The 72,089-nt window shown below is 43.0% G+C and overlaps 1 protein-coding gene and 1 pseudogene across 2 annotated transcripts in view; one reads left to right on the forward strand and one right to left on the reverse strand.

The window, feature by feature from the left end:
- Garem1 (GRB2 associated regulator of MAPK1 subtype 1) overlaps window positions 1-2,838 on the reverse strand; it is a 162,800-nt gene extending 159,962 nt beyond the window's left edge. For both annotated transcript variants that reach the window (XR_005881702.1, XM_005065345.4), the window contains exon 1: window positions 2,284-2,838. Coding sequence is in view for 1 of the 2 variants with exons in the window: in XM_005065345.4 (XP_005065402.2) it covers window positions 2,284-2,404 (121 nt within the window). In the remaining variant the exon portion in view is untranslated. The remainder of the gene's footprint in view (window positions 1-2,283) is intronic.
- A 25,605-nt stretch (window positions 2,839-28,443) lies between these two features.
- Window positions 28,444-45,934, forward strand: LOC101835464 (annotated as a pseudogene).
- The last annotated feature ends 26,155 nt before the right edge of the window (window positions 45,935-72,089 follow it).

A 72,089-nucleotide genomic window follows, 5' to 3' on the forward strand; every position in this document is an offset into this window, starting at 1 on the left:
TATAGTAAGGATGTGGGCCCAGTGGTGTTCCCACAATGCCTATGTTTGTATCAGTCTAACCTTTGGTCTCTAGAGCAATGACAAGTGTGTCACAAGTTTAAAAAGATTCGCATGTGCTTTCAGCAAGGCAGGAATACATTCTCATCCTCAAAACAAGCCTATGTATAAGAACGCTCACTATCTCGCAACTTACAGATGAAGATGGAGGAGGAGGAGAGGGAGGGGGAGGAAGAGGAGGAAAAGGAGGAGGAGAAGGAAGAGGAAGAGGAGGAGGAGGAGGAGAAGTGGCAACTTTATGTCCACCAATGAGGGAGTAGATATAAATACAATTTAATGTCCATCGATAGAGGGCCAGATAGATACATGTTATAGGCATCCCCACAGAATATCATGCAGCTATTAGAATCTATGTTAACAAAGAAGAGATGGGACTGGTTAATGAAGGAGTCGGGTATATAGTAATATTAGCTACAAGTATGGCTTGGATTCTCAGGTGGCTAATCACAGCAGGAGTTTACGGTAAAGAACTAAAATTACACATGGTGATCCAAATCCATCCCAAGGCTTGAAAGGACACCGTGCTAAGACTTGTAGTCCACATCCTAAAAGTGTGGGGTGAGCTCAGTACTGATTGAGACCCTTTTAATGAATGACAGGGATACGAAAGTGGGTAATAAGACTGAGAGTTATGTCTGAGGCTGATGCACTTTGAGTTAGTAGGAAGTCTGAGCAATTTGCACACCACGTGCACCAATGCTCCATTGCCTAGCTGAGTTTTGGCAGAGTTTGCAGAGATGAGGGAAGGTCTGGAAATGGAAAGGTAAAGACTCACAACCTGCCAAAACATACAATTTTGCACAGTGAAGGAGGAAATGAAACCACACACACACACACACACACACACACACACACACACACCTGCAGATACATATTAAAGCACAACACATTTTGCCACCCCCACGCTAAGCAGACATGCCTCACTCAATATGCCATCTGTCCTCCCCTGGATTCAACAGTTATTACCATCGCATACTTCATTCTTAGTTTTAAAACTCCTAGTTTATTCCCAGTACCTACCACAACCACCACCACCAAGCACGCCAGCTTTCAAGCTGTTTTCCAGCTTTCAAAACTCTTTCATTTATTAATTCTCTTGTCAGTGTTTCAGTGTCTAGTCCAGGCCCATAGACAAGCAATAGAAGAAGACCTCCTTGGTGGCATTTATACAACTCATGTGAAACACACTTTACTCTGGAAAGCAAGGCATACGGCAAGTGCCTGTGACTTGAAGAAATGGCATCCTTCTGCTCAGACCTGTTTTGATCTGGCTTGTGTGTGGCCACCTCTGTCTATGTGCCTGCCCCGGCCCCGCTGCCCTACAGCAGAGCAGACTTCTTCTGAAGTCCCATGAAGCTAAGCCCGGTGAAGTCACAGTGAAAAAAAAAAAAAGAAAGAAAACAGACACAATTTAAACTGTCCCCTCCAATGTCACAACTCTCCAAACTAAAGGTGTCTACTTGACTGACAGTGGCACATCTACATATTTGTTTGCATATGTCACAGTGCAGAATAATCAGAGTGTGGGGTGGGGGACGGTGTTCTTGGCTGTTTTCTTGTGGTCAGTTTCAGGAAATACAGGCATTTCTTGGTTCAGAGCTCAGATTGCAAATCAATATGTTTTAGTGGCTTAAAATATTTTTCCTAAGCTGGAAGCGCGCTAAGCTAATAATTAACCATAAGCATACCGTCACTTCTGCTAAAGACATTTTCTGCACACAACCCTAAATCCCTCGTTGTTGTGTTAAACAGAATAGACGGGCTGTAATAAAAGATCTCCTAAGAAACATGATCGTTTTCATTGGGTCACCCGGGAGCTTTTCCTCTGAAATCTGCAGCTTCTTGGCAGACATAGGGAGGGCCGGTTGGAGAGAGCACCCCAAACAAGATACCACCCAGGGCCCAATTATTTTCGTCAGAAAGTTGCCTAAGACAACTTCAGGGTTCTCAGATTGAGTAATTCTTGCGTCCAAGGTTACTATCTGCAGGTTTCCACGATGTTGATTTTCTTTTTTTTTTTTTTTAAGGTGCCCTTATTAACTGCACTGCAAGGGTTCTGATTTGCACCTCTCTGGCGACGGCTGCTGCTGCTGGGGGGAGTGGAGTGCCGCGCCAGGGCTGCGGCAGCCTCGCAGGCCAACGAGACGGCCAGGGGCGAGCACTGCCCCCCGGCCCCGCTCCCGGGTCCCACCCTTCCTGGCACCCGCGCGCCCCGCCGGTACTCACCGCTGTCCAGCCGCGCGATCTGGGGCAGCCGGTAAGTGCTGACCAGCAGGTCGAGCGGCACAGGCACCGGGCTCCACTTCACATCTTTGAGGCTGCAGCCCAACGAGGGCACCGGGTCCATCTTCCCCACCTCCTCCGGCCCCGCGCTCCCGCGCCCGCTCCACCGCTGGCTGGCGGGCGGCTTCGCTCTCCCGCCGCGGGCAGCCGGGCAGCGAGGCACAGCGGCGGGGACGCGGGCGCCCGCCTTCAGCGGCCACACCGAGGCATGGCTGGCGCCCTCAAGCCAGGGGAGCACTGCAGGCGGCCCGGCTGGCGGCGGCGGCTCCCTCTCCTCCTCCGCCTCCCCTGGCCCCGGCTCTGCAGCTGCGGCGGCCGGCCGCCCGCCTCCTCCTCCCCGGCCCCCTCCTAGCCTCCGCCTCGAGCACAGTGTGAGGAGGAGCCGCGGGTCCGAGGAACGCCATAGCAGCGCTCCCGGCACTGACTAATCGACAAGGTGCAAGGGACGCCTGCGCAGCCCGCCCTGGCACCGCCCCCGGGCCCGCCTCCCACCGGGGACTCCGCCTCCCTGGGGCGCAGGCTCCGCCTCCCCGACTCGGGCCTCGCCTCTTTGCCTCGGATCCCGCCTCCACGCCACTAAGCTCCACCTCCCTGGAGCGCAGGCTTCACCTCGCTGGATCGCAGGCTCCACCACTAGCCCCGCCTACCTCCGAGTAGGCTCAGCCTTCCGCAGTTCCCGCCCATATATAACCCCGCCTTCCTCTAGCCCCGCCTTCCTGAACATAGCCACGCCTCCCAACCGCAGCTCCCGTAGGCCCCGCCTCCCTGTCCCCGCCTCCTTCAGGCCCCGCCTTCCGCACATTTCTCTAGCTGGGAGCTCGGCCTCCCTCCGAGGCGGCGCCCGGGACTGCGGTACCCGCTCGGCTGCGCTTCGCAAGCTTTGGCTCTCGCTCCCCCGTCCGACAGCTCGCGCGCCCTGCAGCCTCGCCCGGCGCGTCCTTCTCGGTGCCCGCGGAGCAGCCGGCGCTCTTCATGGAAGGCAGTGGCGAACTCTGATGGTGTCTCTGGCAGCTGCAGGTTTTCCTGGCTTTAGGGACGCGGGCGAGAAAGAGCCTGTGGGGTTAGCCTTCGGTGGTGCTTCCTACCCAACTGCACGACTCCACAGACGGAGCTGGAAGTTTCTGTGATCAGTTCGAGTGTGGCTGCAAGACAGGGCGCAAAAGCTGTGGAGTGTCACCGTCCAGGAGGTCTTCCTCCTCCAACGCGCAGAGGGACAGGGTTCTCTTTCTGAGAGATAAAGCCCCTTTCCTAAACATGCTACCAGAACTTTTGGGGATGTCACAAAATGGCACAGCTCTTGGGAGGCGGTACTAGCGTCCAACCCACAGGTTGCTGTCCTTAATATTGTTGCCCACAGTCTTGAAATAGGGTTTGCTTGTTGTGGCCGGAGCTCAGATAACAAAAGGGATTGCAAATAAGAGTTTCTAGGCAAAGCCCGGATTGGTGACGTATGACCCAAAGACAAGACAAAAAAAAGACTAAGGTAATCAGATTTGTTTTTAAATCAATAAAGGTCTTGCATTCAATTAGCTGTTATTGCTAACCTGGTCGAAAAGATTTTTATTTCAATCCTAAGTATTTAAGGGAAGAAGTTTTAACGAGTCCTGGTGAGTTTTACCTGTGGAAGGAGTCCTTAAGAACGGTGTTGAGGATGAGTTGGTGCTCTGGTAAGATTGTAAGAGAATTCCCACTGAACTGCCAGTCTCCCACACGTGTTTGGAGGGTTAATAAACTGATACGGTGTACGTAAAAGCACAAACGCAGGTGCCGGCATGCTTTGTTTGGATCTTAAGTGTTTTCCTGAGGTCCATGGATGAGATGATGATTGGGGCTGCTCAGAGGCCGTGGGTGCAGCCTGTAAAACATGGAGACTGAAGAGAGATCTGTAGGTTACCGGGTGGGGTGCTCCTGAGGAGGAGAAACTGTGGGGTCCTGACTTCTTCCTTTTGCTTCCTAGATGTGATGAGGTGAGCTTGTCCATGGTGTCACACACCTTTAATCCTAGCACTCTGGAGGCAGAGGCAGGCAGATCTCTGTGAGTTCAAGGACAGTCTGATCTACAGAATGAGTTCCAGGAGAGCCAAGACTACACAGAGAAATCCTGCCTCAAAAATGAACAAACAAACAAACAAACAAAAATACCTAGATGTGATGAGGTGAAAACTCCAATCCATCTCATAGAGTCCCCAAAGCAAAGAGCCCAACCCATTATAGACCCGACCAGAAACTTTAAAACCGTGAGCCAACTGTAAGCTGATTCACCCGAAGTACTTGTTATAATAAAGGAGAGCCTACTAGTACAGCTGGTAAAACGTACAGCAGATTCTTTATGAACATGCTTTCTTTGTTTATTTAATGAACAGGAAGAGAGAAAACGGGCCGCATGTGTGCAGGTACCCACAGAGGCCAGACACATAAGTAGCTGTGAGCTGCCTGATATGGATGCTCGGGACCAAACCCAGGTCCTCTAGAAACATAGCAAATATTCTCAACTCCTGAGCCAACTCTCCAGTCTCATAGCGTATTCAGATGATTAAGAACATCAACTCCAAGGCAGTGAGATGGATGATTCAATGGATAAAGGCATTTCCTGCCAGACCTGATAATCTGAGTTCGTTCTCCAGGGTTCCCATGGTGGAGGGAGAGGACTGACTCCCATCGGTTGTCTTCTGACCACCACATACACACATGCACAAATTTAAATATTGTATGTATGTATACATATGAAACCGTTGAGTTTAGTCAGCTGTGCTGCTTCTGTTGAGGGTATATACTATTTTGTGTATCTGATGTATGTCGTTTTTATTTCATACATACATAAATAGCATAGTGGGTATATACTAGCATAGGGTATATACTATTTTGTGTATCTTATGTATGCCATTTATATTTCATACATACATAAATAGCATAGTGGACATGGTTTTGTTGTATTGTAGGTGCCAAGGCTGGAATCCAGAGCTTTGCATGTGCTAAGCATGTGTGCTACTATTGAGTTCTGAGAAGGTACTTTTACATGCTTTCTGTGTGCCCATGGTTGTCCTTTGAGGTGATCCATGGACATTTTTATTTATCCTGTCTGTAGCACAAATAATACAGACCTAGAGACAGATATTGGGATTCAGGCTGAAGATCGGAGAAGCAAAGCAGCCAGCCAGTAGCCCTTACCTTTACCAAGGCTGAGTTGGAGATCCTGTTTTCACTGTGACTGGAAACTGAATCTCACATGAGACCCTTTGCTTCTTCCTTATATACCTCTGTAGTGCTGGGATTAAAGGCATGAACTCTTTTAGGCTGATTCATTCTCATGTAGCCCTGGGTGGTCTTAAGCTCACAGAGATCCTCAGCCTCTGTATCCTGAGGATTAAGGTACAAACCACTGCCCAGCATCTATGGCTGACTAGTGTGACTGGCTTTGCATTCTGATCTTCAGTGCCTTTATTAGATCATAAACAAGATGTCACCATACCTGTCAGTACTAAAAAATCATAACTTTTGGAACTTCCTGATTTTGGATTTTGAATCATAAATAAATGTTCAGCCCGTGTTATTAAAAGTGCTATTGGGAGGCTCTGTTTTAGAGGACAGATGAAGGAACAAATTCAGATGGAAAGGAGGGCTTATATTTAGGAAAAACAGCACCCAGTAGAGGAAGAGTCCTCAAAAAGAAGACGATATAGGGATTCCCTCCCTGACTCTAGAGTCTGGAATGAAAGAGCCACAGCGAGCCTGGCAGAACTGGCCTTGATGAGCCCAAGGGTAACTGGACAGGAAATACCTGAGGACTCTGTGACGGACTCATCTAGCCTCCTAACTGTGTGTCCACTGTTCACAAATACACAGCTTGTTCATTCTCCACATTATCAGCGCTGCAAGATAAAACCATTACATGTTGCGCTTTCCGTATCACAGTGTCCGGGAACATATAACAAGCTAGCGGTCAAGGGTAATAGCAAAGTTCATGGCCCTAGTGATTCTCTGGAACTTCAGGCTCCTTTTCCTTTCTGTTAACTTCTATGCTATCTCTAGGGATAGCCTAGAAGTCCAGAGATAACCTAGAAGTCACTCCCTAGCTAAATTCTTATACAGTGTCTGTGTCCCGCTTGTCCAAGGAATAAAGCATAAAGCCCTTTGTGCAACCACATATTCTGTGTGTGGCTGATCTGCCTCCCACAGCCTCATTTTTGTTGGCTTCCCCCTGGCATCATATGATGCAGGGATCATCTTGCTGTGCATGCCTTTGTAGGTACCCTCTCAGCCTAGACTGGCTTTCTCCTTTTCTCTTCCTGTGGAACATCTCTTCTAGCCTAGCTTCTTGTATTCTGCAAAATGTTGTCTCCTCTTCGAAAGAGAATCCAGAAACACACCCTCATCTACTGTGCTAATTGCTGTCTGTTTTCATGTTCACTTTCCCTACTAGAAGCCAAGTAGCTGTGGGCACAGATGTATTCAATTCTTTTCTGTTTCTCCAACTCCTATCGCTGTACTTGGTGCAGGTAAGTTCTGTTTGTTTAATTGACCAATCGATAGCCTGGGTCAGCATATCCTGTGTTATTTCAAAGGCCACTCATATCTTTATCAGAAACAATCTGTGAGGTGTAGATATTACCAAGATTTTCAAGATCCAAACCCATATAGACATTGTTCCCTGCCACCCATCTGAAAATTTGAGCCACAGATATTGAGATCTTCACTAATAACAGAGTAGAGATAATGTTACTCACTAGAATTGTGACAACTATTGTCATGGTTAGAATGTTTATTGTTAACTTATTTGTGATCTTCCTTGTTATGACTGTCTTTCTAAGGGATGGCCTTTGTTGCCCTTCCTAACACTTAGCATATAGTAGGCACTGTAGATAGATGATATCTGTGTGTGTCTAAAGTGAGTGTATATCTCCCAAATAGACACCAAGAAATCTATTTTTGTAATCTCCCTCTTCTTCACTTGTGATACAGGCTATGGCTTTCCTAAGTAGGTCACTGAATAACATAGATGTCACAGTGCCATTGGAGGACCATGAAGAGAAACATGGCATGAATGTAGAAGTCAAAGGAAAATTTGCAGGAGTTCATTCTTTCCTTTCACTATGTGAGTCCTGGGGGTAGAATTCTGGGAAGAGAAAAGGGAATCACCGGCCAGATGTCGAGGAAACAAGATGGGTGGTATGGAAATGAACTAACAAGCCTCGTGGAAGAACACAGATTGAAAAATGATGGGTTAATTTAAGGTGTAAGAGCTAGTTAGGGACAAACCCAAGCTAAGGCTGAGCTTTTATAATTAATAATAAGTCTCTGTGTCATTATTTGTGAGCTGGTATTCACAAAAGAAAAAACTGACTACAGTAGTTGGTGACATAATTCAGATTTTTCTCAATGAATTCATCTAATGTCACAAAGTAAAGGTACAAGGCATTTCATTTTGCTTTAATTAGTACCAAAATAAAATGATTCCATTATTAGACTATTAGTGCCAAAAAATGTTAGACTGAGTGAGTCTGTGGTTTGCTGACTCTGAGTCTCAGAGGCATTTTTCTGTCAGAGGCAGTTATAGATGGCTTCCAGTAAGTCTCTCCCTAGAAAGATAATGCGATTTTCAGCTCTGCTGAAACAGCTTCCCCAGAACGTCCATCCCAGCAGCATTCCTAAGTTACACTTTTTCTACTGTCTGTAGTGAGCACCGAGAGAAGGCTGGGCGGTGCTAGACCCTTCTGTCAGATACCTGCACATGCTCCTGAAAACCCAACATTGTCTCTTTAACCCTTCTCAGTGTGGGATGACACCACAGGGTGTCACGTTAGTTTACTTTCGATGATCTAAGATCACACTTAACTTTTCTATTGGATTTCCTTACTCATTCCCAAAGCTATGTCTTAAAAAATAATCATGTGGACCCTAAGAGAGACATACTTGGTCCCAAGGGGAAAGGGACAAGATCTCCTGAGCAAATTGGGAGCATGGGGAGGGAGGGGGGAGGAAGCTGAGAGAAAGAGAGGAGAGAAGAGGACACGAGGGAGCAGGAAGGTTGAGTCAGGGGAAGAATAGAGGAGAGCAAGAAAAGAGATACCATGATAGAGGGGGTCATTATATGTTTAAAGAGAAATCTGGCACTAGGGAAATGTCCAGAGATCTACAAGGATGACCTCAACTAACAATCTAAGCAATAGTGGAGAGGCTACCTTAAATGCCCTTCTCCGATAATGAGATTGATGACTCCTAGAGCCTTCATCCAATAGCTGATGGAAGCAGAAGCAGACACCCACAGCTAACCACTGAACTGAACTCCTGGAATCCAGTTGCAGAGAGGGAGGAGTGATGAGCAAAGGGGTCAAGACCAGGCTAGTGAAACCCGCAGAAACAGCTGACCTGAACAAGCTCATGGAACCTAGAGTAAATAGCTGGGAAACCAGCATTGGACTGTTCTAGACCTTCTGATCATGGGGGTCAGTTAGGAGGCTTGAGAAATCTATGGGGCCTCTGGTAGTGGAGCAGTAATTATTCCTAGTGTATGAATGGACTTTGGGAGCCCATTCCACATAGAGGGACACTCTCTCAGCCTAGACACACGGGGGAGGGTCTAAGCCCTGCTCCAATGATATGACAGTCTCTGAAGATCCCCCATGGAAGGCCTTACCCTTCCTGGGGAGCAGAGGGGATGGGATAGTGGGTTGGTGGGGGACAGGGGAAGAGGGGAGGGAGAAGGAACTGGGTTTGATATGTAAAACAAGCTTGTTTCTAATTTAAATTTTAAAAAGGGGAAAATACTAAAAAACCAAAACAAAACAAAACAAAACCCTGCTTTATTCTTACCTAGGAAGCCATGAAAACTTTCCCTATCAGAGCTTTGTTTTGGTTTTGGTTTTGTTTTGTTGTTTGTTTTGTTTTTTTGAGACAGGGTCTCTTTGTGTAGTGAGGCTGTCCTAGAACTAACTCTGTAGACCAGGCGGGCCTTGAGCTCACAGAGGTCCCACCCGGTCTCTGCCTCCCAAGTGCTGGGCTCAAAGGTGTGCTCCACCACTGCCCTGCCTCAGAGCATTTTAAATTTCATTTAATTTTTGTGGTGCAATGGACCAATGTGGTTTTTTTTGTTGTTGTTTTTTTTGTTTTTTGTTTTTTACGAGACAGGGTTTCTCTGTATTGTTTTGGAGGCTATCGGTCCAGCCCGGCCTCGAACTCACAGAGATCCGCCTGCCTCTGCCTCCCGAGTGCTGGGATTAAAGGCGTGCACCACCACCGCCGGGCGCAATGTGGTTTTTTTATAGTCTGCATCATAAAATATTCAAATATATGTGTGCTACAATTCCATCACCATAATTAACTGTCTACCACTGTTTGTACTTGGCATACATACCATTTATGTGTGCATGTGTATATGTATGTACGTATGTACCTATTTACGTATATCTGTATGAATGTGTTTCTCTGCTTAATTTGGGCCAAACCATAATAAAAAGTTGAAGCTCACCTTTCTCATTTAACAATGTATGATGACGTTTTCTATGCTATTATATATTTTAAACTGTGCAGTTAAAGTGGTTAATTTCTTTATTAGAATATATAAATATTTTAAAGGCTTTTTATACCATTAATTTATAAAGCTTTACTGATGGTACTTGAAACTGGGTTTACATTTTTTTTCATAGTTCGTCAAATGAGAGAGGACATTTATCAAAATATTTGAATAAGTAAGGGCTTGTATATAGCTCAGTGCTTATCAGTGGTCAGTGATATAGTGAGCTTATACGTAGTGCTCGGTGACACACTGAGTGCGTACTGAGTATGCTCAAGCCCAGTGTTCCTGTCCCAGAATTCTCTTCCTGCTGTGGTGACCACCTAGTAACCAACAGTAAAAACTGATTTTAGTTTCTGATGTGTGGTTCTACAAAGGGCAAGGACAGTTGCGAAGACTTATAACATGGCTCGGTGGATGAAGGGACTTGACAACTTGAGTTCCATCCCTGAGACCCTGTATTAGTTACTTCCCCATGACTGATAAAAATGTCATGATTGGGTGGGAGAACCGGCCCTGCCCCTCACCAGCTGCAGCACACAAGAGAGGTGACTCTGTACTCCATCTGGGCATTCGCTAGAGCTGATCCTGGTGTAGGGGGTGCTTCGAGCCAACCCTGAGGGCAGCAGAGCTGACCTGCCGCCACTATCTGCCATGTGGCCGCATGGTTGAAGGAAAGAGGCCCTCCACTCTCCACCCCTTGCTACCTGCGGCAGGCTAAAGAGTTGGCTCAGAAGCCCAGAAGTCACGAGAGAGAGGGAGAGAGAGATAAAGAGAGAGAGAGAGACAGAGAGAGAGAGAGAGCTAGCCCTGCCTCTAACCAACTGCAATGCGCTGGAGAGCCTTCACCCATCCTAGACAGCCCACTAGAACTGACCCTGTTGTAGGCTAGCCAGCCCTGAGGGTGTGAGAGCAGGAGAACTGACCCCACCCCTACACTCCTTTGCATGCCCCCCCCACAACAATCAGGAGAGAGGGTCCTGCACCTTGCCTGGGCAAAGACAGTATGGCTGGCCCTGGTGGTGTGAATGTGGGTGACCCAGATCTAAGGACTTGAGGAAAGGAGAGCTGGCCCCACCCCTCGCTGCAGGTTGCATTGGGTGGACAGATCTAGGCAGTGCTAGACAGCTCACCCAGGTGGTGATCACGGAGGAGAGCTGGTGGGCTGACCAACCTAGCTACCACCTAGGCCCAGAAGCAGGGCTGTGAGTTAGCCCACCCCAACATCCACTGCGTCTATGTGAAGGGGACAAAACTACAGACCCAAAACTGCAGGATCCCCACAACACAGGACAACAACAGGAAGCCCCAGCGAGAGACCATTCTAGATAGTGTAGCAGAAGCCAGGGCCTCCAAACCAGACTAGGTCCTCATAGCAATGAGCACGTAAAGATGAATGGACTAAAGGTAAACTGTGTGACTCAACAGGCCACGCTACAGCTTCCACTGTGAGATTCTTCTTTTTTATTGGTTTGGTTTTTAGTTTTTCTTTTAAATCTTATTTTATTGGTGGTTGGGGGGTTTGATGGGCAGAGGGCCAATACAAAGGGATGGGGAGATCTGGATGTGAAGTTCACAAAAAGTCAATAAAAGTTAAAAAACAAACAACAACAACGCTCCACAACCAAGGCAGCTTATAAAAGGAAGGTTTCTTTAGGCTTGTGGTTCCAGAAGGTTAGAGTCTGTAATGGTGGGGTGGAGACAGCCATGGGGCAGGCATGCGGCTGGAGCAGAGGCTGGGAGCTCACATCCTGAACTGCAAGTCCATAGCAAAGAGAGTGGACTAAAAATGGCCGGGATCTTTAAAATCACAAATCCTGCCTCCAGCGATGCACTTACCACAGCAAAGTCACATCTCCTAAATCTACACAAGCAGCACTACCAACTGGGGACCAAGACTATGGGGGACATTATTACTCAAATCACCCCAGACTCATGCAGTAGAAAGATCAAACTGGTTTCTATAAGTTGTCATCTGAGTTCCATACATGTGCTGTGATAAATGCACACATGTACTCGGAGGGACAAAGGGAGGGAGGGGAAGAGGGTGGGAGAGAAGAAGGGGGGAAGGGAGGAAGGGAGGAAGGGAGGGAGAGACAAAATAAATCAATATAATAAAAACTACAGGGCCTTTAAATAAAGGGAATAATTAATGAGATCCATAAGTCTGTTTAAGTGCTTCCTGCATTTTATATTTTTGGTTGTGAGCCTATCCCTTAACAGCCAAACCATCTCTCCAGCCTTCTTCCTACATTTGAAAAGAACACATGTAAGTAGAAAATAAGATAAAAATGTAACATACTCGGGCTTAGTAAGAACCATCAGGTGTCAACAGTGAGTAGGGAACACTTATTTGTAGAGCTGTGAGGATTCTGTGACTTACTGTTAACACCTCTGTCCGGGCCTATGTTTGTGTTTCCTCCACAAAACCATCCAGGATTTTGATATTTTCAGTAAGATGCATGTCTTTAATTTCCTCTGCATCTTTACCATTAAATCTTCTGGGAAGATAAAAACCTATGAGGAGGTATCTAGCTTAAGTTGATCGGTGCTCACAGTCTCCTGACATTTAAATGGGCACTGGGGAGTCATGGGGGGCAGAGACCATTGAGTTTCACTTTGCTCTAACTGTTCTGTTAATGTACTGGAAGATGTGCCATTAACGTGATTATGCAAACTCTCTTTGGGTCCTGTTGAAGGGTCTGACTCTCACAGAAGATACCATCTTTGCTTGCCTCCTATAAACTACATCCAAATTCTATTTTAAGATACTTTTATCTAGCACTACTTCAGATGCTTAAAATATCTTTTTACGAGTTTTTTTACTACTTCAATGACAGTGAAAATGTAAAATTCTACCTACTCTTTCTAAATATTTTCTCATTATGTTGCCGAATAATTTAGATTCACACTTACACTTAACACTGTTCATTGTTTTCCAAGTACTCAAGTCATTTGCTGCTTTAAAAAAAAAAAAAAACTTGGTATGATAAGAATGAACTCTCTAAAAACAATACAACTTTATTAAATATTAACAGAAAATCCACTTTTTATATTACTTTCTAATATCACAACTGTGTTATACCTATCACTTAACAAAAGTGAATATACTGAGGTGAAAATATTTTCCATGTTCCAATTTAATCAGTTACATTTTTTTGAGACAATGTTTCTCTTTGTAGCCCTGGCCACCCAAGGACTTACTCTGTAGACCAGGCTGGCCTTGAACTCAGAGATTTGCCTGCTTCTGCTTTCCAAGTGATGGAATTAAAGGCGTGTGTCACCACCAACAGGCAATAGTTACACTTCTAATTTGTCAGAGTTTAATAAGAGTAAAATGAAAGTACCAAAATTGTTGAAACAACAGACAGATAAGTTCTATTGTTGATTTATTCATCACGGTAACTAGTGCCGTTCCAAAAGGGAAACAGACAACGAGGTGTTCCTCTATCCTTTGACTAACGTTTTAAGTATACTTTGATTAAATTGTGTTTACCCACTCTTCATCCATCCTTCTATCAATCTACCCACTTATTCAATATAAGTGAAGCACCCTTCAAGCTAGTGGGAACAGAAAGATGTGTCTGTGGAAGGGTCAGAAACACTGTAATAATGATCTATCTAGGCAAGGGTAGGGATAAGAAGGGTGGTATTGGAGGATTGCACGGGGAGTCTCCAGTCTGCTAAGAATTTGGAAAGGAATCCATCTTCTTTGGAGAAGATGGCCTTCTAGAGACTCCTGCTACAGAACAAGGCTCCAGCCCATGACAAGGCGTGGGAAGAGGACGAGGAAGGGGCCAGTGTGTGGAATACCACTGAGGCTGGAGCAGCCCGTTGCATGGGAGAAGCATTGAAGTTATTTTGGTGTTGATGAGTCTTGAGATCTGAGATAGGGAGAGGCTGAGATGAGAAAGAGAATTAGGCAGGATTCAGATCACAAAGGGTCATGCCCTTCCTGTGAAGGGATGCCAGCTTTATCATAGATGACCCGTAATAGATAATCTACCACATAAGGGAGGGATGCTGGAATACCATGACAGGGGAGTATTAAGATCAGGGCTGAATTCTGGAGAGAATACGCAAAATAGATTGGAAGAAGCTGAGTCTGAAAAGATGGAGGACAAGTCAGGGGCAGGAGAAAAATCTGGTGACTGATCACAGAGGGTTTAACCAGGACACTATATTCCCAGAAGTGGAAATAAGGGGACATATCTAAGAGGCTTATTAAGGAGCTGCAATCCCCAGAACTTCATTAATTCATTCCCATCGTGGGTGAAGCAGCTCTCCAAAAAATGATCATAACTTTATAGGAACAAAAGGCAAATCCAACTGTAAGACACCCAATGAGTGTAGGCGTGTAATTAGTACAAAGGGGCATATATAAAGACTGAAAAAACAATTAACATCGAACTTTTATGTCAGTCTATGCTAAGTCAGACTAAGGGTGAAGCAGAGTGACTTTGAAGGGACAGACCAACTTCCAGGCAAGTGGGGGTTTTATCGGCAGTCTCATCACCAGTAATCTTATCTACTAGGCAACATCGTTTATCTCAGCCTGGTACATTAAATTGACTTTGTGCTGTTGATTTGCCTGACTAGCAATAAGGATCCTTTATGGATTTCTTGTTTGGAGCCATGGTAGTGACGATCCCATTAACAGCTGGGAGGAAAGAAGGGTCTAATGAATACGTGATGGGGGAAGAGAGAGAATGGATTGAATGTGGGCATTTTAAATTTGAGTCACCTGTGAAATACATCAGACAGACAGCTGGCGAGAACACAATAGAATTGGGAGTAAAACTGCAGGACAGAAGCGCGTCCTGCCTGCAGTAGCCAAAGTCAGTGGAGTGTTACTGATTGGCATCTAGGATCTTTGTGCTCTACCCAGTTAGAAATCATGAACAGATGAGAGACACTCTCCTAGTGTTGGTCTTTGTATTCCTTAGCATCTGCAAGCAGCTGCAAGCAGGTGGGAGCAGCAGTAGGTGGTACCATCTAGTGGCTTACAGCTCTCACAGGACTGGGATCCTTGGGATATCACAGCTCTACAGATGTTCCAGCTCTGTGTAGACACAGGGAGGGAGTCAGCGCTCCTCAGATGTTGGTGGGAGCTGTCATTGTGACTTGCAGACCTAGGCTCTGGGATTGCTCAGGTCCTAGGAGTGCCTTATATTATGGCCTCTAGGCCTGTGATACCCAAGATTCCTGATCTTTATGGGCTTTGCTGCTGCTTCTGATGCTGTCGTTGTTGATTCGGCCTTTGCTTCAACGGTCACCCCTGCCACTCTTTTGTCACCCTCTGAGACAGTTCCCTAGCTCCAACTGTTGGGTTGTCGAGGCTTGCATAAACCCTGGGGTCCCCAGGTCCCCCGCTGCTGCCACAGTCAAGGTGGCATTTGTCCCTGTCACACCCCCACTTCTGCAGGTCCAGCGCTCTCCATGGATCCTCCTTTTATTCAGCTGCCAAGCCAGGGTTTTGCTGCTTCTACGGCTCAGCCTGCCAACCATTTGCTCAGTTGCTTTCTGCTGCCACTGTCTTAGAGTCACCAGCCGAGCCTGTTCTGCCATAGGGAGGCGAGAAAACAGCACTAGAGGGCTTTTAATGAACCTGACATTGCAACGCAGGAACATAGCCCCTATTTGGCTCAGCAGGTGAACCAACAGCCTGCTTGGGGATCCAGAGAAGGGGTGTTTGCTTGGTGACAGACTCCCAAGCAAATGAAGGTTCCCAATCATGCCATTGCTCCCTTTGCTCCAGTCACAGCAGACTGCAGGACTCTCAGGGGAAGTGCGCCCCCCTGGGCTGGATGGAAGTGGTTACCTAGAAAGTCAGACCTAAACTGCTCAAAACAGTCCTCACTAAGTAAAGGATCCAAGCAGTGAGTGGCTCTGATAATCATGCCACTGTCTGAAGAGCATTCGAAACGGTCAGTTCAGGTGTAAGGCAGGGTCATCTGCCTGTCTGAATGACAGCCCTTGTTGTTCAGGGCAGTAAGAACAGCAAGGGAGGGTCTACTAGCTGCCAATCACGACGTCAAGTCACCCATCACCCAATATCTTTGCTTATTTGCAGGAAACTAGACATTAAGACTTACCATCGGCACTAATAATGATTTCCATAGTTTGTTAACAGTGTCTAACACCTGCCTGGTGCTGCAGGAAGAGATGGCTGTCCCTCATCTGTCTGTATTAATCACTCCTTTTCTTATTGCTACGACAAAGTACCCGACAAAAGCAACTTAAGGACTGAAACGTTTATTTTGTTTCTCAGTGTGAAGGTACAGCCCATCAAGACGGGCAAGGCAGGGTGGACAGACGGTCACGCTGCATCTGTGCAGAGGAAGGATGGAGCGGGAATGCGGGTGCTGTGTATCCCTTCCCCTGTCATTGCAACCAGGATCCCAGTCCATAGGACACAGTTGGGGACAATTTTCCAACCTCAGTGAGTTCAGTCTCAGAACTCCCTCACAGACACATCTGTGATAATGAAAAAGAATCACCAGAGAAGCAGGAATCACATTGTAACACCTTCGTGCCTTCCTCTTCCATACAAATTCTCCCCTCTAACTTGAAAATTCTGCAGGGTTCATCATAAACTGCATATATATATGCATATATGTATATATGAAATTGTTTCTTGGCCAGAAATAATTTAGATTCTCTTTATAGTATTTAAACCTCCTTACGCAGTAGAACTACCAAGAACTATTAAAAAACAGAGAATTTATCCACTTGTTAGCTCACAACTCAGTCAACTGCACTTGTATGGGGGTTGTCAAAGGGCAAGACACACCTGGACCAGAGACAATGGCGGGCGCCTCTTGTCATTACAGCTGGCAAAGCTTCATGTTGCCATCGGTTTCTTCTGACCATCAACCCCATGTCTCCACCTTCAGTTTACAGTCTGATAAAGATGACCCAGGGCTGCCAATGCTGCTGCTAACAAGACAGACAGATGCTAGGGATTCAGGGAGACTGTCCACCATTAGGCACACTTAATGTCTTATCTGCTTTTAAAAATGTTTATTCTCTCTCTCTTTCTCTCTCTCTCTCTGTGTCTCTCTCTCTCTCTGTCTCTCTTTTCCTCTCCCTTCTTTCTCCCCCTCTTCTCTCTTTTCCTCCTTCCTCCCTCTCCCCCCCTCTGTATGGCCACACTTATGGCATGCCTTGCAAATGGAGGTCAGAGAACAGTTTATGCGAGTTGTCTATCTCCTTCTACAATGTGGACGCCAGAGACTGAACCTGGATTGTCAGGCTTGACAGGAAGCACCTTTATGCTCTTAGCCATATTGCCAACCTGCCTTCTCTGTTTTTACGTATGCTCTGAATCTCTCAGGTCAGTGATTATCATCAGGAAGTTGTTAATAGTCACCGAGTAATTATTTGAAGCAACACCAACATCATTTGGAGGACCTTTTGCAGAATTATTCAGAAAGAGACATCTATTTTGAATTGTGTTTTATGCTGCATAGAAAAAGACCTCACTCATAGCTAGGAATAAGAACAAAAGTATGTATTAACCCATTATGATTTTTTTCTAGAGCCCAGAACACCGTAATTTGTCCACAAAATTTAAGTAAACTTGATCATGTGAATGCTTCCACAGATCTAAATGGTGCAGGGTGAAGTCACCCCCTGAAAACATGTGGAGGAAGAAAGATGAATGCACAAGCTCTTGTTAACTGCTAGTGACTTGGTAGATCACTTCTAAGCAAACCTTTAAAAAATTAACATTAAGAGTAATCCTGTCATTTCATCCAGGGCAGTCCCATGCTTTCCACACAGCCATCAATCTGGGGTCCAAGAGCTCCCCTTTGTTCAGGTCAACTGTTTCTGTGGGTTAAACCAGCCCAGTCTTAACTCCTTTTCCCATCAGTTCTCCCTTTCTGACACTGGATTCCAGGAGTTCAGTTCAGTGTTTATCTGTGGGTATCTGCCTCTGCTTTCATCAGTCGCTGGATGAAGGTTCTGTTTTCCAGACTCTCTGGCAGTGGGATTATTGACTGGCACTCCCCAAATCTAAGTCTAAAATCCATAAATGAGTGAGTACATACCATGTTTCTCTTTTTGTGACTGGGTTACCTCGCTCAGGATAGTTTCTTCTAGTGCTATCCATTTGCCTGAAAATTTCAAGATTCCATTGTTACAGTCACTGAAGATCCACCATGGAGGCCTCACCCTCCCTGGGGATCAGAGTGGAGATTGGGTGGGGACCTGGGGGGACCTGGTTGGGAGGGCAGGGGAGGAGGGGAGGGAGAGGGAGCTGGGATTGACATGTGAAACAAGCTTGTTTCTAACTTAAATAAAAAAAATAAATACAAAAAAAAGAGTAATCCCGTCAGACAGTGGTGGCACATGCCTTTAATCCCATCACTTGGGAAGCAGAGGCAGGCAGATCTCTGAGTTCTAAGCCAGCCTGGTCTACAGAGCTAGTTCCACAGAGAAACCCTATCTCAAAAAACCAAAAAAAAAAAAGAATAGTCTTGATTTCAGGGCATGATGAAACGGGATTTCTCAAACTGTGAGTTAGTGTTACCTTTGTGTCTGCAATGGGCTATTGTCAGGGATGCTCTAAATGCCTATCTAGTAATTTACTACTGAAGAGAACACCCTGAGCAAGTTATTCTATCTGGAGAAAAGAAGTTTTATGCACAAATACGTCAAACCCAGAAATGTATTTATAATAGCATACAATTTTAAGATTCCTTCTTGAAGTTGAGGCGTTCTACCATAGCGTGATAAATCACTTCATAGACCATGGAAAGACATCATTACCAACTTCTCCTCTACAGAATAAATTATCACGACCCCTAGACAATTGAAATATTGGTGGTATGCACCTTCCCGGGGTCTCTTCCATGTCATTTAGCTATATGATTCACACATGTATGAAAAGAACAGAACGCTCAGTTGCGTCCTGTTTTCATTTTAAGGTTGCTGTCTTAGTACAGTGATACTCAGTGGAGAAGACAGAGGGAAATTCTCTGGGCATCCCCACCCAGCCAGTCAATATTGAAGAAACTGCCCCAGGTAAATTATTCCAAGTATAGAAAAGAAACTTAACGAACAAGTTAAACTCAGAAATGTACTTATGAATGTATTCAATTCTTGATATAATGAATAAATCACTATCAGTTCAATACTATAATATTTTGTATTTCTAACAGTGAGAAGTATTGCTAACTTTAAAACTTTCAGGTTGATAAACTGACTTTTAAATTTTATTTTATATACAACTATCTGGACATTGTTTGTATTTAACATTATTACATAAAGCCTCAACTAAGGAAGTCAGATGGCGCCTGTCAATGTTAGCCTGTTACACCTCCCCTTAAAGTGTCAGTCAGGGACATCAAGTGAGCAACTGGGAGGCAGATGACAGGAACACTTGCTTAGGCTTTGGTTAAAATGCAACTATGAAATCCTCTCGGAATAGTCAGAATTTTGTTAAATTAAGTGCTGCGGACCGTGGGTTTGTGTAGTCAAAAAACCAAATAGCACATCTGGAGCAAAGATGACAGGGGTTTAAAGGAACATGCAACTTTTGTATATTAGTAAAAATAATATCCGTGAAGAGTCAATACAGTTCTCTTTACTGGCTAGTCTTTCTGATGCCAAGATATACACTGGTGCACTTAGTTTACTTTTATCAGAAATAAGCACTCTTAGACCTCACTGACCTGTAGGCGAGATTTAGTGCCTTTGATTTTGGGGGGAAGGCCCCCTGTCAGCCGTTACCCTGCCCTATTCTGGATTAAAGAAACACAGAAAAATACAGCCGTCCTAGTGTGCTTAGCATTGTTTTCTAAACTTACATGATCAGGGTATGAATGAAACACTGGGAAAGGAAGCCGCAGTGATCTGTGGGGGATGAAGTCATCCCAGGAAGATGAGAATGCTATCTCTATTACATTTCCCACTGAAGTGCGCCAGCAAAGGAAAGGCAGGGTGGGAGAGGAGACTGAAAACTGCAAAGAGGATGGAGAAGGCCGTGATGGAACGAGGGAGACAAGGAGGGAGTGGTGGGGAAAGCCCGTGGGACCAAACTGAGCTGTGCTGGGGGTAAGTGACAAGAGCATTGAAGGAGAACAGGACTTCCCTGTGGGGGCCCGAAAGACAAGGCTGGGGTTGGGCCATCAAAATTTGACAACAAAATTTACTTTGTTTTCTTGAAATGAAAGTGTTGGAAACATAAGATTTTCTGTGTACCAAAGAGTATTCATTGTTTTTTATGCTTGTTTTGCTTTTCAAGACAGGGTTTCTCTGTGTAACGATCCTGGCTGTCCTGGAACTTGCTCTGTAGACCAGGCTCAGAGATCCACCTGTCTCTGCCTCCCAAGAGCTGGAGTTAAAGGCATGTGCCAACACTGCCCAGCGCATTACTGGTTTTTGAGAATAGTAGCCAATCTTCTTCCAAATACCTATGATATGTAATTAATGCTTTAAATGCACATATATGCAAATTTAATCTAGCAAAGTTTCTGCGTTCCTTTTAAAAACTGTAACACTGAAAAATAAAAGATCCAGAGGTAGATATTGGGGTTTAAACTTCAAGCTGAAGGTCAGAAAAGCAAAGTAGCTGGCCCCTAGCTCTTACCACTACCTCAGTCTGAAAGGGCTGGTCCACGAATGAGCTCGTCTCCAAGTCTCAAACTGTTGCTTCTCCTCAGCGTGGCTGGAGAATCCTGAGACTTCAGTGCCTTCCTGTCGTCCTTGATATTGACCCTTCCTGTCTTCAACGTGGCTGGAGAATCAATGTCTCTGTCCCCAATGTGGCAGGAGAATGAATGCCTGATATGGAATAGTGAAGACCCTCCTTCTATCTTTTATACCCTCCCTAGTGCTGAGATTAAAGGCATGCGATCTGTTACTCTTTTAGACTGATTCAATCTCATGTATCCCTGGGTGGCTTTGAACTCAAAGAGATCTGTCTGTCTCTTAATTCTGAGTCATAGAATTAAAGGTGTGTACCACCACCTCCTAGCTTCAGGCTGCTGGAATTAAAGGTGTATGTCTGGCTTCTATGACTTAGCCTGACTTGGCTTTTTGAATCCTCGGGAAAGCTTTAATAAAGCATAAATAATACATCCGGAGGCATCACCATCCCTGACCTCAAGCTCTATTATAGAGCTATAGTCCTGAAAACAGCTTGGTATTGGCACAAAAATAGACAGGTAGACCAATGGAATCGAATTGAAAACCCGGGTATTAACCCACACACGTACGAACATCTGATCTTTGACAAAGAAGCTAAAAATATACAATGGAATAAAGAAAGCATCTTCAACAAATGGTGCTGGCATAATTGGAGACTGGCATGTAGAAGAATGCAGATAGATCCATGTCTATCGCCATGCACAAAACTTAAGTCCAAATGGATCAAAGACCTCAACATAAATCCAGCCACACTGAACCTCTTAGAAGAGAAAGTGGGTGGTACCCATGAACGAATTGGTACAGGAGACAGCTTCCTGAACATAACACCAGTAGCACAGGCAGTAAGATCAACAATTAATAAATGGGACCTACTGAAACTGAGAAGCTTCTGTAAGGCAAAGGACACAGTCAGCAAGACAAAAAGGCAGCCCACAGAATGGGAAAAAATATTCACTAATCCCACATCTGACAGAGGGTTGATCTCCAATAAACTCTTTCTTAAAGAATTTTCCATGCATGGGTATTTTGCTTGTATGTGTGTGTGCGTGTGTGTGTGTGTGTGTGTGTGTGTGTGTGTGTGTGTGTGCCATTTGTATTCCTGCTGCTCTGAGACTGGAGTTACAGAAGACTAGGGGCTGCCATGTGGGTTCTGAGAATCACACCTGGGTCCTGTGGGAGAGCGGTCAGTGCTCTCAACAGCTGAGCCATTTCTCTAGACCCTAAATGTTCCATATTTCTCTTATTCTCCCCTCTTCTTCCCTCTCCCTCTTCTTCCTCCTTACTGTTGGCCAGAGTGGCCTCAAAATTACCACAACCCTCCTTCTTGGCCTCCTGAGTGATAGGAGAGCTTGGATTACAAGTGAGTCCCACGATACCTGACTCTTTTCCTTTTAGTGAGTACATCTCCAGGTTCTGATATCAACATGACTTCACTGTGTATCCTTTGATAACACAAAAATATTTTGATGTGGACTAGCTCTCACTTGGTTCTAAAGTACTACCTATAGTCTGTCATGAAAATGTCTTTAATTGATGAGTTATTGGGCATGCACTTCAAGCCATCTGACTGTCTGGAATTTTGCCCCAATTACTAATTTCCAACTTTGGTGTTTGGTGGTCAGTAAATGTATTAATTCTTCAAAATTTATTGAATTCCTTTGTCACCTGTTTGTAATTAATTTATGTGAATGAAATAGGTACTTGGAAATGTAGCGTCTGATAGGTGCTTTCTATTTACTCAACTTAAGGAGTAATGTGTATCCATTATTATATTTACAGTGGAAGCATTCTCTTCTTACTCATGTTTTGTTGATTTCTTTAAGTGTCTGCTTCTTATGTAGGTATATTAAAATTGCTGGCTATGATTTGGACTCCTCTATTTGTTCTTGCAACTGCCTTATTATTTCTGTTTATATGTTTTGTCGTTAGGCTTATGATTGTCACATCTCCTTGATGGCCTGTTCCTTTTACGTCACCTGTCTCTTTACTTATTTGCCTTATATGTTTATTCTCTTTTTTCTTGTGTTTGCCTAATGCATCTGTTCCATTATTTTTCTTTTTATAGTTCTGTGCCATTATGTTATAACACTGTCTCTTAATATCTATTGCTAGAGCTGAAAGAAATACAATCTGATCTGAGAAACAGGAGAGCTATCTTATGATTGGGGAGTGCTAGGTCTACTGATGCCATCCGATTTGTCTACTGCCTTAATCTCCTTTGTCTCTTTGTTATATAATTTCTCAGTGAGAAATACAAGATGCCTCTGACAACAGTTGCAAGGAAACAGACTTAGGTTTACGCAGTAGATGTCAAGATGCCCAAAGCAGGCAATAAATCCAAGACTTAATTTGGTTTTCTTGTGTGCCTGTGGAAATCAGGACAGAAATGATTGTGCAGGTACAATAAAAGAACAATTTAATAAATTCTACTTTGCTTTCCATTATTTCTCCCCTTAGGTTTTCATGGATGAAAACTCTTGGGAAGGCATTTTACCGTGATCTATGCAGATAGATACCTTCACTGAGTTGCAAAGCCTTTGAAGGTGGGTGTGTCTTGCTTATGCTTATATAGTGCACTTCAGAGTGGCCTGACCCGAAGCCTTAAATTATATACAAGAAAAAGTGACACTTTCTTTATGATGTGAACATTTCTGAAGGGTGGCAGTAATGCCAGGGTTTCCTATTACTTCACTTCAGATCTGAGCGTGGCTTTAATGAGTATTTTCATAAATGAGTGCAATCACACCATTAACAACTTTAAAATGATAAATGAAAAGTAGCTTTACACTGAAAAATAAGTATCACCCTTGCAAATGACTGCACTGAGGGACGTATCATATTGTCTCTTTAGAACAGTGCTTCTCAACCTGTTGGTCGTGACCCCTTTGGGAGGTGCCTTACACAGGGGTCAGCTAGGACCATCAAAAAAATAGATATTTACATTACGATTAGTAACAGTACAAAATTCCAGTTATGAACTAGCAATGAAAATAACTTTATGGTTGGGGGTCATCACAACATGAGGAAGTATTAAAGGGCTGCAGCACTAGGAAGGTTGAGAATCATTGCCCTAGAGGGTTGTAACAATAGTATCTGGCACACAGTAGGTTCTTCCATGTTTGAATAAATAATGATGGATGCCACATTAGTTATTCTCCTCATTTTTGCCATGGAATGCCTGACAAGAAACTGATTAAGACAAGAAGGAGCTGATTTGGCTACAGTTCAGGGGATTGCAGTCTGTCATAGAGGGCAGGGCGCAGCAGAGGACCTCCCGGAGGTGGTTGGTCACATTGCATCTGCAGTCAGGAATCAGGAGCGATGAATATTGGTGCTCATCTTGCTCTCTCCTTTCATTTAATCCAGGACCCCAGCCCCCGGGATGGTACTGTCTACAATTAGGGTGATTCTTCCTACCTCAATCAGCATAATCTAGATCATTCCTCACCAAAATTCCCAGAAGTTTGTTTCCATGGTGATTCTCGGGCTTATCATGTTGACAATCAAGAATAAGTATCACAAATGTCATGCAAACCCCTACTCCACAACCCTGTCTTCACTGGACACTTTCCAAATCCGCACAGGTTCTGTCCTTGTGGCCAAGCACAGGTTGTAACTCTACCACTTTTGCTAGATTTTGACGCCCTGAAGGAGTAAATCTTTCTTAGTGTTGTCACTTTGTCAATCCCATCAAGCAGCACTTTTTAAAAAAGCATCTTCTATGTGTTGTTTCCTTATTCATAAAATTATTTATCTACTTTTAGCCCCTCCCAGATAATCTCCCTTGAATCTCTCCAGTGCCCATCACTTTCAAGTTGCTAGCCTCTATTATTTATAATTGTTGCACATATATATAAGCATGTATGAATACGTATGCACACATACACATACCTTTTACATCATGCTGCATGTACATCTATCCCCTTCTAGCTTTTGGTGGGCTACTTCTTTTTGTTAATATTTTCATCAACTCTTGAGAATTCCATGAAGTGTATTTTGATCATATTCCCCCCATTTCCTCCCCCTAACTCCTCTCAGATCCATCTCTATCTCCTCACCCCTTTCCAACTTCATGTCCTCTTTTATTCTTTTTAATAAGCCATTGAGTTTAATTTGTATTTTCTGTATATTCCTGGGTGTAGGGTCATCCACTGGAGTGTGGCCAACCTACCAGGAGCCACACCCCTTAGGAAACCTGACTTCCCTTCTCCAGAACCTATCACCTGTTAATAGCTTCTCGGCTAGGAGTGGGGCTCATGAGTACCTCCCCACTATATGCTGGATGTTGACTGGCTTGACCTTGTGCAGGCCTATTGAAGACGTGGGGAAAGTCAAACCACCCATATGCTCTTCTCACCTGACCACACGACTCTAATTCCTGGTATCGAACCAAGCTGGCAAGCAAGGCTACACATGTTCTGACTATATTGCCAACTTCTAAAACATATCACACAAAAGGTAAGATTTACCTGATTGTCACTGGTGCAGCTGTGGAATCTATTTCCCTCAAAATGTACAAGATGCTTGTACATGCCCAACTCTCGGAGCAGTATTCTTCCTAGGATCCAAATACTTAGAAAACGGAAGTTGTACTTATTTCTACTAAGTGATCATTGGGCCATCTTCCCCCTCCCTTCCTTATTTTTTCCTTCTCTCTTTTTTATTTTGGGCGTGGGGGGCAAACAGGCAGAGAGACAGGGCCTCGCTATGTAGACCAGGCTGGCATCAAACCTATGGTCCTTCTGCCTCTACTTCCAAGGGCTGGGACTTCAGGTGTGCACCACTACATACAGCTTTGGGACACGATGTGACTGTTGGGGTGCAGAGCCACTGTTGGGTGCATGTGAACTAACAAGACAAATCCAAGGTCCGTAGTGAACACTGATGCAGCCGATGCTACTGCAGACAGAGACTATTCTTCCTACTGGGGAGCTTTGCAGTCCCGTGTGCCTGCTCTTAAACATGTCCTCTAGCTACTCCCAAGCGCTGTGTCTTGGGTAGGTTGCTCGACTCCTTTTACAGTTCCTTCAGATGTAAAACACAGATGAAAATACCTCCTGTGCAAGTTAACTAGAACAAGGTTCATCCTCTCAGTGAAAGCCATGATTGCTGTTATTACCCTAGAAAAGCAATGTTTCCACAAACAATAACTGAATCATATTTGTCTCTATGTGTTAAACATATGTGTCTCTATGGTCTCTAGCTGATACCACCCGATGGTCTCTGGGCCATTTTTATACCAACACAGAGACAAGTGGGTGGAGGAATCCCCTCTGTGGATGCAATGCTTGAGACAGAGATTAGAGGGAACTTGAATGTCATCTATTCTTGTGTGGCGGTTTATAGGCACATTAGAGTGGGATGCCATGTAAGTTTTTGACACACTACCTTAAATACACACAGCTTACCCAATCCATAATCACCACACCATTCATCATGAGGGTTACCTGCCAGTCATGATTCTCTAAACTAATCTGGGTCTGTAATGAAATCTGAATGTGGTCTTCTCTCTATAGACAGGTACAGAAGCCCCATGGTAACCTATTAGAGACTTTCTGCATCCATCCCCTGCCCCTTCTGGTCCTTTTAGTCTCTTATTAGCAAACTATTGGTCATGACTAAAAGCATCTAAGTGCTTGCTTTCTTGGTACTTAGCAGTTTCTCTGGAAGTCAGCAGGCAGTAATGTAGCTCCTAATACAGGCTTGAGTGGAGGCAAGAGCATCACACAGACCTTCCGAGAAGACTACTGAAGACAAATGTTTTCAGGGTAACTAACCTTCGCATCACATGGCCGTGAACTTTTTCCTCCACTGATCACTTCTGAACCTCCAGGTCTGTAGGGAAAGGGCTGAAAGAGAAGAAATGAACTCATTGTTTAGATGATAGGAAGGGAGAAAAAACAAGTTATGTGTTGTGAGGCCTAAGCTTGTAAGAGGAGAGAAGAGTGCCTCTGAATTCTGGGACAAAAATAAGAGTTAATTCTAAACAGTCTTAGTGGCTACTCAGTGTAGATGAAAATCCTCATGCCTAATCTAAGTCTTGTTTTTGTTTTGTTTTCTGGTGAGTCCATTAACTGTCTGAGTAGTAATATTCTTGGCTTTTCTCCTGAGCAGCATCCATGCTGTGAACAATTGTCCTTGATGGCTCTGTCATGATTCCTCTCCTTAGACTAGGGTCAGCTGACCTCCACCCCTCACCCCCATAACAGTTTCCTTGTCTCTAGTTTAAATTTAGAGTATAGAATCATGAAATTAAGAGGCTTAAAAATGCCAAATCCATGTCAATATTTTTGAAGTAAATGCATTGTGTCTGAATTTTTGATGTCACCTTTTAGAATAAAAATTATAATATGTATTCATTTGATAAATTAATTCTGCTCTTGAATATTAAAAATTGCTGTTCCCATAGAAACAGCACACAGCTAGCCTCTTGGACCACAGTATGTAATGGTCTGTAACCTAGAGCTTACCACATTTTGGGTACAAATCATGCCACATCCAACTTGTCACTCCTGCTTCCTGTTCTTTTCCCTTTCTTGCTCTCTTAGGATATTTAGCTTTTCACAAATCATTCCTGGCAGTCCCCAAGGTGTGCTTTAAATGTACCTATGAGATGTTGATATCCTAATTCTTATTTTGTTTGTTAGTGTGTACCGTGGGATAAATCAAATAAATATGATGCTTGTACTATTTGGATTTGTGGCATGGGGAAAGGGAATACACAGAATTAAGATGAAAGAGGTTAAATGAAAACGTCACGGTCTTGGTTTTGATGAGAAATATCAATAGGACTTTCTAAGTGTATTTTTTTTTCTAATCCCATCCTAGGAAACCACTGAGAAACTACCATGACTGCAGCACTGACAAGATCCTTAGGACTCCCACATTACCTCAGAGTACTATTAATCCTGAGAAGGAAACACACCTCCTAAAGAAATGGCTGATTATACATGTGGGGAAAGAATTCCGGCAAAATTAACCCAGAATGTTCTTTTTAAAAAATTGTTATTGATTCTTTGATGTTTTCACATCATGCATTCCAATCCCTCTTATCTCCCTGTCCCCTTGCTTCTGCCCTCTGCCCTTGCTACCTCCCAAAACCAAACCAAATTTAAGAGAAAAACCCAAAGCCAAATAAAACAAAGCAACAACAAAAAAGAAAAAGAGAAGCAAAACAAGAAAGAAAAGAAGACGAACCCCGTGGAAGCTGCAGTGTGTCCCATTGAGACACACAGTTTACCCTTTAGTCCTTTCATCTTTCCTTGTGAGTGTTCCTTGCCACAAGTCACCGGTCTGGCTGCAGGCTTCTGGTTTCTGCTATACTGCTGATACTGGGCTCTCACTGGGGCTCCTCTTGGATATCCTGTTGTTGTCCTGTGCCATGGACATCCTGTTATTTTAGATTTCAAGTTCATCCCCTTCATGTGCTCCAACAGTTCATGTTGGGATGGGCCAACTCAAAGCCCTGGTTCTGGGCCTGGGTGGTAGTTGGGTTGGTCAGTTGCCTAGCTTTCCCTCATTGTCACTACCCTGATGAGCTCTCCAGCACTACTGTTTTGCCCAGGCAAGGTGCAGAGCCCTGTCTCCTGATTGCTGTAGGGGGCATAAGAAGAAGGGAAGGGCGGGGTCAGCTCTCCTGCTCTCCTGTTCTTACCAGTGTCCCTGATCACAGACTCAGCTCTAGTGTGCTTCCCAGGTGAGACGCATGCTTATGGTGAGGGATGGGCCGTCTTTTCCGAGTGGTAGGGGGCAGGCAAGCTCTTCCCTGAGGGTTAGGACAATTCACCTGCTGCAATATCCAGAGAGGGGTAGGACCAGCCATACCAGGGCTAGTGAAGGTAGGGGGTGGGGGCTCAGCACAGCATGGTTCCAATGACGCCCCCCCCCCAAGCTAACACAGGCTGCGGACAATCTGCACATACCCCAGCTGCAGCAGGATGGACCTGGACATGGCCCTTTGCAGTAGCTCTGGCTTGGATGCCACCAAGGCCGCAGTGACTGCACAGGTCCCTCAGATCAGCACTGCCCTGGCTACAGCATGGTTCTTGGGCATCAACATGGTCCCAGGTGACTGACCAGACCCCAGAGCCCTAGAGCCCTTGGTGGCAATAGGAGCCAGGACACCACCCGAGACCCCAGCCTCCTAGGAAGCAGTCAGTGCCTGGATGTCTCATGGCTCCAGCTGGCAGCCCTGGCCTCCCAGATCAGCATGTCCTTGGACGTGTGGCTCGGTCTTCAGACACTGGCATGATCTGAGGTGGCTGACCAGACCCTGGTCATCTGCATGACCCTTGCTGACAACAGTCTGGGATGGGGTGTGTGTATGGAGGGGGGTGCCATCTATGTTTATTGCTGATTCAGTCAGAGTATTCTTACCAGAAAGCAAAGAAGCTGTTCAAAACGAATAAAGATGCCAAATTTAGGAGCCAATCTTGGATTGAAATTAAATAAATAGATTCATGAACAAACTTCTTAATCACCACTGGAAGCACGAAAGAGCAGGTTTAACATTTAAGTTGGTACGTAAAGACAGAGATTCAAACATCCTGCCTATTTAGCAAAGCAAAACAATACTTGTGTCTTAGAGTAACTAATTGCTGGGATAAAAATATCCCTTAGTCATAGTACCATATTCCCATTAGTCAGTGAATATGGGCTTTGCATCACTGTTATACAAGCTCTGTTAAACTCGTGGATCTAGGTAATAACCACAAATGTTTGTGAGCATCCCCCCAAAAAGAGTCATGATGGAGACACCTCTCATTGAACCTGAATCCGAATCTGACCCCGGCTCCACACCATCAACCAAATGACAGTAGTGCAGAGGAAATAGCATGTTTATGGACACCATGTTGTTGAAGTCAATCTAGAGTCTGGTACCAGTTTTCTTCAGTAAGAAATGGAGGGAGATTCCAAGAAAATTTTCAAGGAAAAAAATGAGCAGAAGAGAGAAATCTAAAGACCAAAAGAGGCTCTAAGGTAAACCACACAATAGCTATATTTAAACATTGTTTTGATTTTGATTTAATCAGAATTTTAGCTTCAATTGTGAGATAACTGGGGAAATTAAAATATTGGCCCAACAATTTTGATAGTAAGTAGTTATTAATTTTAAGAATGCAAATGTGAGCCTGGCGTTGGTGGTGCACGCCTTTAATCCCAGCACTCGGGAGGCAGAGGCAGGCGGATCTCTGTGAGTTCGAGGCCAGCCTGGTCTACAAAGTGAGTTCCAGGACAGCCTCCAAAGCCACAGAGAAACCCTGTCTCGAAAAACCAAAAAAAAAAAAAAAAAAGAATGCAAATGTGCTGCAGATACGTTTGAAGAGAACTCTTAGCTCCTGGAGTCACAGAATGAAGGCCTTATAAATAATATGAAATGTCTGTGGCTCGTTTTTAATTCTTTTAAAAATTATGTGTAATGATATTTCTTGATTATATGATGATGTGTACGTTGTTTGCACCTCATGTGGGTCTGATGTCCACTGCAGCCGGAGAGGGCTTCAGACGCCCTGTGACTGTTGTTGCAGATGGTTGTGAGCTACTGGGTGGGGGTGGGAATTGAACCTGGGTCTGTGGCAACAACAGTAAGGGTTCTCAACAATAAAGACTTATGTCTAACCCCTGTGGCTAGACTGAGATTTTAGATGTGGATTTAAATGAAATAAGGTTGATTGATCACAAGGTGATAAGTTTTGAAGTTGAGTCATGGATATATATGGGGGTTCAGTACACTATTCTCTCCAATCTTCATATATATTTGGAATTTTTAGGATAAAAGTGAAATTATTTTCATAAATCATTCTCTGTTAACAACTGATGTGTAACAGCTACATCTTCATTTGTTTGTTTTTTTATGTTTAGTGAAAGGAAAAGTATTGATCAGCTCAGAACCCACAAGACCAAGTTCTTCGACACAAAGGAGATTTATTTGCCTCAGGACAGAGGGCAGGGATAAGGGACAAAGACAGGAAGGAGAGGGAGAGGGAGAAGGGGAAAGGAACCATAAAAATGGGGCAGGAACATTTGTCTGGAGCAGACAAAGGACGGCCTCTGGGTAGAGAGGAGACAGACACGGCACATAGGAAAATGGCGTTTTACAAAGGGAAAAGGGGAACCCCATGTTAGGATGAGGTGTTTAATTTCAATTGGGCATGTTAATTAGGCGAGCCAAAGGGGACTTTCGATTGCTGGATTTCAGCACTTTAATAGCACCCTAAGGAGGAGGAAGTGACCAAATAAGGGACTTGACCTTGGGGGCTAGCTTTAGGAGTGTAATCTAATGTTTTTTTTAGCAAGACAGAGGGAATGGAGGAGAAGGGCGTGGCCTGCAAGAGCCACATGATTGAGTGGGCTAGTGTCCCTTCACCTGGGCTGGTCCCTTTACACTTTGAAGGTATCTGCTACTACTCACATGATGGTCAGTCACAGTGGTGCTGCATACCTACCATAAAGACAAGGCCGCAGTCCAAGCGTGCAGGGCTGAATCTTGATGCTTGGAAGCTTCCTGTGTACTTCCTGTATACTTCCACACTTACAGATTTTGCAAAACTTATGTCACCAGCACACCCACACCATTCTGTATCCTGGTTTACTTCACAATTTTCTGTGACTTTTAATTTGAATAAAGATATTTTCATAATATTTCTAAATGGTACCTCCATATTCTCTCTGTGTCTGTGTCTGTGTCTCCCTCCCTCCCTCCCTCCCTCCCTCCCTCCCTCCCTCCCTCCCTCCCTCTCTCTCTCTCTCTCTCTCTCTCTCTCTCTCTCTCTCTCTCTCTCTCTCTCTCTCACACACACACACACAGAGTAATAACTATCTGATTGTCAGTCAAGGTTTCTGATGCTGTTTGGCTTTCTCTCTTGGCTTGTTTCAATTCAGGCCTTGCTCCAATTTCATTCAGACTGTGGGAGAAAGCTACCCGCTGCGTGGGAGCTTCTTCCATGAGCATCTATTTAAACATATTTTAAGATAATTGAAGATTTTGTAACGAAATGACAACTGCTGTAGCAGGGTAATTGCTTCTTTATACTTTTTATTGTCAAGTAGGCTTTGGAGATAAAGACAGAGAGAATCTGTGGAGACCCGTTCGGAGCTGCTCCTGGGTCTGGAACAAAGACAGATGTCTGATGAGGAAGAATGAGTTGCCCTCCATGCAGCAGAGTGCTGGAACTGGATTGTGGCTTCTCACGAGGGTTCACTGCGTCCAGCTCTGCCTCGTTCTGTGTGCAGTGCCACAGAGTTAGTGGTCTGAAATTAGGTGTGGTATTTATACCACGGAAATGGGCAAATGCTACTAACCAGGGCTCTTTTACTTTTCCTGCGAGAGAACTAGTTGTTAACTGTCCATGTGGCACTATGATCCTCCTTCTGAAATCTCACTCTACTGCCTTGGGCTGGGCCAGCACTAGAACAGAGTGAGACCTGATCCTGGTGTCTAGAATGGTGACACATGCCTATCGTCCCAATGCTCGGAAAGTGAAGGCAGAGGGGTTACAAATTTGAGGCTATGTGAACCTGTCAAAAGTCCCACCCACTACTTGCCAGATAAAAGAAATCAATCAAGCTTAGAACTGGTTTGAGCTGACATACAACTGTCTCAGAAGGTCTAAACAATAGATTTGTACAGTTGTTCTTGCTTGTGTCATTTTAATTATTACCAGTAGACTACCTAGGCTGTTAGTCAAGGGTGTGTTTATATTACACTGTCTTCCTCTTCCTCCTCCTCCTCCTCCTCCTCCTCCTCCTCCTCCTCCTCCTCTTCTTCTTCTTCTTCTTCTTCTGTCTCTTCGTCCTTTTGGTCCTCCTCCTCCCACCTCCTTCTCTTCTTCTTCTTCTGTAGGGTTTCTCTGTGTATTGTGGTGATATCTCAGTGTAACTACTCAGGTTGTCCTGGAACTCGCTCTGTTGACAGAGACCTTCCTGCCTCTGCCTCCTGAGTGCTTGAGTTAAAGGCATGTGCTACCACTGCCTAGTTCCCATACATTCTTTTTTGTTTTGTTTTGTTTGTATTTTAGAGACAGCATTTCTGTGTGTAACAACCCTGCCACGCCCACTGCATAGCCTGTATCCAAGAATGGGCGGAGGGTGTCGGGATTGATGTCACAGAGACCAGTCGGCAATGTAAAGAAATCTTTAAGCAGGCCCCAAGAAGGCTCAAGAAAACTTCCCAAGAAAGGCTTCCCTCCAGAAAGGCTTCCGCTCCCCCTCTTCCTTTGGCTGGTTCTGCTCGGACACCAGAGACTGTGGTGGGGGGTCACGAAGAGGCGGTTAGTCTTTGGAAAGGTCGAGGTCAGGGCGGTCCAGTGGGCGAGCCCTTTTCAGGAACTTATTGCTCCGGTAAACATTTCTTATGGACACCGGACTGTTTTCAGTAAACATGTTTTAGTAAACATGTTTTTAGTAAACATTGTCTTACAGCTGCCTGCCCCCAGGCTGATGGGGAAGTGGGTCTCCAGCCAAGGTCTGTTGTTCCCACACAGCCCTAACTGTCCTGGAACTAGCTCTATAGACCAGGATGGCTTTGAACTCACAGAGATCCGCCTGCCTCTGCCTCCCGAGTGCTGGGATTAAAGGCGTGCACTATCACCACCTGGTTCTCCATATATTATTTTCTTTTCTTATTAATTTATTTTTTAGATCCCAATCCCAGTTCCTCCTCCCTTCTCTCTTCCCACTACCCCACTTCTCCTCCTCCTCCTCCCATCTCTTCCATGGAGAGGGTAAGGCTTCCCCCTAGGAAGCTGAGGCAAGAACAAGGCACCTCTCCACCCCTCCACCTGTGTCTAGGCTGAGCAACATATCTCTCCATATAGAATGGGCTCCACTAAGTCAGTCTGTGCATTAGTGTTAGATCTTGGACCCACTGCCAGTAGCCTCACATATTGTCCCAGTCTCACCATTGTCACCTATATTAAGGGAGTCTAGTTCCATCTTATGCAGGTTCCCCATTTGTCAGACCTGAGTCAGTGATCTCTCACTAGCTCGGGTCAGTTGTTTCTGTGGGCTTCCCCATGATGGTCTTGACTTCTTTGTTCATATTATCGCCACTCCCTCACTTCGATTTTACTCCAGGAGCTTGGCCCATTGGTTAGTTGTTTCTGGAAAAGGGTTCAAGCTTCTCTGGGGTTATGGATTATAGGCTGGGTATCTTTTGCTTTATGTCTGGTATTCACTTATGAGTGAGTACAAACTATATTTGTCTTTCTGGTTTTGAATTACCTCACTTAGGATTTTTTTTCTAGTTCTGTCCATTTGCCTGTAAATTTTGGGATGTCATTGTTTCTTGCCATTGAGTAGTACACCATTGTGTAAATATGTCACATTTTCTGTATCCATTCCTCAGTTAAGGGGCATCTAGGCTGTTTCCAAGATCTGGCTATTACAAATAATGTTACTATGAACATAGTTGAGCAAATGTCCTTGTGATGTGAATGTGCCTCCTTTGCCCAACAGTGGTATTGCAGGGTCTTGAAGTAGGTTGATCCCTAATTTTCTGAGAAATCGCCCATATTGATTTCCACAGTGGCTGTACAAGTTTGCGCTCCCACCAGCAATGGAGGAGTGTTCCCCTTCTCCACATCCTCTCCAGCATAAACTGTCATTGGTGTTTTTTATCTTAGCCATTCTGATCAGTTTAAGATGGAATATCAGAGTGGTTTTGATATACATTTCCCTGATGATTAAGGATGTTGAACATTTCCTTAAGTGTCTTTTATCCATTTTAGATTTCTCTGCAGAGAATTCTCTATTTAGTTCTGTACCCCACTTTTTAATTGGATTATTTGATAGTTTAATGTCTAGTTTCTTGAGTTCTTTGTATATTTTGGAGATCAACTTTCTGTTAGATGTAAGGTTGGTGAAGATTTTTCCTCATTCTGTAGGGAGCTGTTTTGTCTTGTTGACCAAGTTCTTAACTCTACAGAAGCTTCTCAGTTTCAGGAAGTCCCATTTATTAGTTGTTGCTCTCAGAGTCTGTGCTATTGGTGTTCTACTTAGGAAGTGGTCTTCTGTGCCTATGCATTCAAATGCATTCCCCACTTTCTCTTCTATAAGGTTCAGTGTGGACTGATTTATATTGAGGTCTTTGATCCATTTGGACTTGAGCTTTGTGCATTGCAGTTGATATCTCCATAATAGTCACTATCTTACCATGCAAATACTGTTTCTAGTGGAGCCACATGTGGTATTATGACGATATTTCCTTCCTTAGGTTTTTCACAAATGATGATTGACTCATTTCATTACTCTCTCTCTCACACACACACATATATATATATATGCATACATGTCTAGCATGTATTTTCTTACTTAGTTTTTATTCATAATCATAAACTTAACTCTGCAATTCAGCTAGTCTTGGAGGGGAATAAGGAACATATGGAACCTGAAGAAGACCTGTGAGAGCAGAGAAGTCAGAAGAATTATAATTGACTGCAGTTCACACTGATAATCTTTCTTGCTGGTTTTGCTGTTCTTGAACCCACAACACTCCAGGACTTCCATGATGCTCATGCCTACCTTCAGATTCCCAAAGGGCACACGCTTGCCATCCAGCCTCTAAGTCTTGGCAGTGCCCATGAGGAACTGGGGACCATTTGTGCTTTGTCCAGTATTTGCCATGGGCAGAATGCCAGGACCTGTGTGCCTCAGGATGAAGTTCTCATCCTTAAATTTGTCCCTGTAGATGGACCTGCTGCCGGTGCCATTATGGCATGGGAAGTAGCCACCCTGTCAGATGTATCCTGGGATAACTCTATGAAAAGAGGAACCTTTATAGTGATATCCTTTCTCTCCAGTGCTCAGTGCATGAGACTTTGGTGTTCGAAACGTGTCTGCAAGCAACAGCTTGAAGGAGATGTAGCCCAAGGGCTTGCAACGTCAAAGAATACAGTGGGGTTGAGCATGTCTGTAGCAAGTGGCAACGGGCATAGAGGTGTCTGCAAAGCCCTTATCCAGCGTATTTACAAGGCAGCTCTCTATATAATGTGTTTTTACTCAAGGTCAGATTATCTGCTTGTCCCGCTTCTTTATCCTGCAGCCCTACCTCACTGAGAGCATCAGGCTCCAGTTCTGGTCCTACTGGCCACATGTGTGTCTGCTGTACAGCCGTTGCCCTGGGACTGGCCTCTGCTTCTTCCCAAGAATGCATGCTCTTACCTCCTGGACTCTGGGTCTAGTCTCTTTTCCAATTTTAAGGATGCATCTTCTGTTCGTCCATTTTTCAAAGAGGATGCAGGAGAAATGACTTGGATTTTTCTATTCTTTTGAGGCAGGGTTTCTCTGTGGAGTTTTGGAGCCTGTTCTGTAACTTGCTCTGTAGACCAGGCTGGCTTCAAACTCACAGAGATCCACCTGCCTCTGCCCTGAGTGCTGGGATTAAAGGCGTGTGCCACCACTGCTTGGCTATGAATTGGATTCTTTAATGTTTGAAAATGGCCTGCTTTTGAAAACCCAGTGTCTTCAAGCTTCTGATGCTGCATTTGAGCAGTTCAGTGACATTGTGGCTTCAGAAGTTTGGTTTTACTCTGTGAAAGTCTCTGCACAGCATAGCTAATATTTTGGGACTTTGAGAAAATGTTCTTTGGCTCCGATTCCCGATCCCCTGTAATCATCACCCTGAAAAGAGGGTCCAAAGCTCTAGAGAGTTGAGATTTTCTATCCTTGTTACATTTTCTCCTTTTTTAAAATTTCCTCTAATTTTTTCTACAAAAACCAACATATTGTACTTCAGATTCTTTAATTTTTTCTTATCTTCTCTTTTGTCTTATATTTTCTTCTGTTCTATCCTCTGGACATTCCTTTTCTATTATCTTACAGCATTACACCTAGACTATTTTGAATGCCATTATTTTTTCTTTAATAGCTATTTATTGTTAAATGGTTATGACTTTTATTCTGCTTCAGGGTACTGATAGTTTTTAGAGGTTGTTTTCTTGAAGCTCCTTGTTTGTCTATAAATCCTCTACATTTTCTTGAAAGTTTAAAACCTTATTGTGCATGTGCATGTATAATGATTGTATACACCATGGAGCATGTGGGTGGGGTAGAGAACAGTCTTATGGAGCCCATGGTGTGTTTGGAGGCTAGGACTCAAGTTCATCAGGCTTGCTCAGCCAGCCACTTTGTCCACTCAGCTGTCTTGCCAGTCCTACATTCTTTTTAAAAATTATCATACTTTTAATTACTCTTTTAAAAATTTCATACATTTTCATCATAATCTTTCCCCTCCCCAAATTCATCCCAGATCTTCCTCACCGACCTACCCATCCAATTTCATAGTCTTTCCCTTCCTCAAAAACAAAAAAATCCCCAAACAAAACAAAAACCAAAACGACAAAACCCTCTAAATCATAAAAAAATACACAAAAATACATGGATTCTTTTTTTGTGTGTGTTGGCCACGAGCCTGCCCTGGAGTGTGGCTGATAAACCCAGTGACAGTCAACTGTAGAAAACTGATCTTCTCTTCTCCATCAGGTATCAAACACTAAGCTTCTTGATTAGGAGTGGGACCCGGCATTCACTTCCTCTTCTCAATGCTGGGATTTAGTCTGGCTTGACTTTGTGTAGGTCCTGTGCCTGCTGCCACAGTGTCTGTGAGTTCAAACGTGTGTCAGTCCTGTTGTGCCCGCCAGACACTATTTCCTTGGCGCCATCCATCACTTAGGGCTCTCCCAATCTTTCCTCTGCCTTTTCTACATAGCTCCCTGAGCCTTGAGGGACCGAGAGTGTCAGAGTCATTTGTTCTCTGCACATTGTCCATGTGTTGGTCTCTGTGTTAGTTTCCATGTACTGTAAGAAGAAACTTCCCTGATGAGATTTGGGCAACACACTAATCTGGCCCTGAGTGACTCTTTTTCATTTTGAATTATTGTTTCTATTATGGCTATTTTTCTTTTTGTCTCTTATTCTTTTTGTTTGTTTTAAATTTTTTTGAAGGATTGTTTGATCCATCACTGACCTTGTAGACTTTCACTATTGTAGTTTCCTGTTAACAACTGAGGCACTAAGAAATGATTCATCTTTGTAAATGAAGATTTTCTGTGTATTCTCTGTGCAACACGCTTACTTCTTTGCCAGGAGATTTTTAGAGCCCTGGAGCATGTTACTATGTCCTGAGGACACGCTTAGGGATCCTACCATTCAATTTGCAGATTTGTGTATTTGGTGTATGTGAGGCAGTACATAGTTTCCATTTGTCTCTCCTGATGTGCTTTTCATCGATATTCAGCCTGCTCTTTACCTTTGGAGGCCATACGTAATCGTTGGAGGATGTTGTTTCTACACCAGTGAGCTCTTTTCCTACTGGCTATACTTGAGTTGAACAATGATCATCCTTGCCTCCCTATATTCCTTATGGTGTCATCCTCTGCAGCTGTCAAGTAAACACTGGACATCTCATCTCCGCATGACTCTTCGATGGCGTCATGTCATACATATTCCTTTTTTCCTCAGGCCTCGAGGTCACAGAGGTTCTGTGGTGATTATCCTTGCAGTCTTTACTCATCACACCCTCATTTTTAAAAATAGTTCCTTCATCAAATTATCTTAGAATTACTCTGAATTTTATTTTGGCCAATTGTTTCTGGCTTGGACTTTGATTCTGTGATTGGCTCCGTAATTTTCACAAGAAAAGATACCTTTGAAATAACATTCTGGCATCTGTGTCTCCTATTTTAAGGATGTAGGAATAAATGCACTTTCAGAGAAATACAGGATATGAGTAAGCCATCTCATGTGGTGCCATTATGACATTCAAATTTTCATATGTGGTACCCAAGGATGGAGAACAGTGAAAGTTACAGGGATGTAGCAAAGAACTGGATGAGGTATGCAGTTGCTATGGCAACAGTAGTGAGTCACTTGGCTTCTCCTGGCCCTACAAAGCCTTCATGAGGGAAAACAGAGCTTAGAAGTTTTAAAAACTCAAGTAAGCATATGTATGGGGAGCCAGATCCACCATGGTATGGTTAAAACAACCTCTATCCTATTGTCACTCAGAAGATATGGTTGTGAAACCAGTGAATGAGAATAGAACCCCCCAACTGAGGAAAAACATGTGTTCAAACTATTACTGAGTTTGAGAAGTTGATCTTTCAGCTCTATCTGAAGCCCACAAATAAATGCTAATTCTCCACATTCTCTCACTCCTTCTAAGCCTAGAATGAGAGTCAGATCCAACAGAACATGTACAAAAGGAAAATGCATCTTCATGGAGGAAATGTGCAATAGGTCACATGAGCTTTCTAACAAGCAGAAGCCCAGAGAACATAAACTACATAGAAGTGTTAGACCAAGAGTCGGGAGTTCCTTTACCCAAGATTTTGAATTTAATGTATCCTGAATACTTGGAAATCACATTCACTGTGACTTGGATAGATGGGTGGGTGGATGGATTACGTTTATATATATTCACAGTCTTTGGAGATTTCTGTCTAATACAGAGTGACGCTGAGCCCAGTTTCAGATCCAGGTGTGGCATCTGTCCTGGAGCAAATGCATAGTATTAGGGTCCAAATACTTATAAATTTTTCATAAGTGAAAAATGGATTGTATTTACATATCAGGGGCAACTAAATGCAACTAGATTCAGTCTCCAGGGAATCACAAACTGAGTTTCCAAGGAAGCAGACTTGGAGAAGAATGATGACATGCTGCAATTTATGCTTCCAGTGAGTGAGGAAGAAACTGAGAGCTTACAAGTTTATAGTACTAGGACATCCCTCCTGACATGGGAAAGACGATGTTGTCCTATGTCTTTCTTGAAGTTCTTTACAGCTGTTGAGGAAACATATGCCTTAAGCAGGCTTTAACAGCTCATTTAGGTAGCTTCATAAGGTTACCTATTTAGTGGGACCTGAAGCTTAAAATAGCTATAGGCCAAGCTAACTTAGTCTTATGACGTAGACCCTGTCACTCCAATAGCCCCTGTCAGTGGTAGATCGAAAGTCTATACATAATACTTGCAAACTACAGCAGAAACAGTACAACACAGGCCCTGGGGTTTGAGAATAAGACTGCATCATACTCTGCCAACCACTAGTCATTAGAAAGGGAGACTCTGACTGGCTCCTGGTCTTGGGACAGATTGAATTCTTGACTATGGGATATCCAAATTGCCAAACTTGTGTTTTCCAGTCCACTGAACCATAAAATTAGATGTGCACAGTGCATTCCGTTATAAAATGGAGTAGTATATATAAGGGGTCAGAAAATTTTATCCCTCAAGGACCAGCTAGTAAGTAGTTTAGGCATTATGGGCCACATGGTTTCTGTTGTAACTATTCAGGTCTGTGGCTATAGAACAGAAAACTATGTAAAATGTGTAAAGAGAATAGGGCAGTGTTTCAATAAAACTTTATTTGAATTTCAGATAATCTATTCTGAAATATTGTTCTTGTGTGCATGAAATTGTATGTGTGGTCTGTGTGCGTGCGTGCGTGTGCGTGTGTATGTGTGTGTGTGCACGCACGTGCGTGTGCATGCACTTGAGAGCATGAGTGTGCATGTTTGTACCTTTGTATATATGTGCATGTGCCTGGGGAGGTCAGAAGTCAACCTGAGATTTCATTTCTCAGAACCCTCCACCATGATATTTGAGACAGGGTCTCTCACTGAGACCTGAAGCTTACTGACTAGGCTACACTGGCTCGCCAATGAGTCTCAGTATCCACTCATCTCTCCTTTCCTACTAGTACTCCAAGTGCACATCACCACTCTGTTTTTAACATGGGTGCTGGGGAATCAGACTTGGTGTTTATGCTTATGTAGCAAGTAATTTGCCGATTGAGTTATCTCCTGGTCTTCTGCTATTCTTTGTGTGTGTGTGTGTGTGTGTGTGTGTGTGTGTGTGTGTGTGTGTGTGTGTGTGTGTGTTTCCTGACCATTTAAAGGGGAGATCCAGCATTCCTCTCTGTTGCATTCCTGGCTTGTCATGACACACAAACATTCTGCCCTGCCACACCCTCCCTGCTATGATGGCCAGAATGCTCTCAACTATGGTCAAAACATATCTTTCCTCCCTTTAGTTGCTTCTGTCAGGCATTTTGGACATAGTGACAGAAAAAAAACACTCTATAGATCTATTTCTTTGGTCATTTCTCCTGTCATATAGAGTGTACAGTCATGTGTGACAGTCAAAGCTGTGTCCACTGGAGGTGACTGGGCTGTAATAGCCATTCATGCCTTGCAGTCGCTGTATTCGAGGCAGCTCCAGGTGTTCTCTGAGCTCCTATCTTTTTCTCTTCAGTTATCTACTATAGAGTAGAACGAGGGAGGCTGGGAGGAGGCAGCAGGGTCTAAGCACTACCCCCATTTGGAAGCTGACAAACTTCAGTCCATGGGCCACGACTAAGTCTCCATATTTTGTAGATTGTATTCCTTGATACCTAAAGGTGGTCTTTATATTTTTAAACAACTTTTACCCCTTTTTCTTGGGCTACCAGTCCATGGAATGGCACTGACCACATTCAGGGTGGGCCATATCCCCTCTATTATATTCTAAAAATATTCTCATGAACACACCTAAAGGTATTCCTAGATCTAATCAAACTGATTATGAAAATTAGCCATCATATGTCCAGCTCTTGTCAACTTGACACCAAAATAAAACATTGTACTGTGAGTACCTAAACCCTAATCATGGTCACCTCACAGTGCAAAAAAAATTATCCTATCTAGCCTCAAGAGTCCCCATAGTCATAATAATTCCAACATTGTTCAAAAGTCAAAATTCAAAGTGTCCTCTGAGATTCAAGGAAAACATCTTAGGTATGTGCCTCTGTAAATATAAAAAATACACACTTTAAATGATACAAAATGAAACTTTCCATTCAAAAAACGGAAGAACAGAGTAATAGACAATGAAGGATCAGATCAAAGCAACACTGACTCAGCAGAGGGAACACTAAATCCTGTAGCTCCATGCCTGGGGATCTGGGGCACATAGTATCACAGTAAGAGCCAGTATAGACTTGAGCATCTCTGACAGTGCTAGCAGGCAGAGAGAGAAAATAGGAGGAGAAATCTAGGCAAAGGAGGAAAGAGAATGAGGGACACAGAGCCACTACCCAGCCAGACACAGAAAAAGCAGGAAAAGTACGACAAACAGAAAGAAAAGGTAAAAAGGTCAAGGGCAAAAGGTAGACAAAGAGAAACAGATTAAACTAAAAGAGCTAGCTAGAAGCAAGCATAAGATAAGGCCAAGCCTTCATAACTAATATTGTCTCCATGTTGTGATTTGGGAACCGCTTGGTGGCCCAAAAGAAAAGGGTTGGTCCATACCCTTCCTGTTGTTACAGTGCAAAATACTTGGTTTCGTTTTAATGGTTAGCAATGTTTTAGCAACCACATCTGCATTATACTCAGTTTGCTTGTTTTCTGACCTAACCACACATTTTTCAGCCCTTCCTGCCTTGCTTTTTTATTTCTAATTCTGACTTGTGAGTCCAGCAAAAGGCAGCCAGTAACACTCATGTCATAGCCTAAATGCTACACTGTCTTGAAGCTTCTTTTGCCAAATTACTTAGATTTTCATGTTGACACTCAGAACAAGGACAATGTACAGACAGATACTTTGCTGGAATGTGACATGAATGGCCATTAGTCTATTCCTTAATAAAGTTCTGCTGCTCATCCAAACTCTCATGAGGAGTCTTCATCATCCACATTTCCATTAGCAATCTGGTCTTCTGGGCTTCCACCACACTACCCAGGCTTTTTGTCTCTAGTTCTTTGATTTAGCTCTGTCTGGATTCAGGCCAACTAACCCAACCTATTTGGCACTACCACTGAGCCCATATATGTTCTTATTTTGACTGTTTCTTTCTCAAAAGCTGTGTCTACTGTGGCATTTTTTATATTGTTGTAGCTTATCTTCTTCCTTCATGAGTCTATAATATAATAACAATTCATTTTTGACTCATACCAAACTATTGAGTAATCTCATCTATTATACAACACTGGGTTTTCTTTCCTTCATCAGATGGACATAGAGAATGTCCATGAAGTTACACATTAAAAAGACAAATTTCTGGATGCAATATTTGTGGGTTAAATGTGGTTGTAGGCAGCCTACTTTGTTTAGCTTACTTCTACCCTGTAGATCTGCCTGCACTCAATGAAAAATGTTGTTTTTTTAAATCCAGAATGTAGAAATCTGCACTTCAACTTCATCTTTGAGCTTCTCAAATGTGCCCTATGCTTTATCTATTAAATGATAATTAAATAAACCCTGTAGTTCTGTGGGGTCTGCCTTGCACTTGGCACAGAAACCAAATTACTCATCCTGAAACTTGGCTTGTGCCTGTACTATAGTCTCTTTCCATATTACCTTTTGGGTCACATGATGAATACTTTGGAACATTATTTCCAAGTGAAGCATATTCTTTCCCACAACCAACCAACCAACCAAACAAACAAACAAACAAACAACCACGATAAAAAAGCAACAACATGCTATATTGATTCTCTTTTCCATAATGTGAGTCCCAGGGATTGAACTCATATCATCAAACTCAGCAGCAAACACCCTTATCTGCTGAGCCATCTCACTGGCCCTATCCTATAAATTTCAATGGGACTTATACCCTATCACTTGGAGCATCTGCCATGTAGCATATATGATGTCAACAACACAGGACCAATGTGAATGATCAGACACTCTAGGTTTATCTGAACCATATCACAGGGAAGGATAGGAGAACTGTAGAACAACACTAGGAACAAAATCTTTGATATCCCAGTTAAGGCTGAACTGCTTCTGTTTACTTATTCTTGTGGATATTGATGCCCAAATCAGTTCATTTAACATTAGAGGCTGAGACTAGAGTTTGTCCTTCATCAAGTCTTGGTAGTGCACTGTCACCTGGTCTGGTCAGTTTCTGCAAGGCCTGGGCATGTTAAATAACAAAGTGTGACAGCAGAACTAATTTTTCTTGATCTCTCTAGGAAGTAGCATTGTTTTAAGATGGTTATTTTGGCAGAGGCTGGAGTATAATCTGGAAGCAGAGGTTATTTCATGATTTTTGTTGTCTCTGTCCCTGGACAGACAAGGTAGGAGCTTATTATCATGGAGAGAGAGAGAGAGAGAGAGAGAGAGAGAGAGAGAGAGAGAGAGAGAGAGAGAGAGAACCACTATATATTACAATGGTTCCTTAAGACAGCAAGCCAGAGTCACCCCCGTGCAATGTAGGCTCTGCATGCAAGTCAGACATGCTCTGTGTCCACCCTGCCCTGTACTGCTACTTGGCTTTTCTGTCAAGAGGAAGTGCACCATGGCAAGGAAGAGGTGGAGACCTTTGCTTTCAGGAAGAGATTGCCCACCTCATGTCCTTAATCATCAGCACATTCTACATTCTACTCAAACAAGGACATTTTCCTTTGAGAGTCGGTCTCCAAAGCTTCCGATGCCTTGGACAAGATTCCCTATGAGAGTCTGACAGATCCTTCCAAGTTGGACAGTGGCAAAGAGCTGAAAATTGACGTCATCCCCAACCCTTAGGACTGCACGCTGACTTTGGTGGACACAGGCATTGGCATGACCAAAGCTGATCTCAGAAATAACTTGGGAACCATTGTTAAGTCTAGCACAAAAGCTTTCATGGAGTCTCTCCAGGCTGGTGCAGACATCTCCATGACTGGGAGTTTGGTGTTGGATCCTGCTCCACTTATCTCATGGCAGAGAAAGTGGTTGTGATCACAAAGTACAACGATGATGAGCAGTATGCCTGGGAGTTCTCCGCTAGTGGATCCTTCACAGTTCTTGCAGACCATGGTGAGTCCATTGGCCAGGGTACCAAAGTCATCCTTCATCTCAAAGAAGACCAGACAGAGTACTTAGGGAAGAGGAGGGTCATGAAAGGGGTGAAAAAACACTCCTCACAGTTCATAGGCTATCCCATCACCCACTCTTTGGAGAAGGAACGAGCGAAGGAGATCAGTGATGATGAGGCAGAGGAAGAGAAGGGTGAGAAAGAGGAAGAAGATAAGGATGATGAGGAAAAGCCAAAGATTGAAGATGTGGGATCAGATGAGGAGGATGACAGTGGCAAAGATAAGAAAAAGAAAACCAAGAAGATTAAGAAAGAAACACATTGATCAGGAAGAGATGAATAAGACTGAGCCCATTTGGACCAGAAACCCTGATGACATCACTCAAGAGGTAAATTCTATAAGAGCCTCACCAATGATTGGGAGGACCACTTAGCAGTCAAGTTTGTAGGAGGTCAGTTGGAATTCAGAGTATTGCTGCTCTTCATTCCTCGGCGAGCTCCCTTTTACCTTTTTGAGAACAAGAAGAAGAAGACCATCAAACTGTATGTCCATCATGTGTTCATCATGGACAGCTGTGGGGAGCTGATACCTAAGTATGTCAACTTTATCCGTGGCATGGTTGACTCTGAGGACCTGCCCCTAAACATCTCCCGAGAAGTGCTCCAGCAGAGCAAGATCCTGAAAGTCATCCGCAAAAAGATTGTGAAGAAGTGCCTTGAGCTCTTCTCTGAGCTGACTGAAGACAAAGAGAACTACAAGAAATTCTATGAGACCTTTTCCAAGAACTTAAAGCATGGAATCCATGAAGACTCCACTAACCATCGGCGCCTCTCTGAGCTGCTGCGCTATTACACCTCTCAGTCTGGAGGTGAGATGACTTTCCTGTCAGAGTACATGCCTCGCATGAAGGAGACACAGAGGTCCGTCTATTATATCACTGGTGAAAGCAAAGAGCAGGTAGCCAACTCTGCCTTTGTGGAATGTGTGCTGAAGCCGGTCTTTGAAGTAGTGTACGCAACTGAGCCTATTGACGAATACTGCATGCAGCAGCTCAAGGAGATTGATGGAAAGAGCCTGGTCTCAGTAACTAAGGAAGGCTGGAGCCACCAGAAGATGAGGAAGAGAAGAAGAAGACGGGGGTGAGCAAGGCAAAATTTGAGAGTCTCTGCAAGCTCATGAAGGAGAGCTTGGATGAGAAGGTTGAGAAGGTGACAATGTCCAACAGGCTTGTGTCTTCACCCTGCTGCATTGTGACAGGAACCTATGGCTGGACAGCCAACATGGAGCGGATCATGAAGGCCCAGGCACTCTGAGACAACTCTGCAATGGGCTACATGATGACCAAAAAAGCACCTCGAGATCCACCCTGACCACCCCATCACAGAGACCCCGAGGCAGAAGGCTGATGCAGGTTAGAATGGCAAAGCTGTCAAGGACCTGGTGGTGCTGCTGTTTGAGGCTGCTCTGCTCTCCTCTGGGTTCTCACTCGAGGATCCCCAAACCCACTCCAACTGCATCTACCGCATGATCAAACTAGGCCTGGGTATTGACGAAGATGAGGTGACAGCAGAGGAGCTCGGTGCTGCTGTTCCTGATGAGATCCCCCCACTCCAGGGTGATAAGGATGCCTCCCACATGGAAGAAGTAGATTAGAGATCCCCTGGGAAAACCATGTCCTCTGTATAGTTTCCCTGTGTCCCCTCCAGAAACCTTGGCTGGCCCTGACCTACCTGGCTCTCTGCTCATGCTAGAGAAGCTCTTTTATTCTGTCCTTGTGCCTTAAGGCAGGAAAATCCCCTCCCACAGAATAGCAGGGTTGGGTATTGTGTATTGTGGTTCTTTTGTTTGTTTTATTTTGTTCTGAAATTAAAAGTATGTGAAAATAAAGAAAACGTAGTGTCATACAAAAAAAGACAGTAAACCACATTAAAGATAATGCTTGAATCTTTATTCACTAACATACTTTGACAGTATTAACAAGAGGATAAACAGGCAAAGCTAACTGCTCCCAGGGTCACACCCATCTCTCCATGGAATGGCACATAGCAAAAGTCAGACAGACAAAGCTGTGCAGAGGGAGACTGTCTCATGTATCCATGAAAACGGGCTCTGTCTCAGGCTGTGTACTCTGGGCAAAAGGCACCTGCTTTTTAGCTCCTAGTGCTAACGGAGAGAAGACAAGAGGGGGTATGAATGCCAAAGTTCACATAGCATGACTGTAGACAAGGTAGAGTTCCCAGTAGAGGTCTTCACAGAAACACACGAGCACCCTATTCCAATAGAGGGTTCTGACTGGGTTCCCTGGGCCTGGGACTTTCTCTACAGCCTCCTCCAGAGACAGCAGTGTGCTGTCTGCCCACTCAATCCAGTGTGGGAAAGGTATGTTCCACCACTTCCTACCTGCGTCCTGAGGCACGGAAGATAGAGCCCTTCTTCCTAATTGCTGCGCAGCCTGGGAGACCACACACAGGATTTTGACACGAAGACAAACTCCTCAGCCATTGTACTGCCTGCACAATTGACTGATTGATAATTGGGACAGACTGGGGCAGATGCCATGGAGTAAGGAGGACTATGCGTGGGATTCGGAGAACATCCAGGGAGGCACCTGCCTGCTTAGCAGCCATTTTCCATTGGTCTTTACCAAGTTAACGCTGAGACAACTTAATAACACCTAAGAACCAAGGCTCATGCTAGAGAGAGGAGCACTTGTAACTGAGGTGCTGGCAGAGAGCAGTGGGAACAGAGCATGGCCGGCAGAAGGAAGCTGAGGATTTCCAGCTCTGGTCACACATACCCTGGGAGAAATTAGGCTTCTTCTATAGAGTGGTTCCTCCTGTTTCTCTATACTACCTTCTTTGGAAACGCCGTTAATGGGTTAATTTTGAGGTTAGCAAGGAACCCTATTAGGATTTAGGAGTTGAGTAGGGACGTACATGCTTTAAATGCCCGATGGACGAGAGAGAGCACTGAGGGTCAGAGACAATGCTCTGAGAGAGACAGCTTCCACTTGATACCATGCCTATGTTTTCTACCCTCCTTTGCTTAGGAATCAGCTCTGTAGGGATCATACAAAAACTTCTTGTCTTTTGCATTCTCATCGGCTTTGGCCAATGAGGAACCCATGACAAGAGACTGAGGGAAAGGCATGTCTTTTCCAGCTTTCCCCTTGCAGGTTTGTGTTAGGTTGGTTGTGACCATCTCCTAAGGTCATCGCTATTATCCAGAAAGTCTTTTTTCCACTTCCCAATGCTCCACTTCGGGTTTTCAGCAACTGCTCTCCCTCTCCCCCTTCAGGCCCAGGATGGTAACAGCCACACCATTGCTAGACCCCGGGTACTGCTTGTCCTTCCATGTCCTGCATTCTTCCCAGGACTTTGCTGTTATTTCTTTTGTCAAACCTGCCTTTACTTATCCTCAACAGTAATCTTGGTTTCTATTGCAAGCCTAATTTGCAAAGTCTCCCACTGCCTTCCTTTTAACCTGAGCACAGCGTCCCCAGGACTAAAAACTTAAGGGCAACCAGCTGAGTGGTGAACACTCCACATTAACACTTTTTCTGAAGATTAGGCATCACTTTCCAAGCTGCTTCCTGGGTCACTCTACCCAAATAAACAAAGCCTCCACATTAAGTCAGGGTATATTTCTTCTGGGCAAATTGTAGAGGACCCCTATTTTCTTAAAATTCCTAATGGTAGGGATGAACAGGCAGCTGTTGGGAACATGTCTGTCTCTCAAGCATGAGGACTCTTAAATCAAGCTGGTCTTGGTTATGTGTGCTATAATCTCAGCACTGGAGAGGCAGAGGTAGGGGGAATTGGGGTTTACCAGCCTGATTGGCAAGTTCCAAGCTCTGTCTAAAACAAAACAAAACAATAACAAAAAACCCAAAACAATAAAAATAATAGCAACAAAAACCTGGGCAGTGCCTGGGACCTCGGTTTTCCTTTGGCCTCCTCCCATGAACACCTACACACAGACTCACAGACACACACACACAGACACAGACACACACACAGTTTCACAGTCTCTCTTCTCTCTCTCTCTCTCTCTCTCTCTCTCTCTCTCTCTCTCTCTCTCACTCACACACACACACAGAAATGTAAATTCTATGGCATGGTGTCTGGAGAAGGGCGAGCCTTCTGCTCACCTGGTAGTAGTCTCTTTCCCTCCTAGCTACAGTGAATCCTGTGCAGTCCCCTGATGAGAATGTCTCCTGGTCCTGGAAGAACAGGTTCCCCGCTTAGCTCAGTGTGTGTTAGTTAACTGTTCTCCTTGCTCTGCCTACCTGACATGGCAACTTAAGTGACAAAGGATTTCTTTGGCTTACAGTTTAAGAGGGGACAGTCCACCATGACTGGAGCCAGGTGGCCTTGCGATGGTCAGAAGACAGGCATGATCCCAAATTAGTGGATCTGCAAGCAGAGAAAGGAGATTGCTGCTGCTACGTGGCCAGTTCCCCTTCCATTTCCGTTCAGTTCAGACCTCTGGTCTGCTGCCACTCAAACTCAGTTAGTCTTCTCTGTCCAAGTTCTCATGGATGCGCCCAAAGTGGTGTCTTGCAGGTGTAGTTTTTTTTTTTGGGTGGGGACTGCCAACCCACATGGAGACTTATTAATTGTGAAAGCTTGGCCTTAGCGTAGTTGCTCACTAGTTCTTATAACTTGAATTAACCCATTTCTATTGATGTATGTTACCTCTCTTTGATCTTGCACATACACACTCTCCCCCCCCGTTTCCTTTCCATCTCCTGGTATCTCCCACATGCCTCAACTGTCCTCTTCCTCTCTCTGCCCATAAGTCCCACTCATCTCCCTTGCCTAGCTATTGGCCCTTCAGGTTTTTATTACAACAGTCATGGCAACATCTCTTCACGGTGTATGAATATCCTACCACAGTGTCTCATTAATGACCCATGTGCTTATACATCCAATCAATTTGTCAATTGAGATTAACCATCCCAGCTGGCAATGGTCCATCTCGTCTACCTCTGCTGTGCTACTTCCTGTCTTTCAAGACTCACTGGCATCACTCTGAGGACACTTGGTCTCACCCCATAGGATTATATTCAAATTTTATTTAAAAACTCAGCACATCATCTGAAGACTGCATATTTAACTCTTCTAAATGCACACTCAGAACAGAAGTCCCTCTTTTTGTTATTAAAACATAATAAGTGTCATGCAACTATTGGGTGAACTACTTTAATTTTATAAAATGTTCTGGACCCCTTAAATATCTATGGTCCTCCTCTTCCTTGGGCCTCAGAGGAACTGGTCCCTTTTTCAATTCTCCTTCTGTTGAATTAAGATCTCCTCCCTTTGGATGCATTAGTTTCCCCTAAGTTTTAATTCTTACTCCTTTTCCCTGTAGGAAATCTCCCTCATGAGAGGGAACATATCTTCCTCCGAGTCTCCAAATTGTCATTACACACTAGAGACCTGAAGTCACTTAATTATTCCTCTGATTCCAGCCATACCCAAAGGAAATATCAAGTAAGTAATTACCAGGGTGGTGTTGTGAGTCTCAAACTAATTTTAATTTACAGTAAATTAATTAAAAGTTAATTTTATTCACAACTATGACATATCAAGCTAAACATAATTTTGCATATCACTTATATTTGCTATAAGTTAAGCTAGTTTTTTGGAAAGAAGGTATTCCTAGAATATAGTGATTGACTTGGGGCCAAATAACATAGATATCCAATATGTATAAATTGTATACCTATATTTTATGTGTGTGTATTTGGTTAAACTTATAAAAATTAAGGTATAAAATATAACATGCATGGGGCTGGAGATATGACTCAGCAGTTAAGAATATTCTTTTAGAGGAAATAGGCCCAAAGATAGGTATAACATACAGGGATCTTTTTACGTTTAATTTTTATTTTGTGTATGTATGGGTGTTTTGCCTGTGTTTGTTTGTGCACCTCCGTGGAGACCAGAAGAGGGAGTGAGTCTCCTGGAACTGGAGCTAAGGATGCTGTGAGCCACTCTAAGTGGATGGTAGGAACAGAACCCGGATCCAATGGGAGAGCAGCCATCTCATCTTGACCAGACTCTCCAGACCACAAAAGCTCCTTTTAGAAGTTATGTTACAGTGTTCCATTAGAAAAGCCTCTGAATATTTTTCTCTTATTTCTGGACAATAATAGCAAAGCTACAAAACAAACACACACTATGTGACCAGAGTTTACAGTCTTTATTATAAGATGTGCAGAGCTTTTAGCTTAAATTCTCAAAAGAACAAATCTAAGCTTGCATCTTTTCTCTCATTTTCCATTTGATTTGGAAACTGAAGAAGATTGAATTATTTTCTGGAATTCAGGAGTGGGTGGGGATGATGTCAATTTAGCTCGGTGCAATCATTCAACACAATTTCTGTACTGAGAAAAACGATACAGCCTACTCTACCACTCTATTCCAAGTAATATTTAATTGCCTTCTGAACCTCTTCCAACTTCAATTAGCGTTAATTTAGTGTGTAACTAAATACATTACCCTAAAATAATTAGGAATGGTAGAGTGTCCTCTGGAACACATGTGATTTGTATTAGCAGCCCTGGTTCAGCAGTATCTTAAGCAGCGAACAGATTCAGAAGCTGTTTTTCCAACATGATCTTCCTCCAACACACTACACAGGCTTGACTGGCAACAGGTTCTCCTGGTCACTGGGGGACTCAGGCTAGTGCTGGTAGTCTTAGCAATGCCTGGGCAAGTGTTTAACGTTGTCACTTTGATTGGATTAAGAAACACCTATGAGACTGGTGAAGCACAGGTCTGGGTTTGCTCCTGAAGGATTTCCAGAATTAAGTCATGAGGGCTCAGACTAATAAATGGATTCTTCTCTTGATGGACTCGTAATGAGGTTGCATTAGTAGGAGGTGGTGAACCATGCAGGTAGGATTTGGGGAAGAAATAGGTCACAGGGCATGCTGTTGGGAGCTGTGTATCGCCCTGACTCCTTCCTGCGTGTCTTCTCTCTGCTTCCTGCCAGCCATGATATCGATAGCTCTCCCCAAAGCCATGGACTGAAGTCCCCACCCCTCCACCCCTCTGACTTCTCACCTTTGTTGTGATGCCCCCACCCAAAGAAAACACTCTCCAGGCCTCTGACTGAGTCTGGCCATGCTCTAGACTCTATTAACGTGTAAATGCCAGGCTGCAGGCCACACTCCTTACCAGCTGCTCTGGGCTCCTGGGCTGATGTGAGAGGCCTCCGTTATCATCCCCCCCCCAACTCTGTCTTGCAGCAGGAGGCACCAGCACTGATACACCCTACTAAACATCCTAGTAATTCTGCATCCTCACTTGACAGAGTATAGAATCTGTCAATATTCAGCCAAAATTATAACGAAAGATGAAATCAGCATTTCAAATTTTATTTTATTTTTTCAAGAAAACCAATGACATCTTTTCTGAATAGTGAGACTTTGATAAAAATTCACAGGGTTTAGCCCAAGCACTTGCTTCTTGGTGTTTTTTAAGCTTCATCCTTCCTGTCTTGACTCACACCCACATACCAAAAAAAAAAAAAAACTTATTTTGTGGTAGTATATATAAATTTTTATTTCAGCAGGAGAAACTGCATTTTATACATTTGAGCTTTGATATGTCAAATTAATTCGCTTTCTTTGGAAGGAATAAATCTTTTCTCATGAAGGTAGGGTGATAAGGGATCCATCAGTGAATTGGAAGGGTTAGAGACTAGCAATACTCCAGTTAGAATGGAATCCAATAATGGTTTTATAGCTGAACGCACACAGTGTAGACTTATGCCAATATTTACATAATGATTTGATAGTTGACAAACTTTTTTTTTTGGTGTGTGGGGGTCACTTTGTACATTAATCCATTTAGTTACCACTTAAATAGAAAGTCTTGCACCTGCAAGGTGTGGTGGGAAGTGTACATGGTTTGTGTCCCTTAAATACACGCTATCTGCTGGGCGGTGGTGGCGCACGCCTTTAATCCCAGCACTCGGGAGGCAGAGGCAGGCGGATCTCTGTGAGTTCGAGGCCGGGCTGGACTGACAGCCTCCAAAACAATACAGAGAAACCCTGTCTTGTAAAACCAAAAAAAAAAAAAAAAGTACACACTATCTTTGAAAAGACTGATTGTCATGGATGTTTAACAAGAGGCCATTCCTAATATCTCTCTCTCCCCCCCTCTTGTATCTGTGTGTGTGTGTGTGTGTGTGTGTGTGTGTGTGTGAGTGTGTGAGTGTGTAGGAGCCTTCAGAGGCCAGAGATGGTATTAGATTCCCTGGAACTGGAGTTACAGTCAGTTATGAGCTGCCCAATGTGGGTACTGGGAACCAAACTCATTTCCTCTGTAAGACGAGCAAATGCTCTTAACCATGGAACCATCTATCGAAGCCCCATTTTTCCTGTTGCTGGGCTATGACAAAATACCTGTCCAGAGCGAGTTAAGGAAAGGATTTATCATAGCTCTGAGTTTGTGAGGAAAGTTCCTTAAGTCACTGATGTCAAGCAGAAGGAGCTCACAGTGCCTGGCCCCACTGCAGCCACAGTCAAGAAGAAGATAATGAGAAAGGCTCCTCTTGGTTAACCTTCTCCTTTTTATGAAGTCCAGGACCCAAGCCCAGGGAACACTGTCCTCCTTTTGGGTGGGTCTCTCCACATCAATTATCTTACTCAAGACAATCCTTTAGAGACATGGCCAGGGCTAACCTGATCTAAACAACCCTCACAGGTATGTCTGGGAGCACTTCTCCCAGGTGACTCCAGACCCTGCCAAGTTGATGATCAACACTGTCACACAGGCCTTCCTTCATTTTTGATTAAATGAAATTATCATGATCTCTCTAAACATGTTTTTCTCTTTAAATTATTAGACACAAACGGCCTTTTCCTTCATTTGTTCAATTCATATTTATTGGTTGTCTACGCCAAGGCAACATTTATTAAACTACTTGGGAGTAAGCCACAGGCCCAACCTGTGGATCTGCGCATTTTCAATGAAAATGTTCTGTACACATGAACAACTGAAGGAATGAGTTCTCTGCATCATAGTCACCATCCATTCTAAATCTTTGCCCCCAAAGGAATTTTTAAAATCTCAGAAGAGAAGAAATTAATGTTTATAATTAACATAATGTTTCTGTCTCATTTTATAAGTGAGGAAAGTAAGGCAGAGAAAGGGGAGGGGCAGTCTGAGACTCACCTTTAAGCTGGTGTGGTGGCATATACCTATAATAGAGACATAAGGATCAGGAATTCTAGGTCATCTTTGATGATTTACCAAGTTACATCAGACCTGGGCTATGTGAGACCATGTTTCCAGGCAGCAAACAAAACCCTCAATCAACCAACCAAAAAGACCACACTACCAGCAGAGTAGGGACCTGAACAGGTTCTTCCTCTTCACTGTCCTATTTATTTGCTTTTTAGTGTTTATTTTGAAACCAAGGGCCTCAAGCTTGCTAAATCCCTGTTCCACTGCTCAGCCACACCCTGAAGTCCCATCCTTGTCTTTGTTCTAGTCCATCAAACTGTTGATTAAAGAAAATAGTTGTGATCTTAAAAAAGATAAGAGATACTCTATTTGGAGCTAAATATAAAGGATCATGGCTCAGGAACACTGATTAAGGTTTCCCCAAGTATCACATTCCACCAGGGATTCCACATGAGCTTTTATTGGACACAGAACAATTAAACTCATACCTCAAAGCATTTATCAAACACACCAGTGGGGCCACAGGTAGATGGGTTGCAGCATGGCAGCGAAGACACCACTGTATGTCTCAGTGGCATGATGACATTATTGCATTCTGTGCCACTAGAAGCTAGTGCACCTTTAAAGGTTTTGATTGTCACAAAGATGTTAAGGCAGACATCGCTGGTGAGCAATTAATGACTTTCCAAAGGGGAAAAAGCAGTCCATGATCACGTGACTGTGGATCTGGGCTTGGAGGCTAATCAGCCAACACAGGTGTGGCTTTTCTTCCCAGAACCTTAGTTTACAATACTGCTGCTTTGCTCTAACTGGCCTTCAGCCAAACCTCACAGATGTTATATGCATATAGATTCAAAAGCTCATTATGTAAAATATCTTGTTCATTTTAGGAATCCCCAAAGTGAAAATCTCTCAGGAGGGAATTACTCATCGTGTCTACAACAGCCCCGGTAGAAACAGGTTTTTGCTTACTTTTTCCTGTCTGGTCCTGATTCTACCTGGAATACTAGACATAAAAACATTGTTGTCCTGCCTCACAAAGCTGTGTTTGCCCTACATCAAGCTTCCTACCCCAGAACTCTGGGTGACCTTATAATTTTTTAATGTTAAGTAACTTTCTCTTCCACAATCATTTGGAAGTAAAAAGAATAAAATAAATTAAGTGGTGAAAACTTTAGGTCAGTCCTTTCAAAGTCATTTCCAATGTTGCATTAAAAAACAAAAAAGCAACCCACAAGCAGAATAAATGAGGTGTGCCATTTAATTCTGGATATTACAGGGAGGCGTAATGAAGCGGGGAAGTGCATTTCCAGAGAAGCAGAGATTAAAGTCTGGAAAAGAAGCTTTACCTGTCTGGGGATTAAAAATAGACAGCTTGCAGAGGTCAGGGAACCTAGGAACCAAACCCAGAAAGCTAACATGTGCTCTCCTCATGCAAGTCGAGAAAGTGCAGCAAAGGATGGACTGCCTTAAACCAAAAGAAGTTCCCAGAAAAACTCATTTGCCTTGAAAAAATATAGCTTTCAAATGAAAGATCCAAGGACCGGTCTTTAGCAACCTCTCCAGCCTTGTCCAGCCTTGGAGAGTGTTTTCTTGAAGGTTGTTATTGATTCCATTAGTTTTCTGACTTTCGAACGTTTAGCTCCTAATACCATCCTAGCTTCTAATGCCACTCCCCCATATATCTTTTTGTTTGTTTGTTTGTTTGTTTTTTTTGTTTCGAGACAGGGTTTCTCTGTATTGTTTTGGAGGCTATCGGTCCAGCCCAGCCTCGAACTCACAGAGATCCGCCTGCCTCTGCCTCCCGAGTGCTGGGATTAAAGGTGTGCGTCACCACCGCCCGGTTCCCCCATATATCTTATTCTACTTGGGTCATGGTTTCAGAGCCCCTGAGACATTCTCCCCCCACCCCACCCCCCAGGAAATCCCTGTACCTTCTGATATTTTGATGCGTCCATGACTTACAACCCTATTCACAAGGAGTTTGCCATCATTCCAGGAAATCTCCTGGAGAGATCTCAAGGTCACACGAGTGAAATATAGACTATTAGTAGTGAGTCTCCAGACTAATGAATCTGGGCATAGTGTGTCAGAGCAAATACAAACTACATACACAGAGTGCTATGATATAGTATGAGGGGTGTAAAGGCGATTTGGTTGGTAAATAGGTTGAAGATATGGTAATGTAACTACTTCAGTAACCTGTCCGAAAACATAGTATTTCTTTATTTTTTAAAATTTTATTTAAATTAGAAACAAGCTTGCTTCACATGTCAATCGCAGCTCCGTCTCCCTCCCCTCCTCCCCCACCCCCAACCCCCATGTGTCTCTGCACACAGAGAAATTTTTAAAAATCTGTGAGCATACTGAAGTGTTAGGTGATGGAATTTATAGGTGGGGTGTTTTGTAGGGACCATCAGCTCCCTAATAAATGACACAGAGACTTATTATTAATTACAAACGGTCAGATGATAGCTTAGGCTTTTTGCTAACTAGCTCTTATAACTTAAATTAACCCATATTTATTAATTTACATAATGCTATGTGGCTCGTGGCTTGTTACCTCATTTTCGACAAGTCCTGCTTCTCTGCAGCTGGATGGTGACTCCACCCTTCTCCCCAGTGTCCTCTCTGTCTGGCTCTTCCACCTAACATCTTCCTGCCTAGCTATTAGCCAGTTAGCTCTTTATTAAACCCATGAGAGCAACCCATTTTCATAGTATATAAAAGGATTATTCCACAGCAGGAATTACTAAGAAAACTGGTGATTTTGTTTATTTCTCTACCAACATATTTATTTATTCATGGTGGGGGCACGTGTGCCACAGCAAGAATGTGGGAGTCAGAGGACAAGGTTCGGGAGCCAATTCTCTTCTTCCGCCATGCAGACTCGAGATCAAGCTCAAGCTGTCAGACTTGACAGTAAGTGCCTTTACCTGCGGAGCCATCTGCAAGTCCTAGTTACAGTTTAGTATAAAATATTAAATATCTTTTTCAAGAAGGAGTAATAGTAATTTAAGAAAACAAATACCGATAATTTAGGACATGTTGAGTTATCAGAAAAGGAAGATTATAGTTAAACTTGTATGCTTCATGACAGCAAGAGAGAATGTGCTAATGACATATAAATAATTATTTCACGCTTAACTTGAAGTCTATTTCCCTATCTGAAAGGGGGGGGTAGTGATAATAGTTACCTTCAGCATTGTTAGGGGGATTAAGTGAGATAATATTCTACAATGTAAAGCACTTAACACAATGACTGTTTCACCCTAAGTCTTCCTTAAATGTTGGCAATTACTCTAATTAGTGATTTCAGATCCCACTGTTTAGGGCAGAGGCACATTAGCTGCTCCCAGCGTTTTGTCACGTGGTGTGTACTGTATAGTTTCTGCTTTTACAAGGTCACACTCCTTTGAATTTTTTCGGTGAAAATGATGACTAGGTGAGAAACCTCAGCAACATCAGTGCACCGAGTCACTCCCCAAAGCAGGCCCTGAGCTGTTAAAAAGGACAAAAGTAAATGTACGATGCAGCCTTCATCATAAGGAACTCACAACTGAATGCAATAAGGAACACCCAGGAAAGCAACTGTTTGGTTTTCCTATAAGGTGACAGTCACTTGTGCAACGGCAATACTCTGGCGTATGTTTGTCCTTTCCCCAAGTAAAATATTAACCCTCTCTTTCTTTTACTTTTTTAAAGTTTAATTTGTGTGTATTATAGTGTAACATGACTTTGCTTACTGCTGAGGCCCATAAATCCTAGGGACTTAGCACTTAACTGCATCCGAAGATTCAAGGAAGTTTAGACGCTCTGGTGTTACGGCAATATACTAATGACAACCATGACAATGAAGAATATTAACAAATGCAAATTCACAGATATTGGGGTGGTTAATGGTGCCAACTTAACAGGATCCAGAATCACCTAGAAGAAAAGACTCACAGCCTACTTGTGTGGATTTATCTAGACTAGGCTAGCCTTTGGTTTGTGCCTGTGAGGGATTATTTTCATTAGGCTGACTGATGTAAGCAGACCCACCTTAACTCTGGATGGCACCACACAGTGGCATCAACTCTAGGGCTAACTAAAAAGGGGAGAGCAAGCTAACACTAGCATTTATCACTCTCTGCTTCCTGAGCGTTCAGTGTTTGAATAACTTTCATGTGTGCCACTGCAAATTTCTGGGAGTTAGCTCTACTAATTTTAATCTTTTTCACACGAATTCACTTTACACACAGGTGCCTTTAATGCATAATTTTCTCCTTTGCAACGTGAAGGTATTTTCTGGTTTGACTCACACCCTGTGGAAGGCTTGTAATCATGGCATGTCATTAAGTAGAATCCACCATCTTTTCTGAAACTTGAACAAATCGGTGTGTATTTCCTACAAGAATAAAAAGCAGACACCACTTAAAGAGAAGGACACAAAGAAGGAGAAATGCACACAGGAAAAGGACAAAGAGAATGAGGAAGGAGGAAGAAATGAAGGGAGATGGGGAGGAAAGAGAAAGATAAAGGGAAAGGGGAGACTAGCAGGGGAAGAGAGGAGGGAAAAAGGGATGGAGGGGGAAAGAGGAAGAAGAAAGGAGGAGGGGGAGGAGAAGGAGAGGGGACAGGAGGGAAGGGAGGAGAAGAGAAGAGAGGGAAAAGAGAGTCTCAGCCCTCACCCGGCTGAGCCTGGCTGATGCCAGTAGGGTCAGAGGCTAACACATGGCCCTGGAGATGCTGCCGCAGTTCCAGGTATTGGTTATGTCTGAGGATCAGCCTGTCTGTCTCCACTTCCTTATAGGAACTGACGACTTCCCTGCCGATCAGCTTCTGCTTATGAATGGCTGCAGTTATCTTATGATTTCCTGGTCGTTGGTCTGTTCACACTGGGCACTCACATTTATGAATCTTTCTGTAGAAAGAGAATCAACCCAGATCAGTAAGTCTCCATTGAGTACGGCTCCATCCTCTCTGAGGCTCATTGGAAAGTACACACACAATGAGGAGATTCCAGGAAACCTGCATTAGAGAACTCTACGTGTAAAGACTTAAAAAAACTTTTGTTTTAGAACAGTTTCTGAACTACAGAAAAATGACAAGCATTGTGCAATGTTCCCAGGTCCCTTTCTCAGCTCACCTTACTGAAATCTTGCATTACAGTGACACATGCATTATGACTGATGATCATGATTGATGCATCACTATTATTGTTTATATTTAGTTTTAACCAGTTGTCCTGTTTTTCACTTCCAGGATTCCATCCAGGACTCCATGTTTCATTAGCCCCTGTACTTCCTGTCTCTTCTTGACTGTGAAGGTTCCTTTGCTTTTGATGTCTTGACAGTTTGGAGCACTATTGTTTGGTATATTGTTGAATAACCCTCAGATGGGATTTTGTTTCTCCTGATTAGATTTGCAACTTGGATCTTGGGCAGAGAAACACGGATATTAAGTGCCCTCCCTGCTGTAAAGATCTGTCTCATGGCACTTCTTTCACTTCTGTGAAAGGAACTCATTCCACAGAGCCACACTTGATGGCAGAAGTTAGTGTGTAGAGCCAGCCATAAGAAGGGGAACTGGACTCAGTCTCCTCCAGGGTGGACTTCAAATTCTGCAAAGGGAATTGTTTTCTCTCATGTTTCTTCATTCAATATTTTGTGCTGGTTTGGACTCTGGGATTTGCATTTTGATCCCTGGGGATAATTCTATACTATTTTGTTGCTTACATTTTTCCAGCTTTGGCCACTGGCATTTTTAGTTGACTCCTGTGCCCATCCCACCATCAACTCCTGTCATTGTGGGGTTGTTTGTTTTGTGCATCATCCCTTTGCTCTGAGGTACTACAAGAAATTTCCAAGAACTCTTGTATGTTTCTCTGGATTCAGCCATGATTCCATGTAGCCATGGTTCTTCACTGACTCCTATTATTTTCATCATTATGGAAGCTTGGTGTGCTAGGCTAGGGCTCCACCACTGAGCACTTCCTTAAGAGCATGGGATGCTCTTCCAGATGACCCAGGTTCACTTCTCAGCATCCACAGGAAACAGTTCCAGTTGTTCTGATGCCTCTTCTGATCTTCTCAAGTACCAGGCACACACATGGTGTATGTACACACATGTGGGCAAAACATTCACACATATATAGAAAACAAAATCTTTAACAGAAAAAGAGAGAACCAAAGATTTTCAGGTATGCTTGTTCCTAATAGAGTGTCATCACTTCTATGCACTCTCAGCTGACAGAACAAAGGAATATGTATATACCCACAATTATGTATGTTAAAATATTAAAATTATAACCTTTGGGACATGTACATTTAACCAGCTTCATCTGAATGTGGCGTCTTATATAACCATAGTGAAATAAGGACATTGACACAAATAAGCTGTGTTTCTAGTCCCATTTCATATTAACATGAATCTATTTGTGGATCATCCCCACAACTGAGATATAGAAGGATTCCATTTGGAAGCTATTGTTCTTGGTAGCTTTGTGTCATCAGTTTAATAAATCTGAGGAGGGAGCCTCAGTTGAAGGATTACCTCGATCAGATTGGCCCATGGCTACATACTGGGGCATTTTCTTGATTTCTAGTTGTAGGAGTGCCTAGTCTGCTGTGTATAGACCCATCATCCCTAGGCAGGGAATCACGGGTTGCCTAACAATGACAGCTGAGCAGAAGCCCCAGGGATAGGGCAGGGCAGTGGGAAACAATGCTCCTCTGTGCTCTCTAGCTTAGTTTCTTCTTCAGTTCCTGCCCAGTCTTCCCTCTGTGATGGATGCCACCTGGAGAAGGGAGCTAAACAAACCCTTTCCTTGATGGGAGATGTAATTCTGTAAATCTGTCTCTTATTGGTTGTTGAATAAATCACTGTCGGCCAATAGGGAAGCAAGATAGGTGGGACTAGGAGTCAAGGAGGATTCTGGGAAAGAGAGGCAGAGGCAGAGACATGATGTAACCGCCAGAGGAGTAAGAGGTCCGGACCCTTTTCTCTGGTAAGAAAAATACTTAGATTAACAATTGTGGGTTAAATACTTAAGTCAGAGCTAGCCAGTAAGAAACAAGCAAACGGCCAACAGCTTTATAATTAATTCAGGCTCCTGTGTGTTATTTGGGGACTGCAACTGTGGCAGGGCCCAGGCAGATGGCAGGGAAGGCTACACTCTAAATTTCCTCTTCAAGTTGCTTTGGTCATGGTGTTTATCCCAACGATAGGCAGCAAATTAGAGTAGTATCCCTCCTTCTGCTCCTCTGTAATCATATTTCTCTCCCCATTTCCTCCTTTGCCAACATCCTTGAATGCTCACCACCACTGATCTCCTTTGTTCATAAAGTCTTGTTTTGAGAGTATTACATGTAGTCATGTAGCACTGACCCTTTGAGACTACACATTGTTGTTGTTTTAACTTGGAGATCCTGTTAACTTGTACATATTGATACTTCCTTCCTTTGCCATTTCTGTGTAATATTCCACAGTTTATTGAACCCTTTAGAGGACAGTTTGGTTGATCCTACTTTTGATAAATATCAAAGCTTCCCTGAGCATTTCTGTACAGGTTTTTGTATAGACATAAAATTTCACTTCTCTGGGACGCATTCCAAGTAGCCTTATTTTTATTATTTCAAATATAAGCTGTGGAGAAAAGCTGGGTTACATAGCAGTGCGAACAGGAGAGTGATTGACAGATCGCTAAGCCTGCTGAGCATCACTCTAAATAGCAAGCTTCCTGTATGCTTCTGATTTCTGGCTCTGCTCCCCACCATTTCTTTCACTGTATGGGAAATTCATGCCCCTGTCTTCCAAAGCTCTTTTCGAACTCTGTTTGATAAGGAATACACTTGTATTTTTCACTGAAAGTTCTCAGAATGTGGGTCTGGGGACCCATGAACATCCCAATGATCCCCTCAATGAACTTATGAAGTGAAAATAATTTTCATAACAATTTGAAGACTTCATTGATGTTTCCACTGCTGTCTTTCCAGAGATCATGTGGTATGTGATGATGGGACTGATGAAATGTATGCTTGTGTGTTGAAATTTACTATTTCAGGTCTTATACTATGTATCTCAGTAGATGCAATCCACATAAACAAAACATCTTGGAGGTCCACCACAATGTTAAGAGTAAACAGGGGGAATCTGAGCCCAGTTTTATATTATTGATTTTTACTATTAATGTTATTTCTGCTTTTGCTATATGTCTCCATAAAGTATTTAAGGTCTTTAGTGGGATTGAATCTATTTTTGTGATTCTTTGTAGCTACCAAGTATGCCTACAGCAGCAGTACAGGAAGACAGTGAATGATAAAACAGAGATGAGTGACTACTTAGGACATAAACCAACAAGACCCGCACCACCTGTGTAAAGGAGCAGGGGTTCATTTAGGAGGATGGAGACAGGACTTCTCAAATTATCACTTACCAAAATATCCCTGTCTAGAAGAATAATGAATGTTTTCCTACCCAGCTTTCCTTGGCCAGTTACTAATATACCATAAAGGAATCACACAAATCATGGATATTTTTCTTGTAATTTTCAGATTAGCACAAAGAAATTTATAGACTATGGAACATCTGTTGCCTTCTGAAATGTTTCTTAGATTATTCTAAAACTGTTGTAGCGAGTGATAACTTGGAAAGAACATGTTACTTATTTTTTAAAGTGACATACATGTGAACTTTTATTTTGCACTGGGTTTTGTATTATGTTTATGGACATAATTATGAAAGCCATATTTATAGCCACAAATAGATTCAATTTAATGTTGGTTTAATTTTGAATCCCCCAATGAAGTCTCAGGCCTTCATAAATTCTATTGTTTATTTGTGTTTTCTCTTTATCTTCCCTTCCCTCTCTCCCTCTCACTTTCTTTGTTTCACTCATTTTATTTTTTAAGACACAGTATCATGTATCCTGGTCTGCTACCAAGCACAGGTCTATGATACCATGTCTGGTTTTATGTGGTGCTGGCAATCAAACCCAGGGCTTCATGATAGGCAGACACTCTACCAACTGAGCTATAAACCCAGCTGTTTAGTTTTATATTTTAAAAATGTAATTAAAAGGTAAGTTCAGATTCCCTTTTATTCTGAGATACTTAATTTACAGATAGAAAAATGGCCAAATGTTCAGAATAAGTGTGTGGAGGAGCTTGTTCTAACTACTGCGAACCAGGGATGCATGTGGATAAGATATATTTGATTGTCACTATTTGGAGGTGACAATGTGACAAAAGAACTTAATTTTTCATTACTTACAAGGATATTTTTCTTTATTAAGAGAAAAATATATTTATATGTGGTTTTTAAAATGATGCATTGCCAGTCTCATAAGTAGAAGCTCAAGTGGAAAAGCTAGTTTGACAATGTTCATTTGACCTTTATGAGATAGAATGTCTTCTCTTCATTTTAAGACTTAGTTCTTTTTATTTCTTTGCAATCCATGTATGGCCCATCTCCTTTCTTCTGTTACAGTTCTTGCTTTTTAATTAGGTTAGTGCATGCTAATGCACAGCTGATTGTAGGGGAATATTTTAAGTTTTATTTTAACTGCAATAAAATAGTCTTGTGCTAAATATTTGCAAAGGTCAAATTTTTTTACATGAGAAAAGCACTTCTACAGAGAATAAAAGAATATAATTGAATTGCTTTTTATAAACCAAGCACATGGTTGCTTCTTGGTCTATGAGTACCCAGTGATGAAGCTGTTCGTACATACTGAAATTCTCTTACTATGTCTTCATTGATTCAGTTAAATATTTATTGTGTACATCCTTTATGTTAGGACAGTGTAGGAATGGATATGTCCCCATATCCCTTAGAAACCAGAGGAAGATACTTAGTTACCTTAGACATATAATATAAATACAAAAGTAATGATGACAGTGGTATATGTAAGCAAATATTCTGAGAACCAGTTTTGGAGTTGCCGAACCCAGATTCAAGGGATCAGATGTGTGCATTGAACACCTATTTGAGTAATAAAGGAATTCCTGTCTATTGATGAAGTTGATGGGCAGGAATGGTGGTGAAGAGTGAAGGTCCAGAGTGATAAGCATGAGGAGAAATGTCAGTGAGGCTGGAGAAAGGGTATGTAGAAGGAGGAAGGTCATGGAGCTAGAGGGACTGAAAATCCAACTCATCATGGTCCAGGCTAGAAATACAGGGGAAAGGGTAAGAAATGAGCAGAACTATTTACATACGCTGTACTCTGCTCTTCCCTTGAGAGGGGTCTCAACGGAAGCAATGGATCTTGAGGCTGGTTAATAAATCCAGTGAGAGCAACAATCTCAGACCCCTGGGTGCATACACTAATCATCCTTAGCTAGAGTCCAAATGGATGTGAGGGTCAAAGATGTAGCTTCCATTTGGTAGAATATCGTCTCTGGAACGTTCCCCTCTTGGAATGTCTTATTCCACCAATGGCTTTCTGTTGTTCTGGGTTATGGCCCAAGAATTCTGGGATGGTTCTGGGAGGGCAAGAAACACTCAGAGAGACACATCTCCCCAAATATGGTAATTTGGAACCATCTGCTTAAACTTTTTTGACTCTATGTCTAAGAACACTTGAATAAACCTCCCTTAATATAGTTCACCCCAAATCACCATTGTACCTGGCTAGTGATTCCCTATGTGTGCAACAGCCCCTTCCTTATCACCTCTAACTCCCTTGCTCCAGATGCTTTTGAAAGAACCAAAGCAAAAATGTCCTTCCTTTCTCCTTAGGAGGGAAATGCAGACCTTTGTTCCTTTAGGGACTGCAAAGGAGACGAGAGAGTTGATACAGTGGGCATGGTGACTGGGGCTGCTGACTGGTTGTAATCATGTTCCTGAAATGAAGATCACTGGAGCTGAGGAAGAGCAGAAACTATACTCAGTCAGGTTTCCTGTCGGGGAGAGCTGGGGTGAGAAGAAGTTCAAGTGGCAATCACCACAGCCCTCACTGAATTTGTGAGGAACTCTCTGGAGAGTGTTGAAGAGTGTCAGAGAGCAATGAACCTCCAAGTGGGAACCCTATAAGTTTCCATTGCTGTGTTTGAACCGCACCAAGTGGAAGCAGCTGTGGACTCTTGTTTGCTTACACCAATTCCCCAGGAGAATATATCATGCCCTAGCTGGGTTAAATTTCTAGGCTGGTGTAACAAAATGCCAAAAGTGGAGTGATTTTAACAGGGAATCTTAACTGTTCCATTGATTCCCAGTACTGGAGGCTACAGTAAAGATGGCTGCCAGGCTGGTTCCTTGAGAGGCCTGGGAATAGAGTGCATTCTGTGGCTCCCTTAGCTTACAGCAGTTTCTGGCAATCTTTGTCATCCTTGGCTTTTGAAGTTCAACTCCGTCTCTGCTTTTCCTTTTCTTTTTTTTTTCTTTTTGTTTTTTTTTTTGTTTTTTTTTAATTTTATTTTCCAGTTTAAATTTAGATAAGAATCAAGGTTGCTTCACAAGTCAGTTCCAGGTCCCTCTCCCATTCCCTCCCTTCCTCCCGTGCCCTCCCCCCCCCCGTTATCCCCTCATTTCTCCAGGGAGGGTGAGGCCCTCCATGGGGGTGTCCATAGTGTGTCATTTCATATAGGGCAGGGCCTAGACCCTTTCCCAAGAGTTCAGGGTGAGAGTGCACCTCACATTGTTCTATTGGAGTCCAAAGTCCATGTGTATACTTGGGATGGGTACTGATCTGCTGCCCAAGGCTCAATAGATTCCCTAGGCCTCTTCACTGACACCCAGATTCAGGGGGTCTTGATCAGTCCCATGCTGGCTTCCCAGGCTAATGCCTGGGATTCAAGAGTTAACCTTTGTCTGGTCAGCTGTTTCTGGGGGTTAAACCAGCCCAGTCTTAATCCCTTTGATCATCAGTCCTCCCTCTCTGTTACTGGCTTTCTTGAGTTCAGCTCAGTACTTAACCAAGGGAGTCTGCCTCTTCTTCGATCAGCCACTAAATAAAGTTTCTGTTTCTCAGACTCTCTGGCCATATGATTGTAGGCTGGCACTCCCCAGATCTATGTCTAAAATCCATATATGAGAGAGTACATGCCATGTTTCTCTTTTTGTGACTGGGTTACCTCACTCAGGATGGTTTCTTCTAGTGTCATCCATTTGCCTGCGAATCTCATGATTCCATTATTTTTTTCTGCTGAATAGTACTCCATTGTGTAGATGTACCACATTTTCTCTATCCACTCTTCAGGTGAGGGACATCTAGGTTGCTTCCACGTTCTGGCAATTACAAATAAAGCTGCTATGAACATAGTGGAACAGACATCTTTGTTGTATGAATGGGCATCTTTTGGATATATGCCTAAGAGTGGAGTTGCTGGGTCTTGTGGTAGGTTTATTTCCATTTTTCTGAGGAATCTCCACACTGATTTCCAAAGTGGCTGAACCAGTTGGCACTCCCACCAGCAATGGAGGAGTGTCCCCCTTTCACCACATCCTCTCCAGCATAAATTGTCATTGGTGTTTTTGATTTTAGCCATTCTGACAGGGGTGAGATGGTATCTGAGAGTTGTTTTGATTTGCATTTCCCGGATGGCTAAGGATGTTGAGCACTTTCTCAAGTGCCTCTCAGCCATTTTAGACTCCTCTATTGAAAACTCTCTATTTAGTTCTGCAGCCCACTTTTTAATAGGGTCCTTTGGTGTTTTGGAGACTTGCTTCTTGAGTTCTTTGTAAATTTTGGAGATCAACCCTCTGTCAGATGTGGGATTAGTGAATATTTTTTCCCATTCTGTGGGCTGCCTTTTTGTCTTGCTGACTGTGTCCTTTGCCTTACAGAAGCTTCTCAGTTTCAGTAGGTCCCATTTATTAATTGTTGATCTTACTGCCTGTGCTACTGGTGTTATGTTCAGGAAGCTGTCTCCTGTACCAATTCGTTCAAGGGTACCACCCACTTTCTCTTCTAAGAGGTTCAGTGTGGCTGGATTTATGTTGAGGTCTTTGATCCATTTGGACTTAAGTTTTGTGCATGGCGATAGACATGGATCGATCTGCATTCTTCTACTTGCCAGCCTCCAATTATGCCAGCACCATTTGTTGAAGATGCTTTCTTTATTCCATTGTATATTTTTAGCTTCTTTGTCAAAGATCAGATGTTCGTACGTGTGTGGGTTAATACCTGGGTTTTCAATTCGATTCCATTGGTCTACCTGTCTATTTTTGTGCCAATACCAAGCTGTTTTCAGGACTATAGCTCTATAATAGAGCTTGAGGTCAGGGATGGTGATGCCTCTGGACGTTGCCTTGTTGAACAGGGTTGTTTTGGCTATCCTGGGTCTTTTGTTTTTCCATACAAAATTGATTATTGTTCTTTCAAGGTCTGTGAAGAACTGTGCTGGGATTTTAATGGGGATTGCATTGAATCTGTAGATTGCTTTTGGCAGGATTGCCATTTTTACTACATTGATCCTACCTATCCAAGAGCATGGGAGATCTTTCCATTTTCTGAGGGCTTCTTTAATTTCTTTCTTTAAAGATTCAAAGTTCTTACGATACAGGTCTTTCACTTGTTTGGTTAGCGTTACCCCAAGGTATTTTATGTTGTTTGTGGCAATTGTAAAGGGTGATGTTTCTCTGATTTCTCTTTCAGCCCTTTTATCATCTGTATATAGTAGGGCTACTGATTTTCTTGAGTTGATCTTGTAGCCTGCCACTTTGCTGAAGGTGTTAATCAGCTGTAAGAGTTCCCTGGTAGAGTTCTTTGGGTCATTGATGTAAACTATCATATCGTCTGCAAACAGTGAAAGTTTGACCTCTTCCTTCCCAATTTGTATCCCCTTGATCCCCCTTTGTTGTCGTATGGCAATAACTAGAACTTCAAGTACCATGTTGAAAAGGTATGGAGAGAGTGGACAGCCTTGTTTTGTTCCTGATTTTAGAGGAATTGCGTTGAGTTTCTGTCCATTTAGTTTGATGTTGGCTGTTGGTTTACTGTATATAGCTTTTTATTATGTTTAAGTATGTCCCTGTTATCCCAGATCTCTCCAAGACCTTTATCATGAAGGGGTGTTGGATTTTGTCAAAGGCTTTTTCAGCATCTAGTGAGATGATCATGTGATTTTTGTTTTTCAGCTTGTTTATATGGTGGATTACGTTGATGGATTTTCGTATGTTGAACCATCCCTGTATTCCTGGGATGAAACCTACTTGATCGTGGTGAATGATTGTTTTGATGTGTTCTTGGATCCAGGTAAGTTTTGAAACTCTTTTTAAAGTATCTTAAATGACACTTTATTGTGTATGTGCTTGCACATGTGTGCATATTTGTGCGTGCGCGCGCGCGTGCACGCGCACGCACACCCCCCCCCCCCCCCAGAGGACAACTTGTGGGAGTTGGTTATCTCCTTCCACCCTTTTAAGTTAGGTCATCAGGCTTGGAGTCAGCCATCTTTACTTGAGTCATCTTATCAGCCTGAAATGAACTATATACATCCTTAGTATGAGCATAACAACGGACCTTGTCATTGTCAAGTGAAGTACAGACCCAACTCTCTCTCTCTCTCTCTTTTTAGTGCCCACTTACTTATAAGCTTGGAATAACCAGGAATGTGTCATAATGCTAAGAAAGTCACAGTTCCATGGAGGAAGCAGTCTTAGAATAACTTGGGATGACACTATGCCGGTCTTTGTTTCCTTACTTAGAGGCCTGCCTTGTATAAGAACCAAGGAAAATCTTCATTGTGAAACTTGTGTTTGGAAGCCACAGACCAATTAGAGCAGGGACCATGGAGGCCTTTTAATAAAGCTATTCATGTTCTACACAACCAAATTTTCCCATATGTGATTTTAAAACTGGACAGGCTATGAAAAGAAAATAGTCATCGTGCATAAATGACAAGCTGAGTCAAGATAATTAAGAGCTAGATATGATAATTGTAAGCTTCCATCAATGTGTGGATACCATGGGTTTCTCAGTCTTAGCACTGTGGCCATTTAGGGCAAGGTCCATTAATATATATTCAAATGGTTGTATTGTGAGTTCATTGGCATTTTAGTAGCATCTCTGTTATTTTGTCACGTGTTCCAGTAGCACTTCCTATTCTTTGTGGCATCTACATGACATGGCTCCAGTTGGAAACCACTCGTGAATACCTGAATACATTCCCTGTTCCATTGTATTCAACTTAACATGGCTATTTTTTTTAAGGTTCCTAGTCAATCTTACTTTTTACTTAAGTTGAAACACATAAACGTACTCTGGCTATTTGTGGGTGTTTTGGGGATAGAGAAGAACGTGGTTAACACAGATACTTGAGAACTTAACATGTTAAATTGACAACTTATAACTTGAGCTCCTATTTAAAGCTCTTGAAATATTTTTATGAGTGAACTACAGATTACTGTAGACAATGGAAACTATTAAGGAAACCAGGACAGGAAGAAGACGTAGAGAAGAGTGGCTTAAGTGTGTGTGTGTGTGTGTGTGTGTGTGTGTGTGTGTGTGTGTGTGTGTTCCCAAGTGAGCTTGAGTATACATGCACGTGTATCTGTGAAGGTCAGGAGATAAATTTGGCTGTCTCCATCTGCTTTTCCCGCCTTGTCACTGGCCTGAGACTGCCCAAGCAGACTAGGCTGGCTGGCCAGTGAGCATCAGGGATGTTTCTGCCTCTACCTCCCTAGTGCTGGGAGTAGAGATGCACACTAATGGACCTGGCTTTTATTTTGTGGATTCATGCTTGCAAGGCAAGCACTTTGCCAATGGTCTTATTTCTCACTCCAGTCCCTTAATCCTGAGTTTTCAAGGGTGTGTTCTGTTACCACAAGTTCCTCAGTTCATTCCTGCTTCTCATTACAGGATAATATGGTTCAGACTGTGAATATTAAACTAGAGATGCTCCTCAGGCCTACTTGGTGTGAGTTACCTAGGACTACGTTAGGAACCCTTGGCTTTCAGAGCTGAAAAGACAGAACTTGACTATGAGAACTCTCGAGTGATTTGCTGACAACAGCCTTGGCACAAATAGTTCTCACCAGCAGTTATTTTTACTGAGTTGAACTTTCCTAACATATCAGATCATTACTCTTAAGTACAAACACATAGTCTTAGTGGGGTAACGGGGCATAGCCCGTATTGGATTTTGATCATTCTGGCATTTGGTTCAGCAGCAGCTTGACCCTGAGTTAATTAGTCTGACAATTCCTGCTGGCTGTTTCATCAAAATACTGCAACTTTCAACTTCATCAGTAATTTAGTTCATTTGTCTTTATTATGATTACTTCTGGTAGAAGACTAGTATTTTTGATGATTATAATGTGAGTGATGAATGGTAATAATAATGTATGGAAACATGCATTAATGTATGTACTCACATGAACTTTAAAATATAGTTCCTTTAATGAAATGAGGTAGCAACTATACTACCTAGTAGTCAAACTATCTTTCCTATGCTTATATAACTTAAATTATCACCAATGATAGGAAAACATCTAATTTAAGAGAACACACAACTTCTTCCCTAAAGTGCTCTAAATATTTTGTGAAATTGGACAAAAAGAACTGTAAAGAGAATGAGGTTTTTAAAAGCAAGTCTTCAATCTACTTCCTTAAATCACTTACATTTTCCTGTTTCCCCCAATCTTGTTTGCATGCATAACCAATTTTATATAGTTGCAATTACAGTGTAGATTCAATTTTGTATTCTGCTTTTTTCACTTAGCATTATTCTTCCATAATAATTTAAAGAGAGTTTTATTTACGGTTATTTCAAATGTAGAGAATATAATTTTCTAAACTGTACTTAAGTGCTCAATTTAAATATTTTAATGGCCAACCCAAATCATCAAATGCACTCAGATAAGGGTGCGTTATAGTTAATGCTTAACACTGCAGGAAACAACTTACACATACATTAGATTAAAGTCAAACGTTATGTGCAGATGGAAATGAGGACACTAAGCCTGGTGGTTTTTTTTTTTTTATCAGTCAGATGTACTCTTGGAATTGGTTAGTGTAGTTGCTAAATTTCATGCCCTGAACTAATTCAGCCAGTTGTAAAATTGTACCTTTCTGCAGATGACTTAGCATGTGTACCTCATTTATACTTGAACTTGCTATGATTCAGATAGCATTATCCTAAATGATGTTAGGAAATTGTTCATTTTCTGTGTCAGCGAAAAACGAGGAAAGGCCAACCACATTTCGCCCGAAGAGAGTCATGTCAGAACTGACATCTTGGCAGATACAAAAATGCAAGGAAGATATTTTAATAGGGCATAGTAAAACTAATGAGCTGAAGACCAATATACACTTCTCCATTGTATTAAAGAGGCATCTCCCGAATTTACTAATGTTAAAAGACATGCTTTATTAGTTGCTGGAGGAGGTCTATTTCATTAGATGATCACTTAAAAACAAACTTGCTTCCTTTTTGTGTGATTTTTTAAACCTTGGTTTTAAAAATGTGGCTTGGGGAGGTGGGTTTTAAGAATTATTTGTTGTGAATATAAAACAGGAAAGCAAAGTTAAATTCTTGTTTTCATATTATTACTAAAGAAACAGGAAGTCTGAACAATGGTTTCTCTTTTGCTTGGTGAACTAAGTTGTGGAACACCACAACCAAAATTGTTGGGTCCTTGGCTCTGCAGGGCCTACTGCTACTGGTTTTGCTGTCTGTTAGGCATTTATTTGCATATGTGTCCAATTGCAAGGTCTCTATTTCCAGGGTGGTTTCTTTGTGTTCAGAGAATGCAGAGAATGGCAGTAAAGCTGACTGAAGCAATATCAATTGGCAGATTAAAATCAGGTTGGGCTTCTTTCTAGAGAGGGAACTGGGACAGTGACTTACTGCTCACTTTAGATGTGTTGGTTGCTATAATGCTCAAGCAGAACAGTTTCAAGTAGTCTCTTGGACTTGATTTAGAACACAGTCTCATGTCAGCAGCCTCAGCGTCACCTTGGAATTCATGAGAAACACAAATAATTCCCTTGTCTCAAACCTGTACCAGAACTCCGCACAATGGCTCATGACTGCAATCCCAGTATTTAGGAGGCTGAAGGTGCAAAATTTCAGGTTAGCCTGAGACACTTAGCAAGACTGTCTCAAAATAAACAAACAAATGAAACAAAAATCTGAAATGAAAACCCAAACTACAAAACCCAAAGAACAAAACTGTTAAGAGAAGCTTTTTCCTTTAGAAGGAGCCGTTCTGCCAGCCTGGTTCTAGAGCCGCTTTCCCGCCAGCCTGGTTCTAGAGCCATATCAGTCCCAAATAAACACACAGGAGGCTATATTAATTATGAAGCTGTTGGCCTTGTTTGTCTCTTACTGGCTAGCTCTGCCTTAAGTAATTACCCCATAATTGTTAATCTAAGTATGTTTCTTACCGGAGAATAGTCCCGGGCTTCCTACCCCATGCGGTTACATGTCGACTCTCCTGTGTTTCCCCTTCCCAGAATCCTCCTCGACTCCTAGTCCCTCCTATCTAGGTTTTCTATTGGCCAGACAGTACTTTATTGACAAATGCACAGGCAAATAACAGGACTTCCCCAACATCTCCTCTTTTCTGTTTAAACAAAAGAAAGGTCTTAATTTTAACATAGTCAAATTGTATATGACAGAACAGTTATCAAGTAAGAACACAGTTACAACATTTTGTCTATTAACATTTAGCAAGAT

The sequence above is a fragment of the Mesocricetus auratus genome, unplaced genomic scaffold (assembly GCF_017639785.1).
Source record: "Mesocricetus auratus isolate SY011 unplaced genomic scaffold, BCM_Maur_2.0 Super-Scaffold_100015, whole genome shotgun sequence".
Lineage (NCBI taxonomy): Eukaryota > Metazoa > Chordata > Mammalia > Rodentia > Cricetidae > Mesocricetus > Mesocricetus auratus.